Below are 72,089 nucleotides of genomic sequence, written 5' to 3' on the forward strand. Positions count from 1 at the left end.
GTGTTAATACCTTACAGCTATGCTACAAAAATACTTTTTTTGCCCTTCATTTAATTATGCTGCCCCAAATTATCTGAGTGTTGCAGATAATTATAACTGAATTTATCTCGATTAATTTTATTTCAAATAATCCTCCTTGATTTTGGGTCTTTATATGCATTATCTCAATTCTTGGACCTACAAACCAGCAAAGAGAGATGGTGATATCACAAGATTATTTATAACAATTTCATATGAGAGGAGTGCAAGACTTCTGTTTCTGAACAGGAGCCTATAGAACATGCAAAGCTAATGGAAATGACATAGCTAAGCAGTATTGAACACAGCAAAAAATGTTTTCTTAGAAATCACTTAAAATATAGACTACAGAACTGGTGACTGCAGTGCAAATTTAACATAAAGGATTTAAGACCTGGTCCCATATCACTGGCAGAATTCACTTGATTTAAATGCGTGTCAGTTCAGGTCAATAAAAGGCAATTACTTTTTTGTATGATGATAAGTATGAAACCCTGCAAAATGTCTGGAATGTGTTTATTGCTGATCTTTGTCTGTATTAGATGGGAAAATAGCAATTCTTACATTGTTATACAGCATCTTGCTAGATCATGTTAAGTGCAATGTTCTCAAGTGGTTAAAGTAGAAAGTTAGGGCTATTAAATCATGATTTCTGTGTAATTATGGAAAACACACACATTTGTGCTTTATGATAGCTATTGGCTTCCTAGATTTTTCACAAGATTATATAGAAATAGTACTGCTAACTTGTTCATAGCGCTAATTTTTCAGCTGTAAAAGCAATTGTAGATCACTTCAGGGCAACCTGCAAACAAGGCTTAAAAAGTAAGAGCTAAAGCATCTGTAAAGGTACTAGCTGGCCAAATAAAAAGCGTTCATCCACACTGACTGTCCAGTGTGGCTGCAGTTGTGAGTGTTTCTTCTTTGGTTGCTACTTTAATCAATCCAATTTGTTCTCCCACCGAAAGTTTTGCATGTGTAGTTCTGACTTACAGATGTGACCCTAAAGGTATTGATTAAGATAGTATTTTCAATTTCACCTGTTACTAGAAGGAAGTTAATACTTCATAGTAATTTCTCTTCAAATTTGACCTTTTTTTTTGTCTCCTTCTCAAAAAAGTCTGCTGTCAGATTGCAAGTTTTGTAAAAAACACAGGAAATGGTTCAGCAGATTATTTTGCCTATTTCTGACATTTGGAAAGCAATTTCAATAGATGCATCAAATGTACCCATCCATAACAACTGGCTACTTCAGCTCCAGGGAGGGCCAGGTTTATCAAGGGCAGTTCAGGGGAATAAATTTACACGTGCATCTATTTCTGCAGAGCCTATGAGGAAGTGTTTTTGGAACATCCTGAACACTGATAGGGTTCTGGTCAAAAATGCATATCTTTAAAAACTCCTTGTTTTAAACTTTTTTTCTCCCCACATATCAAAGCCTGAAATGCTCATTTCCTCACTTCCAACAAGAAACATGTTAGGGTAGCTGAAGTGGCTTCTTACCAATAGCCACAATATGCAGCCTCCCACTCAAAAAATGCCATGAATAAAAGAACTGTAAAAAAATCTCTTAAAACAATTTTTTATTATCCAAGTAACTCAATTTCTTAAGTCATCAATTTCATGTGAGGAAAGACTGACAATATGTGTGCTCTTCATGTGGGGAGCAAAAGAATGGGAGAAAGCTGTCCTTTGATTTTGGTTCATATTCAGGGAACAGCCTGGGTTAATAATTTAAAGGTAGGAAGTTAATTTATGCATCACTGAAATCCTCCTTTTGTGCAGTTTTAGAACATGCATACATGTGACAGGATATCTCATTGTTCTCAGGATGTGTTATCGTGTATATGTGGAGTAGCTTTAGTGTGATATGAAATGCAAATTTGACTCACTTTGTTCTTGCCACTTTTATGAATATTAAAAATATGGATAAAATAATTGTGAACACTTGGAAAAGGTCTTTAGCTCCTAATTTCAGAGCTATGAAGTTTTCATATTGGTGCAGTAGAAAAAAAAATTGAAAATTTTACCAACTTATATTGTCATGAATGCAGGAAGTTCAATTGAAAATTTGCATTTTGAGTGCACTCTGAGTGGAATTTTATGATGACATGAAACCCTAATGCCAATGACACAATAGCTTCCCAGGTCAAAACAACAAAGTTCATTCATGTTAAGTCAAACCAAAAGTGGTCATTCCGGTGATTTTACACCAGCACTAACCTCCTGTAGCACCACGTTTGTGGTAAAGAGGGGGTTAAAGAAGAGCTTGTCCTCAACAGACCAGGCAGTTAGCAACACATGGGTGCCACTCTACATCCCTCATAACAGCAGTCCCTTTTGATCCTCCTTGCTGAGTGCATTGGCTTGATGAGCAGTTTATGTAGCAGTTTCCACTCTCACTAGCAGAGTCCTGGTAGTAAGGGTGGCTCTAAGGCTGCCACAATGTGAGTTGGTTAACATTGTTAAGGCTACATTGCCAGCTATTCCTGCTCATGGATATATGCTGAGTAGTGCTCCAGAAACTGAAGCTATGTTAAATCAACAGAACAGATTTCTATAAATTATTGTGGGAGACCAAAAGGCCAAGTCATTACTTTATGCATATGATTCTTTAATGTAAAAATAAAAAACCAGATGCTTTGCTTCTCCAGTATTCATTGATGTTATACCTGTGCATTAAGTGCAGACTTCAGTACTTCATATTGCAAGACAAAGAATTATGGTGCAAGTACTAGCACAGACTGTTTCTCTGGGCTTTAATTTAATAGCACTGTAGCTGTGAAGTTGTGGACACAGACTCCTCGGTCTTACTTGTTTAGATTATTCAAATAAAACATGAGTAATAGTCACAGCTTGGGTTGAGATTCTTTTTTACTTTAACTCTTCTAAAAGCTGGGCCTGCTTCAGCAATTAAACATCTTTTCCTCCTTGTGGCTTTTAGGCTGCAGTTATAAAGCTCTTCATCAGCATGTAGTGACTTTGCTCATTTCTCTGACAAAAGGCTGATAATCTGCACTAATGGCTTTGGCTGACTCAAATGTTTCCTTCCCAACTGACTTTGACTGGCATGCTGAGGAATATTAGCAATATGGAAACGAAGGTAGATCATGGAAGGAGATGGACAAGCATTCTGGCTGAAATCCTGCATATCTTTACTTTCATTAGAGTTCATTTATTTCTGAGGTTAGACTGTTTTTGTGTTACATTCCCTTCTCTGCTAACCGAAATTTTCAGGTCCCAGACTGTCATTCCTGCACTTAGAAGTTCCTCTTTAGACAGACAGCTCTTTGGATTATGTCTTCTCATATATAAAGTTTCTCTTGAGTATCAACTGTCTCTTATCCGTAAAGACAAAGGTACAAATGGTATGGAAATAAACCATATTTTTCTGTGGAAATCATTCACACCCAGTACCTGGAATTATAACCACTTGGCAATTTACCCACTTCACAAGCAAGGAGAGGGCCATTTCCAGCTTGGACTGGGTTCTTTATTTGTTTTGGTTTGGGGGTAATGCTCTATGGAGTAGTTCAGTTCTCAGCTACTCTTCTACACTGTCTTTTAGTCCATATATCAGTATAAGAACATATATCCTGGCACATATAGATGGTGATAAATTCTGTACAGAAGAAATTGCAAATTTTATAAACCTTTAGTTGAAAAATAACAGGATAGGATTGAATAAATAATGATCTAAGGTGCGTGTACCCATAAATTCAGAAAGATAAACATTGTCTGTAACTAGGCCTAGCAGGTGGACTGCCCTTGAGCAAAAGGATTGAAAGTTGAGGCATAGGTTGCACTATTAATTTAGAAGACCTTAAAATAAAATTTGACACCTCCCACCCACCCCCCCTCAAATTTAAAAGGTAAAAAAAAAGAGTAAAATTTCATAATTTCAAAATTTAAAAGGAAAGGTTTTGACTTGCATGGGCAAATAGAAATGCTTTGCAGGGAAAAGTGACAAACATGCAAGTTAGCAAAGGTTTTGAGTTAAAAAAAGTCTTTCCTGTGCAAAAGTAAAACTTCTGCTTAAGTTTGTCACTTGCATTCAACAAATATGTCCCTTCTGTTTCTCAGCAGGATCTCCATAAGCACAGGTGGGAAGACTGGTTTTGATTTGTATAGATGACACGATATAAATCCTTTGTCACAATCAGGAGAAATAACTATTAGTCAACCTGAATGGAGCTTTTGGATTTTTGCATGACAGAGACCTCCAAAGCATACGCATTTGGTTATTCCAAAACAACAGTCAGAAAAGTCACAATGTGAAATGTTTGCTCCTGTTTAAAAGCAAATTTCTTCAGGGAGGAAGCTTTATGTTCTTTCACATACATGAGATTCCAGCAGGTGTTTAAGCTTGACTCTCAATTATTGGCAGGTGATTTTGAAGAACAGTCACCTAATAAAGAAAGAAAACATTGAAGAATTCCCACCTGGAAATACCTACCTATCTTAATAAGATAGCTTTATATAAAGATCTGAAGCCTTGTGAGATTAATGAGGTCTGTTTACTTTCCATTTCATTCAGAGACCCCTCTACTACATGTGTTGAATCAAAAGGCTGAGAATTTCTATATGGGAAACTGAAAAAGAAATTGATAAAATGTAAAAAGTCAGCTATTGTGCTGCATTTGAAGTCTGTCACTCTCCCCATCTTTGCCAGGAGTTGATCAGAAAGACTGGAAGACAACTGTTCTCTTTCATTAACAACAAAAAAAAATTAAAATTAAGGAAAGAAAAGCTCTCTGTACTTCTGTGGCTCCAGAGGCAATTACATAGAGGTACACACAAATATAAAATATGTGTGATGTTACATATTGGTTTGCAGTGGTGCAGTGATATTGTATAGATGGAGACATAAACCTGTCAGTTTGGGTTTTATTGCCAGGAGTGCCAGATGCACTGTCCAGGAGCCCAGACATACCAGTCTGTGCCACCAGCCCAAGAGGCCATGTCAGGGCTTTCCTCTGCTCTCACAGAGTTCTCATTTGATAGACTCATGTTCCCACACTGCAAGTGCCATGGCCTCCCTCTGTGAGCTTTCAGTTTTTGATAAAGATGGTATTGTGTGTAACAACGTTCATGTTTCTTTAGAGTTCCCATATTGCCTGTAAGAAACTCCTTGGGTGCTGACCTAAAACAGATGCCGTGAGCACTCTATTTCCTACCCTTTAAACCTTTTAATAGTTTGTGTATTTTAATTTTACTAGTCACTTAGCTTTCTCATTGTATCCTGCTTCTCTCCTCACTGCCTACAGGGGAGACTTGGAACAATAACCTTTCCTTGTCCCTCTGTTCAAATGCAAAAAAAAAAAAAAGAGAAAAGCAAGAAAAAATTGACATGCCATGGTGTGGACGCCATTCTGCTTTGCCAGGATCTGTGAACTCTGTTTCAAATGTTGTTCTTGTACAAAACTTGTACAAAAGTTTTGCTTAGGCTGCCTGGCTCTGGTTTGGGAGTTGCAGTGGTCTATTGTTCTTTGGGTGTCACCACTGAAATGGCCATGAACAAGGCTTGACAGGGCAACCTGGGACCCAGAAATGTGAATGTATAAAGATCTCTGGACAATAATAAAGTGAAGATAGATTTATCTTCACTATAAGACAGTTAACAAAAAGAAATTAAATTATATTGCTGGGAGACTGGAAAGCTGGGAGGCCTGTAGCCTAGATTCCTGACACTATTAAATATTACCCTATGTTTGCATGGTTTTTATCACTTCTGTGCAGTGTTTTTGTTCAATCATGGAAAATACAATAAAATAAAAAACACATGTTGGGATCTTAAAGCGCATTCCTGTTTTTTTGAGACTCTGAGCTAAAAGTTGCATTGACAACTGGCTGATAAATTTTGACAAGCCATAGCTCAGTCTTTTTGAGTCAGAGAGACTCCACAGAAGTTATTCTCCCATTGGAAGAGGGTATTAAACCTACTACAGAAAAGGAGAACAAAACAAAGCCTGTAAACACACTCAAATCCAACACGCCATGAGAATTTTGCTTTGCCTCAATGATACTTTCTGAGACTGTGGGCAGCAGATTGTGTTTGGATTGTCAAGGAAACAGTCGGGCCATTATTGTTGTTGTTTAATTTTTGGTGGTTGAGGGTTTTTTTCCCCCTCCTAGTCAAAGTATTAAAAAAAAAAAGAAAAAAAGGGGGGAAAAAAAAAGAGAAGTTGATTTCTTCAACAAGCAGCTGCAATGACAGATGGCTGATGAATGCACTACCAGCAGTTCCAATGGAACTCGACTCCGTGGGAGTCAGGGCACTGCGCACCTTCCAAAGGGCGCCACGGTAGTCGCTTGGGAAGGGGAGTGAGAGTCGGAATTTCTAACCATGGTGAAAATGTACTGAAGGAAGAGAACATGATGACAAGGGGTGAGAAAGGGAAGGGAGTGATTGAGATCCATCCAGCTGAGTCTTTATCCCCAAGGATGAATTAAGATGAAATAGGGGCCCAGAGCCATAAAAACTTCAGGAGTACTTTAAAAATCTTTCTTCCTTAGACCCCAAATAGACTCCTCCTCTCTCTATTCTTTCTATACACTTTTTTCCTCTCATTCCTCTTCCTTCTTTCCCATAGCTATCTATTCCTACCTCATGACAGTGTGTGATTGTGAAGAAAACAGATAGGCTGTTGCTCTTCTCAAAGCTGCTTCCTGATGCCTGCCAGATGTCCCCCACGAGTCTTTGTTAGCACCCAGGGTCTGGCAATCCGTGATCAGCCCTGCTGGGTGATCTGTGATGCAGTGTCCTCCCTTGTAGTGCTCAGACTTGAAGAAATCATTTGCCCTGGCCAGTTACCACTTCTTTGTCCAAAGGTGCTCCATTTAAATGACTAGTCAGCAAAATTTATGACTTTCTATTGGGAGTCCTGTGCCAGGTGTGAAAATGTGTCCTCCTACGTGCCTTTTCAGCACGCTGTGGAGGCAGAAAAGACAAGGAAGGAACCCAAGCCACACACTCTGCAAGGAATTTTCAGACAAAAGTGAGGAGTCAGTTTTCTGCATTATGCAGAATGTCATAACCTGCATAACCCCCAGCCTCTTACAGTCCCCAAGATAGTTCAGTTCCCCCTTTCTTCACCTCCCTGTGTAAGGTGAGAAGAGAACTAGTGCCAGCTGGAAAAGCAGTAGGGGTTTGCAACAGGGCAGTGAGTAAACAAGGAACAAAACTCCTCTAGCAGTAAATGTACTGTGTAAACATAAACAATAGCAACAAGCAAGACACGTATTCCAAATCCGTCTCCAGTGAGAATCAATTATGTTATATCTGATGAATCAGAGGAGGGGGTTGGTGAGAGAGAATGGGGGCCTATTATTATTTTCAAGTCAAGTCAACCAGCCAAGTCTGCAAACAAAAGCATTTTCTGTCTTTTTCTCTCTGTCTTGTTGATGGCCTCCCCATGTCTCTCTTCCTTGGCATATTTCCTGCAGTTTCCCCACCCAGCAGTAGTTATATACATCTGAATAACACTGCAGTTCAAATACCAGAAGAGTTGTTTTCCTATGGTTTCTAAATGTCTTTTCTATTTTCTTGTATTCATAATCCTGGCATAAGCAGTGCTTGTCAAGGGGTGTTACATCAGCAAACTCAAGCATGAGACTATCAACGTGTGTGTGTGTGTGTGTGTGTGTGTTCATATGTACATGAACACATGTGACCAAGAGGGCAAGAAAATACTGCTACAGATCATTAATGAAATAATGATAGGTACTTCTTTTACACCTCTCGTGTAAAAAGAAAGCAGAGGTTTTATTCTTGAATCTGCACATCACTAACTAGTACTAACACACACACACACATTTTTCTTCTGTATCCCCAAAATCACAAAATGGGAAATGAAAAGGGGAGGAGGAGAAAGGGAGAATTGCTTGAAATGATTGTCTCTTAGGGTGTTCTCTAATAATAAGAAAGGAACCCTACTTTGAACTCTTGATTCTTTGCCAGAGAACAAAAACCTTAAAGCATTTTGCTCCCTTTAATTGTATTACTCTTCTAGTAATCAATAAAGATAAAAAAAAGATCATTCTATGTACAATATGAAATCACAGTGTCTGACTATGTGGAGATAGATTCCACTTATTTGTCTCTAGGGGTAGCTTCTCTTGTAGGAGAAAACTCAATTTTTATTTGGATTTTAAAAATGTTTCAAATTATTCAGTCAATGCTACATGCATATTAAAAGATTTATTACCAAATATTCTCATCTTGATGTACTGGATCTATGCACCCAATTCCCACTAATGTTAATGGAACCTCATCTGTAAATCGCTGCACATCAAAGCCAGACAGTACCCATAAGTATTGCAAATACATAGGTAGCTGGATAAATAGCACAAAGATTAACCACCTCTGGCATTGCTGTTTTTTATTTCTTTGTGTAAACATTGGTCTCATCTTTCTAAGGACTAAAGATGAGATGTAAGAAACTAAATGCATCCGGGCCAACATCCCCCACACTTCAGCATGGGTGTTGAAGGGAGATACCTGACTGCTGAGTGGTGGCACCCACTCTAATTGAAGGGGAGAGGGAGAAAGGTGCCTCCACAGGGTGACTCAGATTTTAGGTGGGCTGAGTCATCCCCACAGGTGTCTGTTTCTCTCCACTGACTGTTAACTGGGGGTGTATATAGAGATGGTAATTTGAGCACCTGCAGCAAGATAGGTCACATCAGGCCTTAAAATATTAAACCCCCATTCCAGTCCTCTGGCATGAGGAGCCTGAGCTCCTGCTCAGGAAATAAGTAGCTCTCTCCATGCTGGGGTACCGACCAGCCCCTTGTGTTAAAGGCGTGAAGAGAGATGGAGAAAGGCAAACCATTCTTTCTCTCTCATTCCCACCAATATTAAAAACCCCACATTCATATATTAAAGCCAGGATTTTCAAACATGGTTTCCTAGCGTTTAAACCTTAAATCCCCAGATGAAATTCATAAAAAGCAGCTTGGATTTCACTGCTCCAGAACATGAGTTTGGGTTAATTATCTAACCTTAGGCATCTATGTTTTGTAACTTTTGGATCATGTTTTAAAATGAAGAGAAAACAAGTGTATTGTTATTATTAATAGCTTTATTAATTTAAATGTCAAAATATATGCTAATATTTACTGTAATTAAAGAAAATTAAGTATACTAACAACAAAGTTATATACAACTGCACATATTATGTTGGAATTCAAAGTAAACAAATGTATGTTTTAATGTGAAAAAAAATGAGGTAGAAAAAATAATAATCATGGGGCCAATAACTATATTAATTGCCAGAAGAGAATACAGCTGCAATAAAATCAAAAGGAGTGTGTACAGTGAAAGATGAGTGGGATGATTACAGCACAGACAGGCTAATAAATGTTAATTAATAATACCTTTCTGAAATTTCCATTTCTTAGTCGTAGATTCACAAGTGCCTTACAAAGGAAGCATCATTAGCCCCATTAAGCAGAGGAAGGAGGAAGAGGCATAGAGTAATGAAGTACATTGGCCAGCATCACCCAAGGGTACAGCTGCACAAACAAGTTACAGCAAGTTAAATTAGAGGATATATTAACGGAGTCAGATGCTCTGCTCTAACTTCCTATTTGTCTGCTCTTGGCCTGCAGAAAATGAGACTTATCTTACCTCAGGACTAATCAAAAGACTAAGCCTCTTCTCTGGCTGCAGGAAGGAAAAAGTGAGTACCTGATACTGTGAAACCACACTGGCTAACTTGCTCTAACGCCACCTCCAACAAAAACCTGGCTAGTGTGTGAGATGACAGCGATAATTTTGTGAGGTTCTGCTAACATTGGGATGAGCATGGTATATAAATGGAAAGGGTTGACGGGAAAGGAAGGTTCCGGGGGTGAGATACATCATGTAGTTCAGCACAGAAAAGTCAAAATCTGTTGCAGATCTGCGATGTGACAGTAGGGTTCCAGGAAAAGCAGGTGGTGTGGGAACGCAGCTCCCCATTAGGGCAGGGCTCAAAGAGAAGGGGATCAGTCATAGCCAGAGCCTTTATTACTTAAAGCTTTAAAATCTAAAAGGGCCAACTTAAAAATCAACTTGCCACTTCAGAGGCTGGCAGTGTGGAGAATGCAGTGTGGTGTGTTCCTGCTGGCTCGCAGGGCTGAGCACACGTGCTGCCGTACTCAGAGCCTGGCTCTAAGCTCCACTAGGAGGGTATTACAGTAATTGAGCTTGCTGGTAACAAGGTCTGCGCTGCTATATTTGTGATAGGGTTGGATAAACTGAGCACGCAGCCGGTGCCTGTAGCAGAACTGGAGGAGGGGGGAAAAGAACCTCTTTGACACCAGGGCTGGAATCCTGGCTTCAGCTTAAGCAATGGCAAAACTCCGTTAAATTCAGCTTGAGCCTGTGTTTGCCAGGTACTTTTCGCAGAGCACAGTGTCCTAATACATTACCAGCGCACACCTAGCCCCTGACCTCTGAAACACAATTCTTCAAAGTGCAGGGCCGCATAACAGAAATAATTCCAACTAGTGCCACCACCCAACACATGCTTTACCAACTCAAAGGAATGTCTCTAGAACATCCCTCTCCTCCTCTATGGCTGAAATAGAAATTAGGAGAATGATGGCATAGGATTCTATGAAAATTTTATTAAGATATTCAGCCTTTGTTTTATTGATCATCTGTTTTGATCTGTCACAGCTTACTGCCTTTCTTACACTGTAAAATCTGGGAGATCTGGAACAGACTGCATTTTCCAGTAGCTCATTCTCATTTTGAAAACCCCTTCATGTGAAATTCCAAATCCTTTGTCCCAATCACAGCTAATAAGATGAAGTTCGAGTCAGAGAAATCTTCACTTTTTAGTGCTGTCCTGTGAGTCTCACATTTTTCCATGTTTCACATCAGGCAAAGGCCTAAACTTTCATCTGGCTGTGGAAACTGCACCGGTACTGTCTCTCCTGGCCCATTTGCTCTCCCTGATCTTCTTGACTTTGTTTCAGTTGTTTTCTGTTGGGGGCTTGATGCAGTAAGTGCATTTAGGGAAATCCAAAGGGTTTTGGTTGCTCAGAGGAAAGCAGTTCAAGGGTTATTCCAGGGCAACAACCAAGGAGATGCCTAGGTGGTTCCTCCCCACTAAGAGCACAATGACCTCCTGTTTTCTCTTACAGTGGGGTCTCTGTAAGTCAGTGTGAGTGCCAGGCACTTGCAGAGCACCACCAGAGTGTTGGAGACCTGTTATGCACTTTGCCCGTGCTCCTGAGAAACCCTGGCAGGATTCTCAGCTAACAGAGCATTGGGACAGGAAAACAGGGACCCACATATCTCTTGTGGCTTAAGCTAGGCACTCATGGGCTTTGGTCTTGCTAAGCTTAGGTGGTAGTGAGCTAGGGATTTGAAGATCAAAAGTTGAGTGTTAGACAGGATTTAGGTATGCAAGTCTTCTCTGGATTGAGCCCTTTGTCTAACCTTTTTGACTAACATCATTTATTGCTCAAAAATAGGCATCCTGAAATTTTGTGGTCTGTCATGTCAGCCGCAAATTAGTGATGAAAAATGCATGAAAATAAATTATCTGTAAATGAGTATATTATGTAAAGAATCTTGTGTATATATGTGTGTGTTTGTGCATCTTGAGCAAAGTAAATGCTTTTTACACAAATAGAAAAGCATTTTTTTAAAAGAATGTATGATACTGTATGTGAAGTCTACAGTCATAACAGGAAATCATGCATTTTCTGCAGAAAGATTTTATTTAAAAAAGCAGAGTGCATCTCATTGACCTACATTCAGCTTCCCCAGCATACACTGTACCTGCAGAACTTTGCTGCAGAGATACATTGTAGATATAGATCAAAGAGAAATGCTGGTGTCAGAATTGTCTAAATGTCCCTTTTTGGGCCTGAAATCCTAGATCATTGCCATGCATTTGCACTGACTTTGTAACTTTAATCAACCTGTAAACTGTTCCTTGGACTGCTGTCTTTAAAAGCCAGGTAGGCTGTTCCTGGGCATAATGAATGTAGAGCAGACAAATGAAGGTCTCTGTTGCCTCAAAATGAATATACCTACATTCAAAGAGCTATTTAGAATACATTGCAGTATATAAAAGTAGCAAAATAAAGCTAGCATCTGTGTTAAAAGAACTGCAATCCAAACAAAGCTAGATTCATCCTGTTCAACATATACCCTAATTGCTTTGTAGAACATTTGGTCCCCTCTTTAGAAGAGGCCGTGGGGTGCTGAACATCCCCTGTCAGGGTGCTGAGTTTTATTACATGCACATCTGCCTGTTCTGACTTAGCCTGAGACCTGCCAACTCATTTCTCACACACCCGCTGTAACAGACCTGGATTCTCTGTTGTGTCTGTGGGCGTAGCCGGAGCTGTAGGGTGGGAGAAGGGAGCTGCAGGGGTCAGCCCTGACCACTGCCCTGCTGAGCCTTTAGGCACCATTCTGCCTGGCAGGAGTCACACGGGCACGGTCCAGCTCTCTTATGCAGCGCCTAGCTGGGTGTTTAAAAAATGAAGTTGACAAAGGTAAAATGCAAAGAGAGGAAGGAGCCTTTAGAAAATAGGAAGTGTGTAAAACACAAGGTATCTACAGGCCCACTGTCTCTCTCCCTGTTGTGCAATCAGGTAGCTGTAGACTATAGCTTTTACTTTTGTTTATGCTGCAAACACTGCATAAACAGGTATTCTCTGTAAGACTGTCTTTTAATACTAGACAACTTCAATAATTTGGACAGTGGTGGTGTTTTCAATTATTATATACTAAAACTATCAAAGAAACAAGACAGCCACATAAAATTTCTATTAAGAAAAAGTGTTCACTGAAATGGAATATATTGCCATATAATCTCTTTTTTAATAGTTTTGGTTGGTTTGTTAGTTTGTTTTTTAAATTTTTTAAATTTTTAAAATTTATTTTCAAAATATTAGAATGGTAGATTTAAAAAGTAGTTACAAAATATCTTCTTACTCCAAAAGTTAATAATTCAGCTTTTACAAAAAATTGTTTAAATATGGACTATTTAGGGGAAGTGTATGTCACCTAAAAGTATAATTGTGAAATGACTCTGTATCACAAAATATTACAATTTCCAGCAAACTGTACTTGATATCAAGTCTGCACAACTGTGATCCTCTGGAGTGAAAAAATGAACTGCTCTGAAAGTATCTTGCAGCTTACTCTTAGAACAAATTCTGTTACTTCAGTGTGGTGTCCCTGTCCTTCACAGGCTTAGAAAATTTTCAAGGTCTTTCATTAACCCTCAACCCCTCCACAGTATCACAACATCTTTACTTTTTGTGCTACTTGTGTATTAAATGTTTAAGTGAAATGGCATTGATATATCTCTTTCTACAATGGGTACTACAAATTTCTCCTCCTTGCCCCATGGTGCCTATTCAAGGCATCCTGGATTTCTCCTCTCTTCCTGATGTCTAGTCACAAGACAGATTTTAATCTCATGAATGCAGCTTTCATGGAACCTAACCATCAGCCTCTTTCTTGAAGACAAGTAGGAAACTTCTGCTGGGCCATGATACCTTTCATGAGCTCTCCTTGCATTACATTGCCTAGAGACCATAACCTCACACCTTTAAGACCTTTGCACAGTCACTTGTTGTTAGTAATATTATATGAAGGCTAGATCATAGGATCTGTGTTACCTCAACCACTGGTAAACCAACTCACTTCTTGGACATCCACATTATTAATGCATTATATAGCAATGGCACAAACACATCTGGGTGACCCAAGGAACCTGAATTTTCTTTGATGAGCGTAAAGAAAATGCTTCATCAGTGGATAACTCCATGTACTTGATTTGTACTGAATAAGCCTAAAATCAGGCACTGAAAATTTGTTTTATGTTAAAAAGGGAGTGGGAAGGACATGGTTCTAGAAAATAGGTGAGTGGGAAGGGAATATAAGCACTAACAGGGTTTTTTTTGGGAAATAGTTAAGGAAGAAAAACTGTGTAAGAGAGCTAGGGAAAGATTTTTCAAAGAGAGAGTCAAGTCAGGAAGGGAATATTGTATCTTGAAAAAGACCTAAAGGCTCCCAGAGAGAACACATTTATTAGCTTGTATGACCATCCTTAAGCATTGGAAACATGACAATGAGAAATTAGGCTATATGAAATTAGAAACTTCTTTAAAAATTGTTCAGACCACATTAATATCAGGTAAAATGCTTCCACTAGAGTCTTATCTAGCTGGGAGTTTGAGTCTGTAGATTCCAGACCTCCACTATAAATCTAACAAATTGTTGTCTCTTGTCTGCAGGTTGTGTTGCATTAATTTGTATTTATTTCATCATCAGATATTTAAAAAATCTTGCTTTTGGCCACTGACTAATTAAAGGAAAATGGCCTTTCCAAAGACTATTGAAGGCGGTAGAATATACAAAGTGATTTAAGGGGAGCATGGGTGACATAGAGAAGAAGAATTTAGCTGCTAGAATAAAATTTTCTTGTTTTGGTGTATTTTGCAAGTGATATAGTTTGAGAATTGGAGCATTGTCAATATGTGCTATAAAACTGCATGTCCTTTAAGAGGATAATGCTCCACTAGACCTTTTGCCACAAATTACTCTATATAATTGGACCTAAGATCACAAAGAGTGCACATTTACAAGATAAATTGAAAATTAATGAACAAATAATATAGTAATTACCAAATCTTTATTATTTGAAGAATATACACACTATGGGGTCTATTTCTTCCTCAATGAGCATGTGTAACCCCCATTAATTTTAATGGGAGTTAAGCGTGCACATCAAAGGAAGAATTAACTCATGATTTTAAAACTGACTACTAAGATTAAGACCTGCACTTTTGGCTTTGAGTTGAAAATGTGGCATATCTTTTGATATTTATCTCTTTTTAATTGTGTATTTGTAGCTGAACCAATTTGCAAATCATTGTTATCCCTATCAGTACAAGGCAAAGATAAATTGCATTATATACCCTACTTCTTGGACTCCTTGATGTTCTCTTCTGATTAAATTGAACTGTACCAGCAGTATCATAATTAATAATCTATGCTGATCAAGTTGGCAGTGCTAAGGCTGTTTGGTATCTGATGGCAATGAAAAATTGTTGAAGCAAGGTGTGTAATTTGTTTTTTTTTTTTACTAATGTGAGAAATTTACAATTAATAATACTAAGTCATGGAGATTTTCAGATAATGTGAACCCTGCAGTTTAGGTCTGGACGATGTAAAAATCATCCAGTTTAAAAAGATTTCTGAGGCAATTCATGAACTATGATGTTAAGCGTATGTAAAAAGGAATTTTACTCCTTAGAAAGAGATTATAAGATTCTCAGATGAAACTTTCAGTCCCAAATGAATTAGTGCCAGTTTTTCTTTCTACCTCTCATCTCAGGGAAATGATATTTTCTTGTACCCTTCTACAGCTGTCCATTAATTAATATTAGTGAAATGGCTTCTGCAATTGTGCATAGCCTCTTCTATATCAATCCAGGCATTATTCCCCGTTTTAGAGTGAGAATTAAAAATATTTCAAAGTGCAAACCAACATGGATTAAAAGTATATAGATAAAGTACTTCTAACTTATTAAAAACAGAAATTCAAAGTCTTTGTTTTTTCAAATGAAATATCTAGTTCTATTTTTGCAAAAAATAAAGAAAGGAAGAAGGGGAAAAATACATTTTGAAATTCTTTGCCTTTTATATGGGCAGTATTTCTTGTTATATTTAGAAAACTTACCCTAGTAGGAGACTGCAATATGCATGTTTCATGTTCTTTCTGTTACTCATACTATTACAAAGTAGAAAAATTTAAAATTTATTCGGCTGTGTGAACATACAATTGAAGGAGTGCACTCACGAAAATATTTATACACAAAGGTATGGCCACTGAATAGCCCATTTAAATGTCTATTTATTTTGTTCATCTGTTCATTTAATTTTAAATATTTCATTTAATTTTAAATATTTCATTTAATTTTAAATACTACAGCTTGTAGCTGCCATTTGCACTGCCTCAGTTTTGTCCCATTTCAAACTGGAGAGTGAGATTAGGGGAAGATAGCCCTAGGTCTCAGTGGTGGAAATAAGGCAAAATAATTTAAATCCTATCAACTTTATTTTCTCAACAGTAACGAATTATAGAAGGCTCCTCCACATTTCTGTGCACACTGTAAGATCCCACAATGGACAATATTTACAAAACTTCAAACTGAAATGGAGCACTGAGTATCATTAGTCAGTTACTACAATGCTAAGAGGGGTCTTGCTGTCCTCTCATTACAGAAGTTACATTTGAGATAAGGGAGCTTCACTGTTTTGCCGCATCTGTGAATCAGAGTATGAGAATTTAAAATCTGATCAAAACAGAGAGTGTTCCGAGCGACATCTGTAGCAACTCTTGAATAGTGAGCAATGTGAAAAGGTTCAGGAAGAAGACTAGTTTCTTAAGAGAAAAAATAATTATGAACTATCAAAATAAAGTTTAGATGAAACAACTTGAAGAAAAGGATCATGAAAGGGTATCCAGAGAAACTGAAGTATATTAATAATTTTGAAACAGGTGCTTGAAGATGTAGTAGTTGTGCTTGTATATTCAGTCAAGGTAAAGTTTCAGAAGGGAAACACTAAACCTGTGGAAGGTCACTCAGCTAATTAAGGGGATGGAGCTGAAAATGAAGAGATGCTAATTGAGCTTTTTTGTTAAACTTTCAGAAGAAGAAAAGGCTAAAAAAGGAGTCCAGCTAGAGCACACATGCAGCTCAGATGCAGCTAATGGGAAGACAGGGAAGACAGAGAACACAAAGTGAGTTTTTTCTCAGAGGCTTACAGGAAAAGGCTGAAAGACTTAAGAGTAAGGGAAAACTCTGTTGGATATAAACAAAAGATTTCAAAAGAAAAGTGGTTAAACGTTGGGATTGTATCTAAGAGAGGCTATCTATACAGGTTTCCACTTATTAGATAAATTTGTATTTCTACAAAAATCTTCCAGATGAAGGCAATTTTATAAAAAATATTCAAAAAGAAGCTTTTGAATTAACATCCAACTTTTTTCACTGGTGGAGCCATATGTTTTAAGCACATTAAGTGTACTGGTGAAAATGTTACCCATGAAATCTATAATCTTGAGAATACAGAAAGTTGTATATAAAAGCAAGAAAATGTAAATTAGAAAGACCTCCTCAAAATACTGTATTTTACTTAGTTGACTTCTACATGATTGCTTATGCAAAATTAACAATCATTAATAGTACCTTTAATGGAGATGTGAGGATTATTAAAGCTATTTTTTTCACCTAAATGTGATAAGAATTTAGTAAGAATAGCTTTAAAATCCTAGTGATTGGGAAAGGAAAACAGTGTGTTTTGTTGAAAAGCAGAAGAATTTCTTTGCTGTGTTTTTTATTGGCTCACAATTCAAGCAACAATTTGCTGAGAACAGTATTCAGTATACCAGTGCCTGGTATTTTTTATTTGGAGATATGGATGAATAATACCCAAAATACCCAAATAGAATCTTTGCTTCCAAAAAATCTTAGGGTCATTTTGTAGCATTTACACTTCTGCCTGCCTCTGAGTTAAAATATGAATTGCATTTTTTATGGTAAAAACAGCCCCAAAAATAATTTGAATTTCCAAATTGGGTCCCTGTGGTCATCAGATAATGACCTGAGTTTCTGACGAAAAGCCATCAAAGCTTGAAAACACCAATCCTAAGATTTTTCCCATCAAATGGCTTGATTTAGTGCCACTGTAATTATTTGGCTCTTTGCCATTGTCTTCATTAGGCTCACTATCATGACCCCATAGGTTTTTACCATCAGCAGGAGAAAAAGATACTTAGGAAACCCTCAACTTTTTTCAGATGTGCTGTGGTTTTTTCACAGCACCAGCTTTCTCTTTTTCCAAGCAGTTTGCATTTTGGGATCTGACACAGCAACTGTGCCATAGCAAGAGTACACTACACAAATATCACGGAAAGCGCAGCAAGAAAAGCTTTATATAAACTTCCCCTGCTTGTCTGAGCCCGACAGCTCTTTATTAATGACACTGTCAAAGTTTGTATTGTGCTCACATTGGAAGGGGAAGCTTGATCCTTGCAAAACCAATAAAAGTTGATTACATACATATGAAATCTATGGATCAGGGGCAGGATTCTTGGATCCTGTACAAAGAAAGTGTCATGTTTCATCTTCTGTAGGGGAATGTATGGGAATGCATATGTGAAGCCACAGAACTCCATGTAGTCCCTTTCAGTAAAGATCATACAAACAGAACCAAATTTTCTTTAAAGCACAACTACAGGTTTATAACTACAAGGGGAAAAAAGTATCCCTTTTTTCTTCCTTCTCATCTTCAGTGCCACCTGAAGGCTGTCAAGAGAAATTAATGATTTTGATCAAGGGACAAAACATGGTAGATAGTCCTAGTTAATAATAATACACCAATAAATTATATTAGTCAAAGCAATCTGAAATGGCATTTTGAGAGGAGAAGAGATGATGCCAGACCTGTGACTGAAGGGCCAAATACTCTAATGGGACCTGTTAACCATCAAAAAGTCAGATTTTCAAAGGCAAATATTAACCTAGATTTTGTAGAAAATACAGGAAATGTGATTCATGCTTGCAGAAGTGTAAGAAACAATATTATTTTCTTTTGAAATATGTGGTTCATTTGAAATATAAAGCTTTGTGAAAGAAGATTAATATACTAGAGTGTAGGGTTGCACAAAAATAAAAGCGTCGAAATCCCAATAAATCACGGTGTTCTCAAACCAAAGCATTTCTGTTTGTTAATTTCAAAGTGGCATTTCAGAAAAGATTTTTTATTTTCTCTGCCACAATCCATCACATAATTATAATATCAAAATATAAAGCAACTGATTTGACCAGGCTGACATAATTTGTTCTTCTCAGAATTTTTGAAGTCTGCAAGATTTTGCAGTTTGAATGATATCCAGATTTTCAGAATCTTTCACAAGAAAGATATTTCCATTATTTTTATATTTGAAATTCTCTACTTAAACTGTTACTGGTTGACTAAAAAGATTTGTAGCCTTTTGAACTTATTCAAATGTCCTGTTCCAGAATGCTTCCTAAGCAGACACCCTTGGCAAATACATTTCTATTACTACAGTAGCTCAGATAATCTCTGTGACATAACATTTTTCCACGTATTCCCATCACCTTCATCCAACTCCATTTTTAAAACTAAGCTAACTCCAAAGGTAGCTGATGAACCCCAGTGAAAGAAGAGAGGAACACCGTAGAACAGGTTTAAGATGTGAAGTCAAACAAAATAGCCTTTCATAATGATAGGGCAGGATTTGGCATTGCAATATGTAATCACCAAAGCCATAATGTGAATCAGACTCCAGAGGTTAAAGGAAAACATCTGACATTATTATATGTGTGATGAAATATTCTTCACATAATCATGTATTTCAGAAAGCTAGTCAGCTTGATTGTTACATTACCTAAATTGAAGATAAAAGATGAGATATATATTGTATTATTATAGGTCCGGTAAATTACTATAGGGCCACCTTACCTTAATTGAATCTAATGGTATGGGAATTTCCCCCCGTTAACTGGATGGCAAGAAGCACCTGGTCATTAAGGAGTCAGACCATTGGATTGATGGCAGGCTGCATGCAGGAGGAGGACAAAGCCTCCTTTGCCCAGAAGTTGTGGGCTGCTGGTGCTCTTCATCAGTTACTGGAAATGAAGTGACACATGTTCAGTAGTTCCAATCTATCACGAAAAGCTGCACCATTCCCTTCTAGGATCATCTAAGACACTCAAGATATTTAGATTTTTCTATGGTGAAATGTATGGAAATTACTCCATTGTCAAGACTGTGGAAAGCCATGGACAATACCCAGGCTTTTAATACTGTAGAGGGAGAGTTCCTTGGCATCTTTTACACTGTATAGTTGTAAACTGCATATCTCAATCTCCCTACCTTAAAATTAAGTATTCTCTCTTACTCAGTACTATACAAATAAAAATGCATTTTGTGTGGATCCAAGTTCTCAAATGAAGAACCAGGTGCTCAAATGGACATTTGACTATGTTGAAGGAGTTTTACACCAATCTGGAAGCTAATTGTGAAACAACAAGTCTGTACTGCTCCTGGGGGAAAGAAAATCATCACGTAGAGACATACAATCCTTGTTTGAAAAATAAACCATGAGAAACTTCAATCTGTAGTTTCTAGAAATTTGGTAATACTACTAAAATACACTGACTCTACTAGTCAGAGTTATTTATAGCAAATGGCCTTTCCTTGGAATACTTCTCCCTTTCTTGAAAAGGTACCATTTTGAAGTTCAGGCCATCAAAGCAAAAAGTTCAAACATCAGTACAAAATATATTTGATAATAAAATATTAAACACTCAGTAATAAAGGCACAGAAATGATTATATAACTCTTTAGGTTAAACACGACCCACTTAAATAAATAGCTGGAACTTAAAAAGACAGCCTGTAAAATCAGTGTATTTATTCCCAGTGCTCTGAATGACATATGTTTAAATTGATCTCACAATCAACTCATATCTGCTTCAGCACAGTCATCTGATACCTATTTAAATGAATCTCATCTAAGAGGTGCAAGATGACTCCTGGGTGACAATTCCATGGCACAGTGGGATGTATGCTAATACAGCTGAACTCAGGGACAAATTCTTGCTGATCCTGATTTAAATGGGAATAGAAATTTGTTGTCTCCCTAAAATAAGAAAGATCAAACTTTGAAAGAGGAAGGAATCTATTGAGATCTGCATGCTCCCCGATTTCAAATAAAATCCTTGGTTTTCAGGATCCCCTTTAAATAAGATGTGACATTAGACTAGGGGGAGTATGTAGACAGCAATCCCAAGTAATTTTTTCAAGGTAGAAAGAATGAGGGAAAGAGATAAACAATGAGGGAGCAGAGGGAATTTTGACTTAATTGGATATTTAAAATATAATTAAAATACATTAAAATATGATCAAATAATTCCATATGTGTAAATATAAAGTATCAAGCAAGCTGTATATATTGGCCCTGTTTCAAGGGCACATTCCTGTTCATTAATGTGCATAAGCTTCTGCTTAAGTGCTATTTCTTAGAAGGAATGGTCTTAAGTTCTTATTTAAGTGCTCTCTTGAAACAGGGCCAACATACAACTCAGTGCCATTTTCACTCAGACACTCTGCATTTCCTCACCAGTCACCTATTCTGTCTTGATTCCAGTACAACAAAGTCTTCCAGGTAGAAACCATGACTCTACATTTATTGATGGAGTACAGTTTTGCCAGCTCCAAGTCCTGAATGGGGTTTTCTGGATTTTCTGGTGTTTCTTAGCTGAGCTGCTAATAGTGGTAATACAAATAACAGTTAATAAATCAATCTGTTTCTTCCAGGAATTTTGCTAGGAGGCATTAACCCCTTCTCACCATCTCCCAGGCCACACCCCTGCACTCTTTACAATGAGTGCAGCATATTTTTTATTTCTTCAACTGGCATTTGCAATCTGTCCTGACATAATTTACACATTTACACATTTTACAGAGCAAAGCACAGTCATGCAATTTAATTCCAAAAAACATAAGCATAGGAGACTCGGCACACTCGATTAGCAAAGCATATGATCGAGTTTTGCCAGTATGATATCAAAGGCACACGTTTGATTTGAATTTGTGTCAAAATGTACCTGCTGCTCTTCATTTCAAAACAGACATGTGCTGATGTGTTAGCCCATATTCACACACAGGGGGCTTTTTATATGCTGCAAACTGCACGTGTAGACCAGTGTCCTTTACAAATGCACTTTCTATCCCTTCCTTTTCTCTTATCTTAAGGCAGCTGGTCTTCACATCCTTAGGGAGTGGGAAGGCCTGTCACCACCTGAGAGACAGAGCAGGGGGAAGCAAGAAATCACTATTCAACCTAATGAAATTAAGTTCTGTCCCAGATAAAGTCATCTGGGTTCTTCCACTGATCATTGCCCTATTGAGCCACCATTCCAGTTCCATTATTTCTTTTAGATAGGGATTTAATGCTCATGAATGGAAGGTGAATCCTTGAAAATGAAAGGTGATCAGTGCAGTAAAAGACAAATCAATACAGAATCAAAGTGCTCTACTTATCTACAGCGCAAACTAAAGTGAAAGGAAATGTCTTCAAGACCCTCTCAAGCAGTTGTACTAATAGAAGTGATTATTAAATTTCCATACTATTACACTTGGACTTTAAAAAAAACAAACAACATGATTAAGCACTTACTATAAAACGAATTGGCAGCTACCCACGCATTTTGTTGTTCACTATATTTTAACTTAATTTAAAGGAAGAATATTTGATTGAGTTTTGTGTATTTTTGATTAATAATGATTAATAGCGGTAAAGAATGGTTTTAGAAGGACCAGAACATCTCCTGCAGTTTATTTAAAGTTCAGTTTCTAGAAATATGGGGAATTAGGTACTTTGCTTGGTCTCTGGCTCACATAATTATAAATAAGTATATTTTGAATAATAGTTTGTTCAGCAGGTATGAAAAGGGCTTTTTTTTTACCTCTATCTGTGATTAATATTGGAGGCTGCAGATAACATGATAGCAAGAGAAGACCTCTTGTTCACAGGTAAAATATTTTTCAGTCTCATGGAAATAGCAAAAAATGAAAATGGCCAGGAACTTTCTGTACTAATCTGGGACTGACATTTGGGGGTGTTGGTGTCAAGAGATTTTGGGTTTGGGTCATTCTCAGCAGTAGATGAAACAATAAAGGATTCACTTTCTTTGATCCTCCAGCAAACCCTGATTGGCTGGAAGCAGGGAGAGACAGTTAACTTCACAAAGTCAATAAATGTGGCCATCTGGGAGAATGCAAATTTAGACAAATGTGATATATGTGGGATGACACTTTTTCCTTAGAACATGCCACACCATAAAAGCATTAAAAATACATTCGTATGACCCAGAGCATTTGATTAAAGCCTTTAATATGCAATAAATTCAGCCTCAAGCAAACTAAACGGGACAGCATGTACAAATTCCAGATTCAGATTCATTCAGGTTCAGTTTTCTGCCTCCTCAGCTCAGAAACTCTTCAGGCGTTTCTGTCTGTGTTTCTTTTCAATTCATCTGAGAGGAATCTCCTTAAAAAACTGTAATACCTTGTGCCAAAGCTCCTTCTTTATGTGGAAAACTGTTTTTCATCTTTGACCTCTTTACATTTCATCCTTTTGAGCCACTGGCTTGAGCAAAAGTTTAGTAGCACATGGGTAACGTCTCCTTGGGAGGACTCCCAGTATTTCTAAAATGAGTAAAGCTGACCTGATCAGGACTTGATCCCCAGAGCTACTGGTGAGAATATCTCATGTCCAGCAGCATGTCCTTCCCCAGCTGCAGGAACATCGCTGGGGCTCAGTTCTCAGGCAGGAAGAAATCCAAAAGTGGTCACTGTTCTTGCCCAAGTAGGACCACATGCCATGCTACTAACCCCTAGATTGCTGCCTGCAAAGCAATGTTATCTGTCAGTGGGCGTCTAGATCTTTAGATTATTCACAGACTGTTTTGGTATGATATGAAATGCAACATTTCCATAGACTGGACTGTGTCTTGAACATGTTCACTCAATTCAGAGACCTTACTAAAAGTCCACTTTAAAGCAGTGAGTGAACTAACCTGATCTGAAGCAGGGACTATCCTTTTTGTGGTGGCTGAATACCTGTAATTGTCTATTCCACGGTAGAACAATGGGTAAAACCAGGGATCACCTTTTCCCTACAAGGTCTGGACAGAAATGTTGTACACTATGATTTGCTCCTTATAGAAATCCTACTGCACCCAGGACATGATAGAAGTTAAAAAAAAACATGTGTGTGAGCAATATAGCTGCAACACACCACCTCCTGGAGATACAGCTGATGTGGTACATTTCCTTTAGCACTTCTTTTTATGCATAAATTGGAAGCTCACCCCAACCTCCCTTGAAGATTTTTTTTTTCTTTTTTTTCTTTTTTTTCCTTTTAAGAGGAGACAGACTGGTTCTAGTAGTTCTACTTAAAACACAGAGGACTTAACAGCTTCAATTTTTTTGGTGAAATGTTTTTGGCAAATTATTTTGACTATTTACATTGAACAAAATAATTGAAGGGATGAACTTGCAGTCTTTATTTTTTACAGCAGTAGTGAATCTAGCTGCAGGAGTAAAACTTGCCTAACTAAACATTTTATGTGATAGGAGATATAAGAAAACAGATAAAGAGTCCTGAAGTGTGGATCAAGATTTCTGCAGAAGAAAAGCTGTAGTTACTTAAAGCTACTTGTTTCTTCCAAAGTAAAGCACATCTCTGTGTGCCTGGTCCTCAGATGGTGTAGCCTGTCATGGCCAGCATGACCTGCCAGCACTAAAACATTTCCTGTCGCCCACTGAACAGTCCTGGCTTTGCAGTAGGTGACCAGGCTGTCACACCATGGGCATAGCTGTAACACCAAAGTGAGGTGGCAGCGAAGTGAGGTGGCAGGCTGAGTGGCATTTACATATGATGGGGAGGTCTGCTGGAAATCATGGTGTTAAGCAGAACACTGAGGACATGACTGCTACTGTCTGTGAGATACACACAGAAAAAAGTGAAGGTTTCTGAGAAGGAGAAAGGAAGGGGTGGGGGACTCTGCCTTTGAAAAAGCATGAGTCCAAAGCCCAGTTTTCTGTAGAGGCTTTTGTGATCACATCTACTTGTGGCTGGAGAATTAAATATTCCACAGGACCAACTGCGTGCTTGTTTGTTCGTACTTTCTGTTCACACCAGTCCTTTAATGTCTCTGTGCAATGAAGTACACAGTGCTAACCATGGCAGACTACTTCATCTGCACTTTGTCAGATTAGCATTAGATAGAAATCTCCAAGACAATATAAATGAGATCAATAAATAGTGCAGTCAATCTCTTCTAGTTTTAAGTGTCCAGAAAGAGATTTAAAGGAACTCCTGTAGGATGACACTGTGTTACCAGCAGAGAGAACACCAAACACATCTCATCAATGCCAACGTGAGCATTGCCCCTTACAGTCCTTGCATTTAAACAGCAAAGACAAGAGGACTTCCTGTTGATTTATGGATGCTTTTGTATTTAAAACATAGTTTGAATTTGCAGAGATAGAAAAAATAGATGCATCTCTACAGTTCTTCCTTTTCTTTGGTTTTCCAAATGGGTTGAGATTTATCTTGTTTTGCATATTTCTACATTTTGTAGGTATTCAAGCAGGGACTGAACAATCCTTGTTCAGCTCTGAGTGCTTTGTCAGTTGCTAAGGAGTAAAGTGTAAGGGTTTGAAAGGAAAAAGAATAATAACCCAAAATGGTCCAAATGAAGAAAGCAAACACAACATGATCCCAAATATTTAAAAGAACAATGATAAATATCTTAGAAACCAAAGCAGCATAGCACAGTCAAACAGGATAGAATTCTGTCTAATGGACAGAATTAATTGAAATCCATATCCTGACAAAAAGGTATGATACTGGGGGTAAAATATCCTGTGCCTGGTATGCATTTTGGAGTTTTCTTCATCACTTCATCTTTACACTGAAATCAGTTACAGCAGTCTCACTCTGAATGATGACTAAAGACCTGACATACGCTCCAAAGCAAAACAGGGCAAGATAATTCAGAACCTTCCAGATTTTGTTATTATTGCAGTTTCCCTAAAATGGCAACAACTGTTTCATTGGGTTAAAAGAATCATCCTTCTTTTGACAAAAGTCATAAAGTAAGCTTGATTTTTGAAAAGCAGAAAGAAGGTAGGGCATTTCTTATACCGTCTCTTTTTACCTTTCTGTGACCCCTAAGAAGTCACATTCCTCTCACAGTCTAATCAGCATGGGGAATTGCAAAATGAATGGGCTGGAAAATTCCTTTGAAAGGCAATAATAATATTTTTTCATATATGAATTCCAGCTTAGGAGCTCAACAAAGTGAAGTCACGGTTATTGTTCTTTTAATTTTTTTGCTCCTTCACAGAGCTTTTCAAAGGCACTCACTTTTGCATAAGTTGTAAGTTTATGTTAAAGTCCTGTGCTAGTCTGTGTTACACGTTTTAGTGTGTTCTGTACTGCCCTGGGAGCTAACCCCCCTCCCCCAAAGAACTCTTTCTCAGCCCCTTCATCTGTAACCTTTCTGGAAGTAAATGCTAATTGAAAAAGAAAGAACACCACTAATCTTGGAATTTAAATGCATTTAACAAAACCAATCTCAATCTAAATTGTTGTTTCACCATTCCCTTTTCCCCAACAGATGTCGAGAAACTGCAATTCCTATTAAGAACACTTGACTGTTTACTCAGCAAGAGAACTTCAGGCTCAGGCTGCATCAATCTAAATGCGTTTCAGGACGTCAGTCTTTTGAAAAGTGCAGACTGTTAGTTGGTTATTTTTAAATGTAATCTTCACATAAAAGAGTTGCTGCATTTTTTTCTTTTCACTTTGTCATCCATCTCTCCCTCCTCCCTCTTGTTCTTTTTTTTAAATGATAACATCAAATATAGATGTCCTGAATTTTTATGTCCCATTCCATTTACGTTTCCCTCTTTCCATAGTGTTTTATTTCATTTTTGCTCCCTTCTTTTCATTTTTGACCAATGAAATATCAGTGAAGACTGTGAACATTATTACAGGAAAAAAATGAAAATCCAGAAATATTGTGTGGTAAGAATGTTAGCCATCAAAAACATGAATGTGTTTTCTTAGTGAGCTTTATAGTAAAGCCCCTGTGGGATTAGACCACAGACCTACGTAAAGTTATCTGTGCAGATAAAAGTGCCTCTGTATGGTTTTGATTTGTACCCTGGGCGTGGCTCATTAACTATGATCAGGAAAGTAAACACGTGTAGGGTTTTCCCCCCCTTCTTTCTTGTACCTCTGTACATGATTCTTCAGTTGGTAAATGCAGCATTAGATGTATTTGCAAATGTATCCTCAAGTGCTAGTCACTGAAGTGTAGTTTAGACCTATAATTGCAGTCTTACTGCAAACACTCAGTTACACAGGTATGAAGCACAGGTCCTTCAAGCATTTCTTTCCACAGAATAAGTTTAATTTGTTTTACTTATCAGGTTTTGAAACTTGGTGGGTCAAGTTCTTCACTTGTTATGGGGAACTTGAAAGGCTGAGGACCACAGGCAGGTCTGTAGTGGCTGGTCTGTAGTGGCTGGTCTGTAGTGGCTGGGGCAGCCCCACCTTGAGCTGTGTGCTGGCTGGATGTGGGATGCTGCTTTTCTAAGGGTTTTTAAATATCCTCCATTTTATCAACTAAAGCAGATGTAGAGAATGCTCTGGATCATACAAGGTCAAACTAAGAGACGTGGCTTTAACTCCCGCTTTTCTTAACTATTGCAATGCAGAGAAAGTCAGTAAAAGCACATCAGCTAAAGCAAGTCAGAAAATGGCATGGAGGTGAAAAAAATCGTTTAACATTTGAATGCAAACAAGCAACAGATAGTTGGGTGGGGGGACAGTGTGGGTGAATGTCTGAACAGAAGTTTTGAGCTCTCAAGCAGGAACCTGCTGCTTGCTGGCTGCAGTCTTTATGGGCTGGCTGAAATTTTGGTAACACCTGGACTGAATAAAAGTAGCACATCTTTAATCCTCCAGTTAACAAAGAGGAGTTAAATACAACTAGCAAGTGCATGGCTGCCCATCTCTTTGGCTTCTTCATATAGACTACGTAGAGACTGAAAATTATTCCAAAAAGAAGAGCCAATGCCAAAATGCCAAGGGATGACCACCATTATTTCTGTCCAACATCCCAGAAGGGAAGTAAAAATTTAGCAAACATAGACCTGGGGATGGTAATGTGTGAGTGTGTGACATAATCTAAGTGGGTAATAGCTCTCATCCTGTTGGTTCAGATCTGCTACAGGCTGTTTTTTATCCATCTCACTTGTGGCATAAGGGCAAAAAATGCTGAGCCAAGTGTTAATGAGTGATACTGCAGTACTGTGAGGATTGAATATTGTTTGCTTTAAAATAGGGCAGGTGGTTCTTTAAGACTTCTAGGAAAAATTCAAATGATAAGAAGAAAAATTAGATTAAAAATGGATTTTAAGATTACAGCAAAAACTGCAATATTCCACAATAACCTGAAAATGGAAAGTTATAAGGAAAAGATAAACTAAGTGAAATGAAGTGCAATATGTAAAGAATGCAGTGTGTACCCAGTCCCATATTCAGAAATCCATTGGAATGAATTGCTAGTGGGAAGAGAAGGTAGGAAACCATTTTCCACCTGCAACATGTCACGATATCAGAAACAATTTCATTAGGCAGCATAAAAAAGGAGACAAATCAAACCTTGAGAAGTTTTCTATGTAGTTTTCAAGTTGTTTTCATGGAAAAACGTGTCCTTCAAAGAGTTCACTAGGTCTCTGAAAGGTCCAAAGCAAAATCCAGAAAGTTCAAGTTTATTCTCTCCTCATGCAGTTCTTAGTTGAAACAATAGATTATTTTATAATTCAAAAATCTATTATTTAAATACTCATCACCACTGAAAGTTCTTTAGAATGTAGGAAACTCTTCAGGCATCATAGAATTAGCATGATCATGCTAATTGACTACTTTGACTTGAGTACTAAGTGCCCACAAAAAAATCTCCCTGCCTTTTAGAGAGCCATGAAAAGGAAGTCAAATAATAATTTGGTATTAAAAGTTTGTGTTCCTTTAATATCATATCTTTATAGCAATGAGATATCTTCATAGTTAGAAAAACTCTAAATTACTTATACAGTTTCTGAGAACAACCCCCAACATTCTAAGTAAGTTTGTCCTACTAAGTTTGTTAAACCAAAGTTGATGACTCCAGTTTCTTTGGATGGCTTTCTAAATTACAATATCACAACTGATTATCCTAGCAGCCATGAGAAACACAAATGCCTGGGCAAAAAAGGCAATTTACTTTTTAGACCCTGTTGTTTAGACAGCGTAGTTTAAAATTCAAAACAAATGTATAAAGTCACCAGCACTTTCAATATAGTTAAAAATGTTTCTGTAAATCAGATATCTAATTTTGGTCCAAAAAGTAACCTTGGTAACAAAAGTCTTTTTTTGAAGAGACTGAATTAGAACTGAATAATTTTTGCTTCCAAAATGTTAGAACCTAAGGAAATAGGATTTGTTGTTGTGCTTTGCTTTTCTTTAAATATGAAAAATACAGGTGTTTGTTCTCTGTTTATATTTCCTTCAGCAAACACATTCATTGTGGTAGTAACCACAAGGGAAATTCCCCTCTCTGTGAGTGTGCGTGTCACCTTCTGACCCTCTCTCATAGCATCAAGGTCTAAGTGAGAGAATGGAAAATCTTGTATGTTCCTGTTTTGCATGAGGAAGCATCATCATCATCATCATCACCATCGTCATCATCCTCTTTCAAGATTATAAAACTCTACTCATGGTGTTTAGTTTTCTTCTCCAATATGGAATCATTTTAGATTTAGGCTTTTTTACATGGTTTGTGGTGGATTTCTTTCTTTATTCTGTAGTGGGAAGATGCTTAAACTCCTGCTCTCCACTCCAGTAAAGAGCTGAGTGAAAAAAAAACAGCATCTGCAGGGAGATAATAACAGGGGAGTAGGATGGCTGGGTCCATAAAAACATAAACATCTATCTCTGGCATGCCAGGCTGCACTCGCAGTACCACAAGAAAGCATAAGATCCTCTCTGACCTGTGTGGCAGCACATCACAATCTGGAGTCATGGATGTGCACCTTGCAGAGGATAACAAAGCTGGACTTCCAGCTCTATAGGCAGAGCATCCAGCCTGAGACTCAGACACAGCCACCTTGTCCTCTAAAAGTGTCCCATTGGCTTTACAAAAAAAAATCTTTCTTTTTGTTGAGACTGAGATGTTTCCTGTTGAGCCTGGAGCCCATTCAGAGCCTCCTTCTTCTCCCTGCTGGCACAATGGACTCCCTCAACAGCCAATCCAGCCACATCCTAAAGGTAATTCAGATGGAAAATTTCGCCAACCCAAAGAGAATAAAAGAATATTATTCTCATACAAGAATGTTTCACTGCCAAGGGTCAAACCTGAAATTTTTGTTGTCACCTATGACTTGCCCATGTGCGTTACATGGCTACTTACCTTTCTGGTCTCAAAACACTCACCAAAGGTCAGAGGAATGCTTTTATTGCTCTGCACAACCCAAGTCATCTCCCACTGATAGAACACTAATTAGGTGCTATTGATACCTCTTCTCTACTGAGGTTTTTCTATTGAGAGACAACTGATGTGTTTTTCAAGATTAGTTTGTAGGAAATTTGCAAACTGCAATCAGGCAGAAGAAAATTTTCCTTCAGCAATTAAATTTACACTCTCAATAGTAGAGGGCTAATGGGTAATGGGAAAGAAAATAATGCTGAAATCTTTAGGAAATTCACTTGAAAATATTTGAGGAAAAGCCTGTAGCTTTTGTAGTTATTTCATGTCCCCCAGACTTGCCATGGTGCAAGCTGTTTGAGAATCTTTTGGGAACAGCCATTTTTGTACAGCATTCTTCATACCCTATGCCATGAAAAGTCAGAAAAATTGGAAACATAACTTTACTTCTCAAAGGCAATAAGATCTTTAACTTCTGGGCCTTGATTCAACATTTATCTATACTTCACTTTTATTCTTCTTGCCTTTAAGTCTTCAATTAAGACTTTGATAGCCAAAGTAGCAAAAAGAAAAACAAATGCTTTTATTTTACCTGCTTCCTCTTTTTGAATGAGTAAGACCAGTTTAGACCCCAACTATTTGCTCTCAGTGGTGGCACTAGTGCTATCATTTGTGATACAATGCAAATTTAATTTAATAATTATGTTTCTAGCTAATAAATTATAATAATTATTCCGTATAAAAGTTTTTAAAACAAATTTTACAGTAATTTACAGACACTTTTCACAAGGCTCACCTCTATTACTCTTCTCATAGAAGGTGACAGTGAGAAAAGCAGAGATTTTCCTGGTGTTATAGGATGAACTACTTTGTCTAGAATCAGAAACTTTGACTTGTGCCATAATTAAAATCCACAGGAAACATTAAAGGCAATGAACAGCTCACTGTTCACTATTGTTCAATAGGTAAGTGATATTACTCTTGCTTCAGTCACTACTAGCCAGAACTTTTTGGAAAGTAATTTTAAATTCTTAAATGAAGTTTACTTCTGGTGAAAAAAATATGATGGAAAAAATATAAATAAATATTATTAACTTTCACAAAAGGTGAACCATTTGTGAAAAATACCATGTTTTCGAGAAGCATTTGATATCATTTCACTATCGGTTCAAATTTCTACTCTTCTCATTTTAAAAAATATGTAACCAGATCTGCAAGGTATTTATCCTTTTTATTGCTCATCTTCTCTGTAAGGTTTAGCAATACACACCCCACACAGAAATACTAGAGGGCTCATCTCTTATGCCAAATTAGAACACAATATTTCATGTTGGGGAGCACTTACTCAAAGGAATGCCCACATCTTTTACTGAGGAACTATTCATTCAGTTATGTGAATAAAATGTTCAAGGGTCTGGAATTCATAACCTGTTTCTTTAAGATACTGTATCATTGTGGATAAAAGATGACATTACAGTGAAAAATACTTCTAATTACCATTTATTATTATCCATTCTTATTTCCATTTTTATCTTACTATTTTTAAGTTGCTCATAAAAATTTCTCTTCCTATGACTTAGTCCAGATTGTATGATAATAAGTGAATAAATAATGCCAGCACTTTCCTCTCCTGTTTTTTTTTTTTTCTCATGAAACCAGATTTCTAAATGTGAATCGTCACTTTGCATTCCCCACCTGAAAACACAGCTATAATTTTGTAGACATTGCTGAGTATCTGAGGTGAATGTTTGGTAGAATTCTGCTGGCATGTGACAAACAAATAAGTAAACAAAATAAATACAAATGCAATACGTTCTACAGTATTTACCAGGATTCTGGGAACATTTTTTACTGACCTGAAAAACTATTTTATTTTTTTTCTCATGTTGTGTCACACAAAGCATATTCTCTACAATCTGTGAGGACTCACATTAGGTAGAATGAAAGTTAAGTGAATTTTAGGAGGATTATTTATTATATTGCAAATCACAGCCTGGCATAGTGCATTTCTCCACTGAAATATGCTTTTAGCACTTTAGAAATCCCTTTGTATGCATCTGAGTCGATTAATTTCTCTGCAACTATACATGCTACTCAATATACTTGTTCTGTGTTTGTAGCTCTCGGTGTGTAATGAGACATTTTTGCTGTTGCTGATAATTCTGTCGATTCCATTGTACACAGACATATGGTGTCAGTTGTTTGGAGGCTTTAGAACCCCTCAGATTGGCTGTGATGTAAAAATTCAATAATCCCCATAGAAAACTTCGGACTTCTCGAACCGGAGTTTAAAATCCTCATGCTCGCTTGCAGACTGGGGAGTTTTAAAAAGAAACGGGCCCTTGTAGATAATTTAGCATTAATGGCCCGGATCAACAAGAAGTGCAAAGCATTCAGCCCCCAGGAAGAGCGATACATGGTCTGAGCTGTGCTTCCACAGGGTATGTGCCAGATGGAAATATGAACAACCAATGTTTTGCCAGTAGTCAGCGTGTATTAAATTCATGTTATTAAAGGACAAATTTTCAATACTTTAGTAAGGAAGAATGATGGTCTGGGTTCTCTCTGTAGTCCTAATCCAAAGCCAGCAGCAGCCATTTAAAAGACCCCACTGGTTTTGATGGCTTTTCTCTTGAGTCAAGCTGGATGGAAGGCAGCTGCAGGGAATTGGAAGGCCCTGGTTTAGCAGATGCTTCCAGCTTTCCTTAAACCCATGCAAGTCACCACAGGTCCTTCACATCATCTGTGTCTGGAGTGAAATCATGACTCCATTACAGTCAGTAAGAGTTACACCACTAACTGGGGGTGGATTTAAAATTTTACCCCTTGTATGAGTAAGCCAGTTTATTTTATTTGCTCTGGATATTTAATATCCCAGACAAGGATGTTCTTCGTATATGGTCTCAGTGGGCCTGTAAGCAGAAGAATTTGACTATTAAGTGTCTAAAACCCTGTTACTTGCCCTGTTTAGGACATAAATACATACCTTCTTTGCTTAGAACCTTGGTGCAAAGTATTTATTTTTGTAGCTGTCTAATAAAAAATAGTGGTCCAAGGCCAAAATTAAGTTAATAAGGACCATTTTCCCTTGCCCTATCATGATCTTAAACCATCCTTCACCAAGGGTACAACAGGATTTGTTAAACATGGCTGAGTACAGATAGCGTTTGAACAAAGTAGGAACAACATTTCCTCCATTCCTCTAATACATTTCTTTTCATGGACTGTGGTAAAGCATGGGTTTTTTAGGGAAGAGAAGTACACTAGTCTTCCATATATTTTAATGAACTACAGGGTCTGTACTTATTTTGATGCGTTACTTTTATAACTCTTGTGTTTAGGGAAGCAGTGCTCTGAAATCCAGGTTGTAAGTAGGTCCCAGAAACACAGAGTTAATCAGTTGAACAATGTACAACGACTTGTAACTTCACTGCTCTTATATCTTGCAGGAATACCAGAATGGGTGCAGCCCAGAAATATAAGAATAGAAATATTTCCCATCTTCATCTCTTTTTGAGGAAATTACTTAAACCCCTTGGCTGAGCACTGGCCAGCCACTGTCCAGCAAACAGAGGTCAAATATGCACCATGCAAGGCTGGATCAGTCTGGCTTTACTGCCTATGAATGGCTGTACAAAGACAGGTAAGGAAACTGGGAAAGCAAAAAAGGTTTTGGTCTTTAGGTTCCCTTGAATTGCTTTAGGCTAAATGAATCTTTTAGGGTATGCCAGGAATGATGTAGCCCTGGTGATGAAAAGACACTTTTTCCTTGTAACACCTTTTGACTTGAAGTCCTTCCTAGCATTAATGCCAGGGGAATTTCCAGACGAGATATTTGAAAGCTTTTTGTTTTTTATGTGCTGCTGGACTAGCGTTAAGGGGAATTACGTGTGCTGGAGGATTGAGCTCCATTCATGTCTATATGATTTCTCCCTTTCTGACTTCATGCAAGATATATAAATGAGTGAACTCCATCCAGAGTTTCCCAATACCAAAAAATGAGAATGCTTCCTCCTTTGAAGCTGGCATGGAGGAAGAAGAACTGAGCCTTTTCTGAAGACACCTCTATCTCATATGAATGTCAAAAGATTAGGAGTATCCAGGTATAGCACTCAGAAAATCAAAAATCCAATTTGTTCAAACCAAAATTCCTACCAAAATTTGATTGTGCTATCAAATAATTGCTTTTATATGACAAAAAAAAAAATCCCAAAAAGTTAATTTTGCTGGAATTATCTAGGTATACAAATTTAATTCTGTGATCCTCTCAGACACAGAGGCCAAGTTTGCTTGCCAAGTGCAATTTCCCTGTTTCTTCTTCTTTGGAATCTCAGAAAACCCAGCAGTACCCTCACCTCTAGTTGCCACCATTGCAATCTCTTATGTTTGTTCCAATATTGCTGTTGTCTCAAAGGGAAGAAAATGGCATATCTGACAATGGGGAGCTGTGTCTCTAGAGCCCAAAACAACCTCGTTTGGAGATATATTGTTTCCCTCTCATATGTAGGCAAGAGACCATGGCTGATATCAGAGGAGTTGCACATGATGAGTTTTATTCTGTGCATAGGAAATAGTGGCACTCAGAGTGCTTGTTACTTTTTGCATGCTAATGCCCTGTTTCTCTAACATAAAGGGCTCTATAAGTTGCAGATAAGTGTTTTGTGAATCAAGCCCTAAATCCTCTCTTTATTTTAACTGGAGACTTTAGCCAGTGGATAAGCACCATCAGACATTATTCAAACATTTTACGGCTTGCAAAGAAAGTATTTTTTTTTTAAGGACACTTTAAATAAGAGAAAACAAACAGTTTCATTGGGAGAGGCCTGGTTATGGATATCTTCTTTCCACCCCAGTGGCTTGATGTGACTGTTAACTGGCATTTGGTTGCTTTATAACTGGTGCAATTATTTTGTCAAAGGTTGTCGGGTTTTTTTCCTCCTTAAAAAAAAAAAAAAAGTTAGTTTACAGTTTATTAACTTAGATTACTGCTAATAGCTCCCATGGGTCTTTCTATTGAAACAAAGACCAGGATAACTGATTTCTTAAGGCCAATCTGGAAGACTTTAAAATGCATTAATAGCTATCACTGAAACAGCAGGAGGAAGAATAGTCTGTCATTTGGGTTTTTTCCTTTTTTTCTTTATTTTCTCTTCCTAAACTTTCCCCCCAACTTTATCTATTTATCTGTTACTGTGTCTTGCTCTTTCTCTCCCTTTTTATCTTTTTCTTCTTTTTACAGCTATTAACAGGCTAAGTTTTCAGTGAGAGTAAATAATCAGCAAGGACTCTTTTTTGACTGTTCAGGGAGCTCATTAGCACATAAATAGGAAACAAAGACTGGTTCAGGGAAAAAGTAAAATGATACTTTAAAGTGTGGAGGCCTGGAGTAAAAACACCCCAATTTCAAAGAAGTGTATATCCAGTGCAGAATATCATTCATGGTATTTAAAAAAAATAAATTATGTTTCTTGATACATAAACATTTGTAAAATCAACACACCCAGGTTAAATAGTAAGGCATGTAAGTATGTAGTTCACAGGTCTTTGAAGAAGGCAATCATTTATTGCATGGGTTTATCAGAAGAAAAGGGATTTCCTTTCTTCACAGCTTTGGCATGACTTCTCCAGTCATATCTTTCCATCCTAATCCTCAGTTTTATGGCCAAAAGAGGAATGCATGAATGAAGGCTGAGCAGAAGTGCTTACTCAGTGTGACTGAAAGAGTGTCTGGAATATCTGCTGAAGACTATGACAAAAACCTTTTGCTTACTTTTATTCCCTTATCACAGTTGCTATAGTGAATAATGGAGGAAATTTGATTTTCTGTGGAAGGACTTTAGGCAGTTAAAACAGCTTGGATATTTGTTATCCAGGTACTAACACTGCAGTACTCAGTGCCAAACATCATGAGGAAGTGATAATATGAGGCCACATTTTCAGGAATAAGAGTGTAGATATAAACAGGGAAATTATAATATTCTGGATGTTCTCATTTCTTCTCTAACTTGAAGTTGTGGTGTTAGGCAGTCTGGAGCATCAGCCAACCAGCTGAGATGCTGAGTAAATCTTCATCTCCTCCTGCCTTTCTTTCCTGAGTAGTGGAATCATGCACTTGTTACAGGTCTTGGTTTTCATGGGTTTGGTGCACTGCCTGATCAGAGAAGGAACCTTTACTATGCTAGGTTCTATATGAATAAAAATAACCAAGAATTTTCCTTTTCTGAATGGAAAAGACTCCTATTTCTATTATCTGAAATAAAGAGGAACTGGGGTGGGGATAGGAGGAAGGGATGCTCCTCTGATATCCAATGGGAAGATGCAATAAATCAGAAATAGTGGCTTTGAGACCTGCAAAAATCAAGTAAATTCAGTTTAGGTGTTTCGGTATTGTTCTTCCCACTACTTTGCAGGGGGGGGTTTGATCAGATACAGAATTGCACACATGTGGGAAGTGAACTGAGACAGTTACTAAATCACTCTGCCTCTGCCCCTCCAGACTGGGAATTGGTGTTTGTCATAGCAACATACTTAGAATCGTCCATGATATTATTAACCAGAATGCAGAACAAGAAGGAAAGATCTAGCCTACCTGCGGCAGAGCTGTATTTTATGAAACAGGTAATAAAGTAAGAGCACAGAACTACTTCTTAAGAGTAATTTCTGAAAATGTAACCTGGGAAATAGATTAAATTATGCAGAGTTCAGTTATTGGCATCATCATCAGGTGCCATAAATCAGCATAATTCCTTTAAAGTTGGTTTTATCATATTTACAGTATTTTACTGTGGCCTGTATTTTGCTTAGCTGAAAAGCTTTGTAGTCACATATTTTTATTAAAAATCTACACTTTCAGGAGTTTATTTCAGACATCTTCAGTGCTTTAGTAGAAATGTTTTGTTTTCAGTCCTGAATGGGGGTCATACCATTGTCCTCTCTCCTCAGCATTTTCTGGTTTTATCCTTTTATCTATTCACAAATGTATACTGAAGGACCCAATGTTATCAGACAAACAAGTTACAGCATAGTCCTATTTTCCTGGAATGAGTTTTGCATATAGTTCTGTAGCATGCTAAAAAGAAGTATATGAGAAAATCAAAAAGCTTACCAAAAAAAAAAAATCCCAATGGATTTATTGGGAAAATACACGTAATTTTCTACTACCAGTTCTTTTTGACACTGCTGTTGATGTTCAAGGACTCCTGTAGTAAAAGTGACTACAGTCTATGACAGATAGTATGGTAATGAAATGGCATACTTTTCTGTTACACTGAAATTTCAATAAGGGTGAAATTTTGCCTCAAAAAGAGGGCAGTGATCTTCTCACAAACACTGTCCTTTGTCCTGAGGCACACAAAATCCCTAAATCCCTAAAATATTTTATCTAAAGATAATTTTGCACCAGCCCAGGCATGAAAAAGAAAAGTATATCAGATGCAGCTGGAAAGGTCCTGTTGCTCAGGGAGAAGGTAAATTAAAGGTTTCTATCTTATCTGTATTTCAATTACAATTTTATTTTTGGTCCCTGACAGTGCAGACAGTTGAAGTCTTGGGAAGTAGAAACACTCACAGGTGTAAGAAAAAAGAATCTTTAATGGTGGAGATGTATATATTTGAACTATGTGGCTTTTCATGTGGGGTATACATGACATTTATATAAAAATGTGGACTCTTTTGGGGGGCCTAATCTGTTTGAACTCACTTGAAGATTTCCTTTATATTCTACCTTTTTTTTCCTTAGCAATAGTGACCCAGTTTAGGAGTCTGCAGCTCTTTATGAGTCATTGTAGGGGTCAGCCTTAATTAAACCAGTTGTGCAAGGACAAAACCAGTTAATCACAAAGGCACTAGTCTGACTTTGTTTGGTGTCTGTGGTGCATATTTGTATGTAGTTTTCTGAGAACTGGAATGCAAAGTCTTGAGATAAATACCTTTTAGTTCTTGGACACCTGGGTCTGTGCGAAAAGACCAGAGAAGACTCCCACCTCCTCTGTCAGGCTGTTCAATGGTGGTGTAAGTCTAATTCTTGCTGAAGTTAATCCACTGCCTTTGGCACTGTTTTTTCTGGTTTTTATTTTTCTTGCTAAATGCCTTACCAAAGACATCTAAGACTAAATTCTCTGATATAACACCAATCTCAAATAGTATCGTGTGCAAAAATGGTCAGTTGTCAAGGCCACTGCTGCTGAGTGTGCAAAGAGCTCAAGTCAGTCTTCAGTTACACGGGATTTTTTTTGTAAATAGAGAACCTTACAGGTATTGTCCAGACTGATTTATTGATATATTCTGGTGTCTTACACAGCCATAAACCTGGTTGCATGGGCCAGGATATGCAAGTGAATCTTTTTCTTCAGAAGTGTCCTATCCCAACAGGAGGATGAAAAAACATCCATCCTTTGCCCGTATTTCAATTGTGAACACCATGATGGGCAGGATTTTTTTCTTTTATTGTTATCAGGAGGCTCTGGGAGGCTGAGAGAGACTGGCAGTGGGAGAAGCACAGTGTCACATGAGCTAACACCATCCAGGCACTGGAGTTTGAGTTCCTCTTGAAGAAATATTCATAAGCCCAAAATCCCACTGCCTTGGAAAAACAGGGAAGTCTTCATGTCAGTACAGGAAGAAGACAGGTGAGTTGGACCTCGCCTTTATGGTTTCAGAAAGGCTAGGAAAACTGTTAAAATCCTGTAGTAAATTTGGGGTAAATATGACACTGAACTGGCCTGCAATTGCTACAACTCGTTTCTGCTTGGAGCTTTACTGCAGACAACTCTGGTCTTCTGTTTTATCCTAGATAGATGCTCTGAAAATGATCCTGCTGACTGAGATTTCAGTACCTTCTGATTTTAGCTGCAACAATGCTATTTTAAAGTAGAGGGTTAACATCACTGAAAACTAGTGAGATAAAGAGGCTAGAGAAGGTGAGAGGAGGTGAGAGAAAAAGGCTGGAGAAAAATTATAATCGCGAGAAAATGTCAAACACCAAAATGTTTTCAAGTCTCATCATTTTCACTTGCTTAAAAAAGTTCGATGTGAAAAGATCCAAAACTTTTCAAATGGGGTGATTTAGTGAGTAAATCTCTTATTGTCTGTATAGACATGCATGCACACTCATTTATAATCATAGAATACCTGTGTATTTATGCCTATGTGTATCAATAAGAGTCCATGCACACGCAAAGTTTATTTTCTGCCTTCTCATTTGGGAAAGGAAGACTGAGGAGAATTTTCTTACTTCTACTTTTTCTCTTGAAAATATTTTCTTGTGTCTGTCTCAGATCCACACACAAGTATTCGCTAAGGCAATTTCCAGTCAACACAAGATGTGAACAGTTCTATGACTCATTGCATTCTATATTTCATTATCTTTAGCAATATGTGTGTCTCCTCTTTGGTATCACAGAAACACATCAGGGTTTTCATGTGACACAGTTAAAATTCACAGTGTGTTCTCAGAAAGTGTACCAGGCAAATATTTTAGGGTCTGGTGGTATCCTATGGAGAAAGACCTGCAAAAATCACCAGGATAGAATGATGAATGGATTCTGGATTATATTGCAGTAGAAAAGTATCAGAAAGCTATCTAATACATCTTCTACTGTTTAGTGAACAGGACTCACATTAGGTAATGGCAGCAGAAAACATTAAAGACAATTGTATATGATGTAGTATTCGGTCAGATTCGTTCACAGTGTATAGTCATTTCCAAATGGCACTTTGCTGTTCTTTGTTCTGCAGCAGTGTCTAATATTTCTAAACATTTTTAGGCTCTGTGACACCTTAATGGTATACAATAACAGTATGCCTCCCTCTTAGAAAAATGGATACTCTCATTTTTCTAAACATTGTGCCTTTACCTTTAACCATTTCCATTTAAATGCAAATTTCAATCATGTCCACCTCTCTGTATTCCAGCAGAAACCTGGGGAAAAGGCTATACCTTAAATCCTCATTTCTCCATAAAGGGAGCTGTTTCCTTCAGGTGTGTCACTCCGTGTTATCTATCTTCCTTCTCATTTTACACATCATCATTGTGGCAAGTTTAACTTGCAGAATTCACAAATAAAAAACAATTTTCTTTTTTTCTGAAAACTCTGCTGGTTTTATGTGCTAAATGAAAATGGGCATTTTTAGTTATATTTATTTCCTGTTAAATTTGTTTGACATAACTGTCATGGAAATTTCCTATTCATAGGCCTTTGAATTATTCCCGGGATTTGCAACTGTTTATAGACTCAAAAGTTTGTAATTTCCTAAACAACTGCAGACAAATTAAGTTAATTTTTATCATAGGCTTGGATTAATCTTGCAATTATTGTTCCAGTTTATAGTAAATAATTGAATTTCAGGGTTAAGGATAAAACGTGATGCTATGAAACATATGTGATACTGGTGTCAGTTTCCTGAATGTCTGTTCTTCGTATGCAGCTTAGCAACACATTTGAGCAATTCATTAAGGTGTCTCTGCTCAGTGAGTCTTCAGAGAGAAAGTTACATTTGGATCTGGTGTGTAAAAAACACTCAGAAAACAGCCAACCGAAACAAAACATCTCCCTCCCCTCTCGCCCCTCACAAAAAAACCAAATCCCACAGCCTTTATCTGTTGTTAGTCCCTCTTGATTTACTTTTGACAAGAGAGGGCACTGTGATAACATTCTAAAGAGTGGACATATTTGTACATTCTTGCCTCTGAGACAAAAAGGAAGCCAGGGATTAACCCCTGAACCAATTACTTTACAATATAGCAACTACTTCAACACAAAGTGGGGGGGTTGGGGGAGGTGGGTTGGGGGAAAGAGAAAATTTAACTAATTAGTGTATGTCACAATGTTCTTTGTGAGAATTACTTAGTTAGGAAAAAAATTGTTGACAGGGCTCAAAAAAGAATGCATGATTTGGAAGTGTATTTATTAATTCTCACTTCGAGTTATTTTTCCTGGCTGAGAAATTTAGCTGAAGATACTTCGTGGCTTTAGCCCTTTAAAAGAATTAAACATATTGGAAATACTGTGCAGGTATATTTTTTCAGCAATATTTGTAAACCTATATTAAATACAGTCATGTGGACCTCTAAGTCTTCATCATATTTCTGGTATTGGGGGGTTCTGAGACCACTTTAAGTAGGTCAGAAATATCTTGTGCCTGTCATTTTAAAATTAAACATTAAATTTTCTAGCCATGATATACAAATTGCCTTGCAAATAACATGCTTTCCTTATTAGCTGGGATGAAAGTGATTTTGAGCACCATTTTAAATGTAGAATATAAGTTAAGGGCAGTTCAGTTCTGAGGTGCCCAGGGTTCAAGGAAGGAGGGAATTTTATTATTTTAAGCACCTGCATTTTGAAAACTGTATTATATTTAAGTGTCACATATTGGGTACCTGGAACTGCTAGTTATTTTCAGAAATCTTGCCTATGTGTGGCTTATTGTTGTGATTTTAGGAATGGCAAAATTGGCTAAATCCCCAAATTTAGTGGCCCTCCTCCCTCCACATCCAAGCATCTCCCAAACCGGACACCACTCACTTCCCCCACTCCCCCCCTTCTCCTTCCCACTCTGGGGATGGCCTTGATAATGGAAGACAAAAGATAAAAATTACAAGCTGAATTAAGATCAATTTACGGGAAACAACAATGAGATAAGAAAACAAGAACTAACAGCAACTACATTAATAACAAAAGTGTAAAAAAGAGAGAATGATTCATATACAAAAATGTTAGTCTAGAAGCCTGACCTGACCAGAGCCACATTTTCCTCACTGGAAAAGGAACACCTTTCTTCACAGAAGCCAGAAGAAAGAATCCCTTCCTCCCAGTCCCTGGCAATGACCTAAGAGGGTATGGGATAACATTTGGGTCTTAGCTATGCCCACTCAGCACAGCACATGGCAGCCCAGAAATCCTGTGCTCAAGAGATCTGATGGGTTCAGCCTGGCTACTGTAAAAAAAAACAACTTTTTTTCTGGCAGGAACTAGGATACTTATGAATGTAAAACTGTATTGGTGGTAGGGGCAGGGCATATTTATCGTGTCTTACTGCCATATGATAAGTGCCATATTCTTGGTGAGGCATTGTTGATAAGAATAAATGCCGTCTGAAGGAAGGAAAAAAATTAAAGCATGTTATTAGCATTTTAAATTTTAATAAATATCTTGTAGACTCTTAATTCCCTTTTTGAAAGTGCAACAACTACTGAAAGCATTCAGACAAATAAGTTCTTTCATAAATATTACCATTTATGTGAAATATATATGCTTAACCCACAATATATGTCAGTACATCACTGTACATTCAGATATCAGAGAACAGATTCCTATGATGAGAAGAGACAGATTAATTTGGTTATATAAGCCTTTGGGGCTTTGACTTTAGCTGTTCTGGGTTTATATCAATGGCTTGCAAGAGATGTGTGGGAATGATTGTACTCTGTTAAGGAAATTTTACTTGTTGCTTATAATACTTAGTTGAGGAAAAATCCCTGTGGTAGGCTGGGGAGTTATGTAATTACCTTGTTTTTCTTCTTACCTTGTATGTAAACTTCATACCAAGTGTCTTGAAAATATAGAAGAGGTCCTTTCCTTTTAATAACAAAAACTCAGATGTTCTTTCCCTTAAATATTTTTTCTCCAAACTGTGAATAGTCTTCCTCTTATAGAATAGCCATGGGAAAATGAAAAATAAAGGAAAAAAAATATTCTGTAAGTTTCAACTTTCTGACTTCAGTTGAATAATAAGGGCTATTTTTTCCCTGCTTTATAATTATGCCTGTTTCTTTCTAATTCATACAGGCTGGAGCAGATGACTACATGACACTAGGTGGTTAGAAGAGATTGCTATTTCCCACGGAAATGAGAAAACATCATTTGAGTCTACTTCTCCCTTCTATTTTTTTCTTTTACTTTTGAGCTCGAAGGATATATTAGCTAATGGGTAGTTCCCTGCTCTCTGTCTTGATCCAGAAACAGACAAAGTAAATTAACAGGCAGTGCTTGAAGATTAGCTATCATTAAGTCAAGCTTTGACATATGTGGCTAATTGAAGGAATACCAGGTACAACAGGAAATGAAGAATAATGGGTGATACTTAGAATAGACTTGTTTAGCCTTAAATCCAATAAAAGCTTGATAGTGCTGAGATAAACTTAACAGAGTTAAGATCTTACAGACTCTTCATGTACCGATTACTGTTAAAAACTCTGTATCCCAGATGGTAATTCTTTGACAAATGTTATTTTTTTAAGTGACAACTGATAGACCTTGTCGTTAACAAAATTATAATCCTTTTCTTTTGTCTGATGCAAAAACTTGTTTATTGGATATTTTTTGTTTATTTTTGCTTTTTGGCTTCCCTTGACTTAGTTGAAAGGTAGACAACAGCAGATTTGAACCTGGATGCTTCAATAGTTCATGTTTCCACATGGGCCACTGTTAAAACAGGATGGAGTCATGGAGAGTTGAATTATTGCAAAGCTGAAGCAGAAAAGGGAAGGCTTTATAGATCCAGACTCTGCTTATGTCTCCTCTGTGCTTTCATCTCTCCAACAGTCATTGCACAGGTGTGCACGACAGACAAACCTATATTGCCAAAGTGGAAACACACCCACACACACCCACACCCACACACACACACACACACACACATTGGCTTCTGGGACCTTGTCAGGATTATACACAGAAAAAGGGGTTTATGGATCACTGTAAAATCCAAAGGTGTGCCTTCAGCCTGGAAGTTGGTCTGATATTTGCTATTTGCACAACTTTCAGGAGCATGTATTTAAGTGAATAAAACATGATTTTTAAAGATTCTTATCAAGAGCAAGCTGAAACTTCAGAAAACATTTCGGCACCTAATTTGAAATACACTGCAGAAAATGCATCAGGGTATATTAATGGCTTTTATTAAATAAGCCTATTTTCTTCAGGCAAATAAATAGGGATTAATTCTCTTTTTCTGCCTACCCCTATGGTATGATAATGATGCATGGAGTGTGTGTGTGTGTGTGTGTGTGTGTGTGTGTGTGTATGTAGGTGTGAGTGTGGGGGTGAGGGTATTTAAGCAAGCAGCCTCTCTATTACATATTTATAATGAGAGCATGCATATAATTCTAGCACAAAAAAAAAAAAAAAAAAAAAAAAAAAGAAAAAAAAAAAAAAAAAAAAAAAAAGAAAATTAAACCCCTCACCAAATTAAGAAAAAACAAAGCAAAAAACCTTTGCAAGCCCTAGGCTTATATTCATCTGTGGCATGTGGTTGACTGGCAGGCTGAATTTTGTCATGAATAATGTTTAAAAGGCACTGGCTTTCTTCCATAAGCAGCACATAACTTTCTGATCCACATCTAGGGAGGCAAGTATGTAAACTAGACACTTAGATCCTGATCATCTTTGTATACTTATTTTCCTGCTTCCTATTTTCAATTGTCTTCATCTAAAAATGGGTCAGAGTTAGGAGTTACCTATGAAGATGCTATAATGTTGATGAGTTTTGGTTTACTGCTTGCTCTAGTGGGTAGAAGGCAAACCATGGGTGAAAGGTGAGCAGCCAGGTCAGCAGCTACCCAAACTGACATAGACAGTGAGGCCCCATGAGTTTTTTCCAATGGAGATACTGCATCACACAGTTCCATTGTATAATATGTCACACACAAGATGCTATCACAGCTTCTCATGATGTCTCGTACATCATAGAACAGAATTTGACTTTTCAAAATTAACCTGTTTTAAGATCATAAATTGTGCCAACCATTCGTCTGCATGGGGGAATCACATCTGAAAATTAAATCCTGGAGTGTGATCCATCTGTTTTCACTGTCAGGCTCAGCCCCAGGACCTCCTAAGCAGTTGTTGTTGTTGCTGTTTTTTAATAGGGTAGGACAGTAATGCGCAGTCCTCCAGATGTGTCCTGATCTTGTCTTGAGATTCACACACTTGACCTCAGGTTGATATTGAAAACCCATCTGAGGCCCAACAGAATTACAGTGCCCTTCACAAAGAGGAGAAAAAACTTCCGAAGCTGAAGTGCAGGAAAACATTCAGTAACCAGTGGATGGCTCTGATATAAACTTTAGTAACCTAGTGAGAATTGAGAGAAAAAGGAGAGAATGTTTCTGACTTCTAGTGTAGCACAGGACTTGCTCCTGCCTCCTGAAGTCTAGTTAATGAATTCTGAATCATGTGACAAGGAGGCCTGTGTGGCAGCATATCAGAAATATAAAGATAGATCATTTTCTTTCTCCAAAAGTTTGGTAACTATTAACTCAACAAAAAAGTAGACCTTTTTTTATTTTTGCCATCATCTATGGGTAGGAGTGAGCGTCAGATAATTCACTGTCAGAACATTTCTAATTTTAACTAGTGTGGGTATTTCTCAGATAAGCGAGAAAAGGTAGTGAAACTGTGCATTGATACAACCCAGACAATGAGCCTCTGGACCCACTGTAAGTGCTGATAATACAGACCCAATGCCATTCAATGTCTAAGTCGTTTCAAACAACCATATTTAATGAGATTTGAGTCTACACTGCCCTGAGCAGAACATTAATATAACACGAGGCACTGAACCACTCTAACGTCCCATCCACTTTATACAAAGCAATGCGAGGGTGACTCCAAATGACAAGTTGGCACTATGATTCCTCTTCTCTTCCTTAGAAATAGCAGGTGCTGTGCTGAGAAACAACCAGCTTTACCTTTCAGAAACCTGAAGTTTGTTTCCTTACTGTCTGTAGTGGAAGTCTAGGGATAGCTTTGTAAACCCCACAAATAAACCTCATTTTTATTGGAAATTTGCACAGAACAAATAGAAGGGGTGTGGGAACTCTGCACATCACTTCGGATGTGAGGAGTCTCCCGAAACCACGTCGAGAGCCGAAACCCCGTCAGGGGGCTCGGAGATCTTGGCATGATGCCCGGAACACTTGGTGGCTGGATTTCGATCCTGCAAATGAATTGCCAGTTTGGTATGAGGGCTGGAAGGTCACACAGGTTTAAAGGGTGTTTTTATAAGGTGTACACAGGGTGAAAATATAAGTTTTAAAAATTTTGGTATAAGGGTAATGGGGACAAGATGGAGGGAACAGGGCGTGTCTCGTCGTTCTTCTTTCTTCTTCTTGTTCTCCATCTTCTGCTGTGATGTTGGCACTTGGGGATTGGTTTAGAGTAGAGGTGCACTGTCCAACATGGGTGATAGGTATTGGAAAGTAAAGGTAAATATGATATACATAATTTGTGGTATAAGAGACGGCGCAGCCTTGGGAGAGGGCGGAGAGCGTCGTGGCTGCCTTGCTGGTCAGACCTCTGTCTGGCAGGGAGAAAATTTTGTAGATAAGATTTAATAAACAATCTGAAGACCGAACACCAGAGAGTCCAGTCTCATTCTTCAGAGCCTGGGGTCGCTCCCTGGACCACCCAACTCACCTCGGGGGCAGAGAACAAGCAGCCGACCCCAAGAAAGGGGAAATATTTTGCACTGGAATATTTCTGATAACTGCAACTTTAAGAAGAAAGTTGACATGAAGGACTGCCTTCATCATTAAAAAACTTCATGGTACAAGCTGCCCTGCCTTAACCACAGCTGTCATGAGAAAAGGAAATAGATTTTTAGGGTCCAGATAGGATTTCTCCTTGGAAATGTCAGGAGTGATTGATGTAAGACACAAGCAAAAAGCTACTCACTAAACGTGTGTTGTCTACACTTTGAATCCTGCTTCCCCCCACCCGATATGGTGTTGTCATGATTTTAACAAGTCACAGGAAGAGTTAAGCTGTGCTTTCTGAATAAATTAGTACAGTCACAAAATGACACTTCTCTGACCTTTGCAAAAGGTGGAGAGTATAACGGTAAGACATACAGGGCTGTTAAACAATGTCGTTTTTTTTTTTTTTAACCATTCTGACAAAAGGTGCAAGCTCTTTAAAACAGTTTCCTAATGCACTTCAGCAAGAGAGCTAACTGACTGTCATAAGATGACATGCGTAACACAGAGATCCTGCTACACATTTTGATGCAAAGGAACACCCTGTTAGCTGAAAATCATTGCTAACTGGATTCAGATGTTAGAGATTAAGTACATGGAGCACAGTACATTTGGTAAAGCTTAAAGAAGCTTTAAAAAAAAAGAACATAAATCTTAACTGTGGCCTTTTATCAGCTCTTAATTTGTCATGGTATTTTAATTACTGACAGTGTAAAAATTTTAATCCATATGTTAGGGGAGATGATGCTTGCTCTTGCTTCTTACTCCTTCTCTTGAAAAATAGTTTTAAAAAGTTATCAGGCCTGCATGCACATGGAAGTTTTAAAAGCTTGCAATGGGCTGATTCAGAATTCTCTTAGCTGCATGTTGTGCACATATTCAGAAAGTTTTATTCATGTTGACTTTGGAAGTTAGACATTCAAACCTTAAAGGTGACATAAATTTCTTCGGGTGACTCCAGTTTGATGGGACCCGATTTTCAGAGGGCTTCTGCTCAGCATTGCTGTAAGTTGCATTTTAATTGTTTCAAGAGGTGTATTCAAATAGATAAGTATATGACTTGGGGTGCTTGAAACTGAAGTGCAAACCTGATCTCTTATATGGTGAGAGACTTGTTTTTTTCTGAGGTTGTTGCCCTTTTAATCACCTTATTTTCAGGACTTACATGTGTGACTGCTGAGACATATACAAAATATGATCAAGTTGGTACATGAAGCTGAGGGAAGCAATAAGGTATTCTCAGTACTGCATGACTGCAGTTAAGTCATTTTGAAATCAATAATCCCCTCGCAATTCACTGTGCCACTTGACTGGACATACAGATGCAGATGCCCTTGTAAATGAATTTACATCGCACTGTGCTTGTAGCCATATAATCTTTTTTCCCTTCTCAAGTCTGTCCCATTTTTCCTTGCTTCCGTTATGCATATGAAACTCAAATTAAGATTGCATGTAAAGTTGACTAGCTATTCCAGGTTATTTATTGGAAATGAAACTATATAAGCATACAATATACGGTTTGTTTAAAATTGATTTACCTAACTCTTTCCATAGTTCCAGGCAAATACAATTGTTATACAGCAGAGAATTGTATTGGTGGGAAAAGAAATAGAATAAAAAGAAAGTATCAATAGGTAATTTGCAGCTAGTTTATGGGGGACTTCAATCCGGTAATAAAGAGGGTAATTCATCAAATAGAAAAATTGGAGAAGACACTAAATTCAAAATTCTTATTAGCTACAATAAATAAAAGTTTTAGCTTGTGTACTTCAAATGCTATCTCAACATTGCTTGGACACAAGCTGAAGTCCAGGAGATAGGTCATTTCTGGGGAATGCCTTGCTCTTTGGGGAAGGCAAGGTTCTCGTTAGCACCTTTCATTGGTCCAGCCATGCCTTCTCCTCCTCCTGGACTGTCTGCCTATCTCTACCTACCTGCCCAGGTGGTGACATCAGGGTACTCTGAATTAGCCAGAAGGAAATTAGTGGTGTCAGAGATTCAGCTGTGTCAGGGTCACAGGCTGCAAGGGAAGATGGCATACAGGGAGCCTGAGGTTCATCTGTGCTACAGAAACTTGGCCCTGTGAACTGTGCAGTGGAAGTGTGAATCATGAGCTACAAAGAATGGCACGGCTTAGCAAGCTTCCTAAACTGATTTCTAAGGCTGTGATATCACCAACCATCATCACTGGTGTGTGTTGCAACACATGAAGGAATCCAGGCTCTGACAAACCAGACAGGATATCTGATGGTGACATCCCTGCCCTTGGTGGGACTAGATGATCTTTAAGGTCCCTTCCAAACCAAGCCACTTTATCCATCTATGATTCTTTCCCTGATTTGGCCATGGGTTTGGCTATCATAAGTTGCAGATCTGTAAGTTCTTCTTCACAAGGAATGACATCTAAAGCAGGAGGAATGTAGCATGGTAGATCCTTGCATTGGAGTCTGAGAACTTGCCTTTTGCTGACAGCTTTTAGGAACTGGAATACAAAATAAATTATCTCTTACAACCATCAGTGTGGGGTGCTTTATAGCAGAAAGTAGAACAGGGCAGCTGAGGAATAATCAATCCAAATGAAATGCCTTCCTTAGTCTCAATAGAGATTGGTTTTAATTCTGAATTATGCCTTTTTTTTTTCATATATTTATTTTATGTATATATGTATGCATATGTATGTATGCATGTATGTGTTTAAAAAACATATACACACATGTGTGCAATGATATTTCTCAGTGTATTTTTTCACTTCAAAAATTCCCAGCTTTTTTTGAATTCTGCACAGCTGCTGAGCCACAGTGACCTTGTGGTAATCACCTCCCCAGGCTAAGAGTATGCTGTGTTCACAACCTATCATTTTTGCTGAATGTTCTCTTTTTCATTGTTAGGAATTATATCCTTAACTAAAGACTGGGACAATATCCTCATGATACTCATGGAAACCAAGCTGTAGAGAAGACATAGCTGGCACATATGGAAAGAGGAGTAGGTAGGAAAACTGTCTATGGTTCATCACATCTAATTTATTAAATGGGCTTCTATTGGGCCCATATATGCTAAAAGTGAAGAAGCTTTGAGTTTCTACATTTACTTTAGGCAGCACAACACAACTGCATTTCTTCAAGGGCGTGGAAAAAGCTGACTATAGAAGGCCTATGCAATACTCTGTACACTTGCCTGTTGTGAATGTGGACATTCCTTCCAAAGATGCATTTATTTTATTGTTAGACACTATTTTCCATTTTCTGTAGAAACAATAGCTTCTTATTACTCTAAGTTGGCATGACATAGTGTGAAAAATCAAATGCTGCTTCATGCAGACTGAGACAGTCACACACATTTCACTCTGTCTACAATCTCTCATAATAGCTTCAGTTTGGAGAACGATCTACCTGCATCTTGTTTTCCATAGCATTAAAAAAATGCCTCTTTCATTATTTATTTGACAAAAGACAAAGGAAATGATATCTATGGCCTATATTGGTAACTCACAGGGTTTTGTCAATCTCCAGAGATTTACCTGTTCACCTAATAATCATCATTAAATCCCTCAATGTTGAGTTGGGACATCTTCATATTGTGTTGAAAAAGAAATCCCTAGTCATTACCACAAATCCTATTATCCCATCCCAAATCTTGAAAAACTCTTTTTTTTTCTGTCATGCACTGATAAAAATCAAGGCCAGTTGGATGGGGCTTTGAGCAAGCTGGTCTAGTGGGAGGTGTCCGTGCCCATGTAAGGGGGGTAGGACCTAGATGATCTTTAAGGCTCCTTCCAGCCCAAATCATTAAATGAGTCTATGATATTATAATAATTCTATGATCTGTGAGTTGTTCTAATTAGTTGTTATGGCTAATCTAACATTTGTGCTATGTCTGGATGCACAGGCATTGCTGAGTCTGGCAGAGTGCAAAAAATACCACATTCTGCAGAACTTTTGAAAGAAACAACACAGAAGAACCAGAAATCCTGCACTCCAATAATAAAAAACTGAAGCACATCTAGGGAGAAAAATTCAATTTCCTTTTTGTATTTCAGCATTCTGAAATTTACTCCTTCATATTGTCCAGTTGCCCAAAAATTTGCCAAAATTATTTTTCCTACATGAATGTACGCATGCCTCTTTCTTTCTCTGGTTTTTGCCCCCTCCATCTGCTTTTGTCCTTTTCTCCCCCTAATCAGAATTAACAAGAGAGACCTCAAAAATTTCTAGCAAAAAAAAAGTAAAATTTCTTTGTTTCAATGAAATTACTTTGCTCTTATGAAGCAATGTTTTTTGGATGAAAGTATTTTCTGTTATCATGTTGCTATAAATTCCATTTAAAAATACAACCATAAGAAACTCAAAGTGAAGCAGAATACTATCATCATCATCATTGTCCTTTTAGAGAAAACCTATCCTAGCTGTCACAAACCTTAAACTTTCAGCTTGTGTTTTGGTGCTGAAATTGTACAAAGAAATGAAATTTTTATAACTTCAAATCTTTGTTACTGCTAATCTACTAAAGATGTACATCACACTGCTTTATTTCACTCTTCAGAGGGTTAACATCAATGTATCTATCTCTGTTGATGCATATGTGCCTGTATATATGACTGAAATGAGCAGATTTGCTTGACTTTATGAGCTACATGCCAGACCACATCTGAAGAACTGCTGAGTTTGCAAAGTGCAGTACCACACTCCTCCTTCCATTCTCTCTCACCGTCTCTCTCAGTGGTGATAGTTGTGGCCCTTCAATATTTTTAACCATTTAATGATTAAAAGCTCAGAGAACAAAGAGGATTTTCTTTATGTGTGAGTAGTGTGTGCTCTGTGGCTGGAGTTTATTTCCTGGACTTCAAAGCAGAACTTTCTCAACTAAGTTACATGGTATGGTCAACGTTTCAGAAATGTCCACAGTGAGACTCAGGTCTGCAAAATTCTCAGCATTGGGAAATAGATATATTTAAAAAAATCTGATTACGCACAAAGCCAGAACAGAAGCTTTTGGATGCTTAGAATGCTTGAAAAATCTTATCCTTTTAATATTGCTTAAATGAGTTCCTGCAAAATATGGCCTTAAATGAATGTGTTGAGATATTTGAATTATGACCCTGCATACTCTTTTCCTACACCTCAGACACATTTCTGCTGTCATTAGTGTTGCTGTCAGTTAGTTAGCTTTAGGCTTTAGTTATCATGATTAAAATTAGGATGTTCCTATTTTGGAAGTATTTTTCCTGATATCTCACATAAGTAGTAAGAGTATTTTTTTTTTTCTCCCAGATTTGCACAGTTCTTGTCAGTTGGTCTTTGCACTGCTGGTCCAGGATAGCATCCTGATTTTCTGAGCGTGTCATCTGGCAATGCTGGTTGATATCTTTGCGTGAATCTAAGGAAAGAATGTGCTTTTTCAAAGGAAGACTTTGTCAGAAGCAGGCTGTGTGCTAAAGATTTGTTGCTCCATAACAAAAGGCGGTCACTGATTTGCAGACACAGCTCACACTGATGTCAACAAAAGCCACACATAGAGTTCAAGTGTGCAAAGGGGCCCTTTGCCTCTAATTCATCTCAGGGCTTGCCTAATTTCAATACACGGCTTTGAGCTGAATGAGAGCGGGATATATTTTTAAAGATGTTGGCTGCAGATCCACGTTGATGAAAGGTGAGAAAATCCTTGCAGTTCCACGGACAAGTCGAAAACCTGCCTGAACAAACTGCCAGTTCAACTGTTCTTAAAGCAGCCACAGACCAGGGAATTGCTGCACACAACTGAGTGTCAAATACTTGCCTGGTGTGTTTTGGCATAATTTAATTTGCTTCAGTGGAGGCATTTTCATCACCTAAAGATATGTTTTTAAATTACACATGTATTTTTTGAAGCTCCATCCTCAAAGTTCACAAGTTTGGGAGTTTTTTGTTCTGTTTTGTTTGGTTTTGGTTTTTTCTTTTCAGTCTGGGGTGACAGTTTAATTTCTGAGCTGTTTCTATGTTGTTTTATTTTTTCTTGAAGAATATAGACATGATGAATACTATAGGGCTGGCCAAAGAATGCTATGTTAAAGCATAACTTCAAAAGAAAAGTAGCACAATTCTACACCAGCCAGTACAAACAAAGGGTTGTTTTTTGTTTTATTTTTTTTAATAGGCACTTCACATACTAAAAAAAGCATTACCTTTTCTGCCTCTAAATTTCTTCTCTATAGCCTTTCTTACACTGATACTCAGTGTGTTGCAGACTGATAAACAGCAGTCACTGACTTGTATTGCAGTTAAACCAAAGAAGGAAAACTAGAAAGGTCCTGAAGCTGCCACATGGCAGGGAGAGGTGGGGAAAGGTAAGTCATAGTGTAAACAACTCCTGAAGTCTCTAGACACCAAAGTAGAACTTACCTTGAACAAAAAATAATGTAAGTCTATGCCTTTACAGTAATCAGAGAATCACAACGTTTTTAGGGTTGGAAGGGACCTCTGGAGATCATCCAATTCAACCCCCCTGCCAAGAGAGGGTCACCCGGGGCAGGTTACACAGGAATGTGTCCAGGTGAGTTTTGGATGCCTCCAGGGAGGGGGACTCTATGACCTCCCTGGACAGCCTGTTCCAGTGCTCAGCCACCACAGTCCCCTAGATAGGCAGGAATAAGCAGGCTGTGCAGTAGATGACATGTTATTTCCTCAGTCAATGAAGCATTGTAGGTGGAAAGCTAGAAATTTGTCACTGTGTTTGGACAAAATGTAAAGAAAGCAAGAATCTTGGTCTCATACAGCTTCTTGAGGAATTTTTGAAGTTTCTGGCAACACTCCATTTTCACCACAGTCACAAGCAAGTCATTTTAGCAGAGCTGACCAGAGCTGGAGACACTTATCCATTATCTCACATTCCGAGAAGATTCATGACAGTTCTGAACTCTATCCAGTGTGGACACCACACATCTGGCAGGGCTACACCACCTAATTTCACTGTTAGAGACATCACAGCCTCTTCACCACAGGGCTCTCTGCACATTAGTTGAGCACTCAGCCAAGCCTCCTTCCCTGGAAGACTATTGCCTCTGGGAGCTACTTCTAGAAATTCCTTCAGCTTGGCTTTCCACAATATGCAGTATAGCCCTAAAAACATTTTAGGTGTGTGACTTGTATGGTCTGGAGAGTTGGAGTATCCTCCACTGCCAAGCCAGCACTGCTCACAAACACTGTGTTCTCGCTCAAGATCCTTGCAGACCAGAGTGGTCACCATAATTGAAAACAGTATCTGTTCAGCATTCAGGCTGAGCTGAGAGTCTGTTTTCCATGTTCATCACTGCTAAATTAGCTATGCTGTTACTGAGTGGGGAATTAAGACTTAGGTTTTCAAAGCCTCCAGCATCAAGTTACCAGTCACTGTCCCAAACTGTCATTTTGGTTATGCAATTAAAGTCTCCCTGAGAGCGTTTAAACAGAAACCAGAATGTGCATTTCCACAATGTGTTTCACATCCATTCTTTTTCATAAAAGGCTGAAGAAAAAATTAATTTTAATAAAATGATGGGTCAGTGTTTCAGATTGTACTATGACAGAGAGCATGAGAGAATTTGTGCAGCCAATGTGTCCACCTAGACTAAAACCAAGATGTACATTGGAGTCTGAAATGATCACCCCTTGGTTTTGTAAATCCCAGTCTGTACACTTGCAGGATCAATTCTGTTGTGAGAAATTCCCTTTCAGCTTTAATTTGGCTGTTGCAAATGGGAGGATCATTCACCTCTTTGACATATACTGTAATGTTTTTGTACATTTTTCAATAGCTGCCACAGAAATGGATGCAGTCTAGCAGGAGGCCGAATTATTCAGCCACATATGGATGCCCCTTTTGCTCATACATTATATATACAAAATTTAATTTTATGTGATTGTCATTAATTTACTAACAAATTATTTTTCTTATTTCAGACTGAGAGCAGAGATACCATTTCATGAGTATTGAAACCAGGCATCCTGAATATTTCCATGACATATTTTGGTGTATTTCTAAGTTGCTTTATCAGTCGTTAAAGCTCAGCTTGCAGTACTTAACAATCTTGGCCTTGATCCTATAAGCATGCATATGCCTTGCTTTATGCATATAAGCAGTCTCATTGAAATCAATATTCATCCACATTACATTAAGTACACACATAAGTGTTTGCAGGATAGAGTCTGCCTTTTTGGTTTTTTTTTTTTTTTTTTCCTGTATTCATACTATTTTCTGTCTGGTCTTTTGAGTAAATGATTTGTAGGCTGAATAGGGCTCTTCAGATCGCATTCCTCGCTGAATGATACAATTCCTCATGTAGTGCCAGGACCCACTCAAGGTTTTTCTGTTCTGGAGGCAGCATTAACTTCCACTTCCCCCAAGAGCAAAATTGAATTTTGTGATAATGACACAAAATATTCAATCACTGTGTTCAGAGAGGTGTTGAGGGCTGGGAGAAGTCAGTGAAGGCAAAGTGGATGAGGGTCTAGAAAGGTCAGGGGATGTTATGGAGAAGGGGGTGTGTGTGTTTGCAGGACTATTCCATAAGATCTCAGCAGAGCTCTGTGTTGTGGAGGGAGACAGAGAGGACATGCAGATCTTGGGGGAGGAGAGCAGGGACAAAGGAAGGGAGCACCGCTGCTCCTGGGGGGCTGTATATCATGTCCCATCATGATTTGGCCGTGCATCAATTTTTTGCACAATAAGTCAAAAAAGGTTTCAGAGAGGCTTCCTCCTGCAGATGCAAAATCTAATGCTTTCATGGCTCTCCATTCTTCTTTTCTGAGGAAAATAAAGCATTATTGAGAGAATGAATCTTGGAAAGTTTCATTACAAATGGTCTGTTTTAAATATTAGACCCGTCCAGAACAAATTTCACTTTATTAATATTTTGTGTCAGGATCATTAAGGATGACTTAGAATATTGGATGGAATAGAGGACTAGAGGCCTTTCACTAGATCTTGGTTGTCAGGCTCTTTAATCTGTCATTTTTAAAGGGCTTTTTGAGATTTTTCAAGAATGACTTGTGTGTTAATTCATTGCAATTGTTAAAATTCTTAATTTTACAAAAGCAATCAAATTTTTTTCCCTGCATTTTGTACTGGCTCTTTGTGTTCCATCTACCACAATGTGGAAAGTACCCATCGTATCCACTGCTGTTTGCAGTAAATGTATCTCCGAAGTTTGTGTGTACCAGCACTGGAATTTTTGTCTTCTAATGGTAAAAAAACAGTTTTGTCTCTCATTTAACTTTAGGTAGCTCCACTGAAGAGTAAAATATGGAAAGATTTTTTGGTTCTGTTGTTGAAGTTATATTTATAAAACAGGAAAAACATGTTTTACTTTTACCTGAAAATGTTCCTGCAAATCTTGAGTTATGACATTTTATGGTTGTTAATCTACTTAAGTCGTGGCTCATCATTCATTATTTTTCCACTTTTTCCATAGTGTGGGAATCTTTAGTTATAGATTAAGTTTTAATTTGGTTCTCTGGTTAAGTACATGATTGAAGATATTAATCAATTATGCCCTACTTCATCTGTACACATTTCAATAGCTTGGGATTGAAAAACTGAAGAACTGTGCCTGAAAAGTGTGTTCTTTTTCCACCTGTGTCAATTTTTTAAAAAGAAAAAAAAATTACTTCTCCCTAAAACTTTGTTTCTTTTAAACCCTAAGCCTGGGTGGCTACAAGGCTACTTTCTTAGACATGAAGGCATTAATCATATCTGACAGATTTTTCCCTTCTATAATAAGCAACATTTCTCATAATAAGACATAAAAATAGGACATGAATTAACATGACACACCACAGAAGATCAGTGAGTACAAACTCAGATTTAAATTTCCAAGCCTTTTCGGGCTATGTTAATTTTTTGCACCATTAAGTAGTTTCCAGTTTCAATCCCCATTTGCTCTTAGGCAAAACCACAACAGAAGCATACAATGCATTACAGCCTGCGCTGGTGGAAGGTTCCAGCAGCTCAGCCATGCTCTTGTCCTCCAGAGGGCAGTGGGTATTTCAGGCACTTCTTCAGCCCCTGAATTACTGCCACCAACATCTGGCCTTTCCAGAGACTCCCAACAATGGAGCAGTGGGGGCGAGGAATTTCTACTGCCTGAAAGTGGAATTTGGCTTCAATTAAAAAAAAAAATTAAAAAAATTAAAGAGAGGGTTTATGAGTTACACACTCTTTAATTTACAGGCTTGTATAATATGTATAACCACTAAATATCTGGAGTTAGCTCCAGCTCCAGGACTCTCTCTTTTCCACTGTCATGTAACTACCAATACTATTTTAGCTGAAGTGCAAATATATGGTATTAGAATTTTTTTTCAAATTTCATTAGGAGATGAGACTGAAGGGGGAGTGTAGTGGGAAAGTATTTGTTTCTCCAGTGTAGTGGCCTCCAAATGCATTATAAACTTTTTTTGCCTTGGAAAGTCTTTGGGAGTCAGATGAATTTGCATTTGCAAAACATAGATGTGAACTTCTAAAGGGAAGATGTGTTGGTCAGAGGATCCCATATGGTTGCAAGCAGCCTTCTCCCTGGTCTCAAGGAACCTGTTTTTGAGAGTAAATAACTGAATGAACACAGACTTCTTCGAAAACTGTTGTAATTTAATGCATATAAACAAAAGCTTTTATAATAGTCTCAGTCACTCTAGGATTTCTGAAAGAATTACTTCAAACAAATATCAATTTTTAATTGAGAGGCACCCAAGAGGGTGGTGATGGTGTGGTCTTTTTCTCTTTTTAAATTTTTTTTCATTTTTCTTTCCTTTTTTCCCCCTGAAATGGGAAATATTGCAAGGTTCACAGTGCTCTCATTTAAAATGCCTATCAGATTTTTCTAGCACTATAACTGCCACAGGATATCACAGAATCACCCAAGAGCTGAGGCTGGAAAGCACCACTAGAGATTATCCAACCCAACCACAATTCCAAGTAGGCTCAACCAGAAAAAGTTTCCCAGGGCTGTGTCTAGTCAAGTTTTGAGTATCTCCAAGAATGAAGACTCCTCATCCTTCACTGGAACTTGGAAATTCCAAGGAATGCCATTTATTTGCTTCCTGTTTTCAGGAATCTTTCCTCATCACCTTGACCTTTCAAATATACACAAGAGCAGCCTCACAATGATATCTTCCAGTACCTTCTGTGCTTGTGGCTGTGTTCTAGTAAATCCCACAGACCTGTGTATATCTAATGTGTTTAAATATTGCCTAACCTGATATTTTTTCATTGAGGGTAAGTCTTCTTTCCCTCTTCCCAAACTTTCTTACTGTTCTCAGCACTCTGGGATTCATGAAGGCATGTCTTATTCATAGAATCACAGAATGGCTTGGGTTGAAAGGGATCTTAAAGCTCATGTAGTTCCAACACTCCTGACACAGGTGGATGCCATCCACTACATCAGGTTGCCCAGGGCTCTGTCCAGCCATTCCATGACGACTTTCAGGGATGGAGAATCCACAACTTCTCTGAGCAACCTGTTCCAGTGCCTCAACACTCTTTGAGTAAAGAATTCCTTTCTAGAGTAAAGAATTCCTTTCTAACTCTTAAATCTCTGCTCTTTTAGATTATAATAATTTTCTTTTGTGACATCTTTAAAATCCTTGTAAAATCTCTCTCTCTCTTTTTTATACACTCCTGTACATACTGAATGGTCACAATAAGGTCTTCTTGGAGGTTTCTCTTCTCCAAGCTGAACAACCTCGACTCTCTCAAACTGTCTTCATGGGAGAGGCACCACAGCCCTCTGATCATCTTTGGGGTCCTCCTCTGGACTCGCTCTAACAGGTCTGTGTCCTTCTTATGTTGTGGCCCCCAGAGCTGGAAGCAGCACTCCAGATGGGATCTCACCAGAGCAGAGCAGGGGGGAGGAATCCCCTCCCTCACTCTGCTGGTCACACTTCTTTTAATGCAGCCCAGGATATGGTAGGCTGCAAGTGCTCATCGCCTGGTCATGTCCAGCTGCTTACCTACCTGCCCTTACATGTCATCCTCTGCAGAGCTGACCTCAATGAGTTTTTCTTCCAGGCTGTACTCATGTCTGAGATAGCCCTAGATACAGATGCGACACCTTGCACTTGAAATTGTTGCACCTCATCAGGTACTTGGCCTAATTCTCTGAAAAATTCCAGAACTTTTAAAGTAATTTCAAACCCAGAGGTTTAAAGGTACACCAATATCTAAGCAAAATGACAGGTTATATATGATTAATAATAAGTCTTTGAAACTGACCATGGTTATAATATAAGAATTGTACAATTCTAACCACTGCCGTAGTGAAATGGAAAGGAAGTGTTGATGTAGGCAACCAAATTAGTCTGTTTTGGAAGTGAAGTCTTCTATATTAACTGCATGAGAGCTGAACTGCTTTTACAGGATGTAGTAAAAATAATGACTTAATCAGTAAAACTCTTCCAAAATCATTAAACCGGAGTAATTTGGTAGAAATGCTCTAAGTGTAAGGTCTCTTCATACTTCCCTGTTGAAGTTATGTAAAAGTTCACGAGGATGCTGAAGAGTAAGGAAGGATTATGACTCTACTGCTGGAAGATGAATCACAGAGGCAGACCTTCTGCAAGGCTTCCGTGTTCTATGGAAACCAGCCTAGAGACTGCATCTCAAAATACAACATGGCTAAGGCGTTATGCAATAGTCACAAATGGAACATTTCTTGAGAGAGAGCATTAGGAGGCAGATAGGCTTGACAACAGACACAAGGTTACCTGCAAAAATTTAGACACTAGCAAATTTGAAGCCTGTTCATATCACCAGCTTGATCACTATGGGTGAAAATTAAATACAAATAGAGGACTACTAGGATGTCTCTATGCTGTCTGGAATACAGGAATATTATTTGATGCCTGGAAGAAATCTTAGTAATACAATTTTAGCCAACATATTGTAAAGAAAGAACTCTTAATATTTGTAGGAGAAAGTAATGATGAAAAGGACATTTGTTTGGATCTTCTATGTATGTCAGAAAGAGTGATTTAGATTACAGGAAGGACAAAAAAACTTAAAGAGAAAGTTAGTCTGGTTTGAGCTCACTTTCACAGAAGGAAAATAGAATAAGTGGTTGGCCCCTTACAGTGATGAGCTTTCTTAACTCCTCTTGAGTTGTGGAAAACAGAAATAGTCTCTTCATATCTGTCTAATTTAACCATAAGGAACAATGGGAAATCCCACAGCAAATTGCCATAAAAGGGAAAATAAAAAAAGCCCCAAAGAAGTATTCAATGTTTAAGACAGCCACTAATTCTATACTAGGAAGCCACCATGAACTGAACTGAACACAGTGCAGAAATACTGAAGCTACTGAGTGGACTTTTCCTGAGCACCTAATGCAAACACGATGCCAGGTATGATGCAAACTGATGAAATTGCTGTCCCTTAGGCTCACCAGGAACTGACAGAAGGGATCAAGGTAATTTTCATGGTCCCTTTACGTTGTAAACTTCTCAATGGATCCCATCTGAGGCTAGCATTGAAACATGTAGTTGATTTGGCTGCCTGGTTGTTGAATGCTATCTCTTGATTTGCTGTCCTCCGGAAGAGGTTTTTGTACTCTCTGTTGGAGAGTAATGTTCTGCAGAAATCTGACATAGGATCCAAATATTAAACCCTTGCTTGCTGCCTAATGACAGCATAATATTTATCTGCTATATAAATCTATTTATAGCCTTTATGGCTCATTGACATCCCAGTATGTACTGTTGGTTGCTTTTATTTTCCTAAGATGTTATTCTTGTGACTTAGGAATGCACAATCACATTGCCAATTCAAGTGGAAAATGTAACTTGAGTAACATTATGTTTCTTGCTTACTTTAATACAGGGAGATTTGGATCTCAGTAGCTTCACAAGCAGAGTAGTAAAATCCCCATTATTATACCTAAAATGTTTGAATTTTGAGTCAGATATAAACACGTCTACTATTTAATCATATCTGAAAACTCATGAGTAAAATGAATTTGTAAGTTTGTTATAGAATAGAGCTAATAAACCCCTCTTATTTGGTCATATTCCCTTGTGTTGTCATAAACAGTCTTATCCCAGATGCAAGGAACTCTCTTGTTGGAAAACATATATGAACTTTTGATCTGAAAAATGATGAAAGAAGTTTGACTGCTTATTCTGAAATATCTTGTTCTTTTTAACAATTGTAATTATTAGATACTTACTAGATGGTTGTAGCCTCACTAGAAATTTCATGAGTTTAGTCTTACTTTCCAGAAACTGTGAACTCACACCTACAAGGAGTAAATGGCTGAAAAAGTGGGGATTTGCTCTAACACAGTAAGTTCTGCAGTATGTAGTTATATATGGGAAATCTTCAACTCTATTTTCTTCTTTTCACAGTAAGATTTTGCTAATTCTTCCTTACAAGAAGCTAGCAGTGCTTGAAGAAATTATTATTTTAATAGTAACAACTTTTTTATTTCAGGCTATCAAAAACATTGTATTGGTAAGAGTCTCAAACTTGCACAATCATCACTTCCTTAACACTTGTGGCATTCAGGCATGGTTTTATATCTGTCTTTTAGATTGGTGGGGATAGGGACTTCTGTATAAGAATGAAATGTAAGTGGGAGTCTGGAGTCAAATGTGTGTGTCCTGACTTTCACAGTCATGCTGGAAACTCAGCCACAGGAGGGGCTTAATCACAACTCCAGCCACCAGGGACCATTGGTCTCCCTTGCCATCCTCATCAAGACACCAAGCAAAGGAGCCTGAGGACTCTGAGGAAGAGAAGCTGAATTGGCTTAGAGCTGAAATATAATGAGCAGGCATAGCCTCTCTAATTCTTTTAGCTGAAAACCTCACTGTCTTAGTGAATCAGATTGGTGTATTACATTCTATTAAAACTAATTGTCTACAAGACTCATAGAGTAACATAATATTATTTTAACATTTTTGGCTCTAAGACTCTCCTTATACCTTTAAATATAAAGATTATTTCTTGGAAAAGTGATTAGAATATTAAAACTCTATAAAAGTAGGCATTAGCTGATGATCCTGTCATTATGTTGAGTACCCATGGATTCACCTCAGCACACCTAGTGATTTCACAAAGGCTATTATCTCATGGCTATATCCCCTTCTTCTGAGCTTATTACTTTAAATAAAAAATGTTAATGGCTTCTGAGAAGCTCATGATGAGAAATGGAGAATTTCTTAACAAAGAAGCATGCTTTCCAAATTTCAAACCTTGCATTAAACTTTCCAGCAAATGCCTGAAATTCTCAGTTGGCCAATAATATTGCAAGGTGAATTCAGCCTTCTTTTATACATAGTTGCCATTTGGATATGCTTTGTTGTTATTCATAAAATTACACAGTGCTGCATGTTATGCATAGCAATTACATAAGAATGTGCATTATGCTTTCACATACAGGGAGAAGGGAATGAAATTATAAATTCTGAATCATAAATTAGGTCAGATGGGATGATCTAAAAGCTCCTTCTGACCTTAAAATCTGAGGTCACACATTGATCTCAGGATAATGGGTACATGGGTAGAGGAAATGATGGGCAATTTTAAAATCTGAAGAGAAGACAGAATGGCATGTAAATATTTGGCTGTATTGCATGTATGATCCTGTGCTGGGTGAATGAAGAAACCTGAATGCTTTTGAGTGAGTCACAAGGAAACAAGGTTGGATCAGCAGATGTTTAGATGGAATTCAGTCCTTTGCAATAGGGCCTCTAGTCCTGTGCAGACTGCTGGCACTCATAGCAAAGGTTTTGGGTGCCAGTGAACAACAGTCCCGGGTAGTAATCTGCCTCCTTTCCAAGATATTCCAAGACCCTCCTCTCTTTAATCCCCTAGATCAGTGGAAGCTGGGACTCCTTACTCTCAGACCATATCCTTTTGACTCGCGTATTTCTTCTCTGCTTTCAAATCCTTTCAGAGCTGCAGAAGTAGTATCTTCTGGGCTCCTTGCACATGGTAGTGCAAGCTACAGGGAACCCCTAAAAGTTTTTGGTAGTATGCCAAACATAATCGCAATCCGTCAACCATCACAACATCTGGGATCCAGAGGTGAGTCAGAGGGTATAAATGCTGGCAATATTTTTAGTTAGTCCAGGAAATAACCAGCCTTGAAGAAACCATGCACAGAGTTGTTGGCACTCAATTAAAACATTTAGAGTAATCAGACTGTAACTTTTGCTGGCAGGCAGTGAAAGGATAAGGTGCTGGAGATGAGAAGACTACACTGTTGACAGCATGGCTAATTCTGATATCATCTGTGTATTTTGTTCTTCTTAGTCACAAAACAAAAAGACAAACAAAAACCCCTAAATTAAAGGAAAACCTACCTGGACATATGGAGAAGAAATGTCAATGCAAACATTACTGCTACAGAGAAATATATCTCAAAAAATGAAGTTCCCAGGAGTACTGGAATGTTATTATTTACTAGAGCTAATAAAGAAGGGAGAGAAGGCAGAGGTATTATATTTTGCAGGTGATAAGCCTATTCAGGCAAGAAAATATATCAGCCAAGGAGTAGAAGAGAACTGGCACACAGTGTGCACTAAGAATGATGCTGGCAAAGGCCTAACTGAATGAAAGCCAGGGTGGATCAGTGTGCTGGATTTCTGTTGCTGCAAATAAAAAATCTGTTAAAAAAGGCATTAGAGAATTTCAGGGAACTTGTCAATGAGATTTCCTGCTAGAATATTGAAGGATGCTTATGTTATACTGAAAAAAGAAGGATTTAATAGCATTCATTATACATAAGGAAAATAGACCTTAACATTAAGAAATGTTTCACCTACCTGAGAAATGGCCCTTGATTTTGTACTTCTGAGAAATTCTGAGAAGTTCTCTTTGAACAGGGAGGTGAGCTGAGTATAACACAATTTCTTCAGTTTTTATTCTGATAAAGAGGCAATGGAACACTCAGAAATATTTTCTGGTGCAGTCTTCTCAAAGTCTGTCTATATCAAAGACTTTTTAAAACAGTAGCAATGAAGTCTATACCACAGACTGGATATGGATAATATGCAAACCTGCTGTCCTAAAACTAAGCATTGCCACAAGACTTTATCACACTTTTATATAAACCTATAAGTTTCTGCTTTGAAGCAGAGGCTGTTATAGGGTCAGAAAAGGGCAGGAAGGACTGGTTACCAGATAGAAAATTGTGTTGTGGCTGAGGTAGTATTTCAAAGACGTTCAGACTTCCCTGCAGAGGGTTAATTTTGCAACTTCTTAAGTTGCTTAGTCCATCCATTAAAGCACATTTTTGTGTTCAGATGATACATTAATAGTTGAAACCCTTGTAACCAGACTTAGAAATAAGACCTGGAAAATCTGTAAACAGTTCTTAACATTCTCTCCTTGGGTGAGGTGAGGAAAGCCCTTGCACTTCATTCTGAAATGCAGACGCATTGTGTAAATTCAAACTCTTCACTTAGGCTCCTGTTGGGACTTCACAGAGTACTTGCTTTCTTTCATGCTAGATTTATTTGAATGACCTTATTATGGAAAATGGGATTTTATATCTCATTGCCCATTATTTTTTTTTATTTGTTACAATGAAAACATTTCATTAAAGCCCTTATTGAATAGCTAAGTGTGAATCTTGAGAATGAATAAAAGTCATTTATTGAATCAGCCCTCACTGGAGCTAAGAAAGCATGTACAGCTGCAGAACTATGAAATGCTCAGTGCACTTTGAGTTTCATAGGAAAATGCTACAAAACCCAGCTCAAGTTTACTTTTAAAATAAATAAATGAAGGGCCCAAGTTGTTCAATTTCAGGGGCAGCCTTCCTCCTTTTGTAGACAATGATAGTGCCTCCCAGGTGGAGGGAAGTGAAGTCACTACTACATCCTGTCTGTGACTGCAAGTTGCCATCCTCATTCTGGCAGTCCTCTTTGCAAGGATGAAAGGAGTGGACATTTCAACTCCTGCACCTTGTTTGTCCTTCAGGGGAGTCAGGGAGTTATCAGGATCTGTTTCCCTCAAAAGAAAAGATAGAGCCACTGGGGCTTGTGATGTCTGTACCATGGAAACTCAAATCATAATCTCCCTCTGTCCTCCAATTAATTAGATTATTAAAATCTTTCTGAAGCTTTAACTTAAAGTATAATTCAGTTCTCTCCTCTTTTTAAATTATTTAAAGTCAAAATGCAGATGTAGGAAATTCAACTGTACTTAGAGAGCATGGATTTTAATTTGGGGTCATTATTGATGTACACTGTGGTTGTATTTCAACAGCTAAAGAAAGGGGAACAGATTTTGCTCCTTGCTACACCACTGTAAATCTAGAGATACTCCACTGATTTCAGTGGCATTTATTCCTGAATTACCTTGGCTTAGTTGACAGCCGAGTATGGCTGACTGTGACTCCACAGAGATATAGACTGTTTATATGTTGAGTATATTGTTGATTAAATATGCACACAAATGCAACAAGCCATCAGTCAAAGAAATCACATTTTCTCTGCTGTCAGGATATAAGCTAAAATCCTGAAAAGAGAATGTATTCCTCTGATATATTGAATGATACAATTTCAATAGAAAGCATGGCTCCACATTATTTTAATGTGATTAGTGGCTGTGAAAGACGCTGAATTGGAAATGGGTGTCCTCTGTTCACCGATTAAAAACCAAAAAAACTCTCAACTGGTATCTCTACCCTCTTCTACCAGTCTTCATGGTCTAAGGGTCTGCTATGAAAAACCAGAGATTTCCACTGCCATTGCTGTTTTTTTCTGAGGAGCATGCAAACAAGAAACCTGCTTTATTTACAACGGCTTTCCTGAGATGTGAATGTTGGCTCATTGCATTTCTTATGATCTAGCCTGCCATAGCAGCACTCAGGTGCTCTCAAGTTGTTTCAGTTCTTATCTTGGCATCGAAAAATGTAAGTTCAGCTAAGTATTATTAAACAAAGGTCCACTAATTAAACATCCAGGTACAAACCTATGCATAATAAGCCTACTTATTGGTGACAGGAGTAACTTTCTTGGATGTCCATATACTTTCAGTCAGTGTTTAAAACACTTTATATGAGACTTATCACAAGAATTATAGATAAATAGATATGGTTAGGTAGATCTTATCTGCTCTGTCCAATTTTTATTACAAGATTCACAGATTCTCCTGTGCATCTTCCACATCTTGTAGCATTTTGTTTTCAGATATGTTGCAAAGTCTAACAGAAAATATTCATGATAAGAAGCAATAAGTTGAATAGTCAATTATCTTTCCAGCTCTGAGCATTCTAGTAATCAATATTTTTCTGAGGACAGTTGAATACATTGCATTTAGCAGTACATGAATAGTGACAATGATATAGCACTTGGTTGTAATACTGACTTAATGTGTGTTTCTTGTTTATTTACAGATGTCTTGATTCTCCATAGTTTTGATCACTTATTCAAGGTACATGGAATTTATACTCAGCTAATTCTTTAAGTCTTTGTAAGTCTGGTCCTTTCTGAGGTTTGTTACAAAGGTCAGCATGCTCTTATATAAAATTTTGGTGAACAAAAAAGGCAAATATTTCACAAAAACCTCCTAAGGATCTGTCTCTTGTCTTTCTTTTTTTGCATTTTGATTGGTACCTTTATTTTATTGGCTAATTTTTTCGGTTCTTAGTGATGTGTAGTATTTACGAGTAACTGTATTGAATCGGTAGAACTGGTTGGGGAACAAGGTTTTCATGACATTAAAAAAAAAAAAAAGATAAAATCCAGCCATATGCTAGGTTTCATACTCTTACTGGCAATGAATGAAAACCAGTACAATTTTTAGCGTTAATTTTTCTACATAAAGTCAAAATAGTATTTACTACATTAATAATAATATGAAGTACTATTTTTTAATATTATTTATTTAGAACAATAGAAGAAGGAAAGGAAAGAACAGAAAAGCTGTCTGATATTCAATTTCCTATCAGTGTGTTCTCTGGACTGCTGGCACACAAAGGTTAACGAAACCTGGAACTGAAATAGTAAGTGATGTCAGCAGATAGCACATTATCATTTTCTCTCATGTATTCATCTAAAGTGCAGAGCAGATAACTTTAACTATCATCTTCAGTACAAAAAAAAAAAAAAAGAGAGTTCAAGGCATTGTCAAGGAGTCATTCAGCTTTGGCTCTTAATTAGAGTAAACACAGTAAAAAACATTTCCATTAAAAGAAAAAGTTTTAACCTCTCATAACAATCTGACCGCATTCAAATGAGGGTAGAATGCATGCCACCTCATGGGAAGAGCCTGCAGTATAAAATTTTGCCAGTATAGTGGCTGCCAATAAAAAATATTGTGATTTTCATTACACTGTGCTCATCTATCATTGGAAAAATGCAAGGATGAGATCTTCCATACAAGTTCAGACATATGCCCTTGAGAGCTACAGAATGACTTTCAATGCAATTCCAAATGTTAATATCCCCCCAGGAATGCAGATCCAACAGAGGAGTCTACTATTCTATATAGCCATCATATTCACCTCAGTGAGTGAACATCATGCATCAGTGTGGCTTGATACTGTGATTAGCTGCTTTGGGGCTGTGCTGAATAATCAGCAAGACTGACAGTTCTTCCTTAGGCTCCTGGGGTTTTTTATGGGAAGACGCTCCTTGATTTTTTAAGAGTATTTATGATTTTTTATATATATATATATATATATATATATATATATATATATATATATACATACATATGTACACATATGTATAAGCCACAAAACAATCTAACACAGAGCTAAATTAAAATTTTACTGATTTTTTGAAGCTATTTTTATTTTACATTATACCAATGATTAAGTGAGAGATCTTAACCAGGATTAAGAGAGTGTGGAGGGAACTCCATTGCCACAGGATAATAGACAGAAGTGTGGGCAGCAACAGGTTCTCCTAACACAGTTGTAGCATGTGACATCCAAATCATTTGGTTTCCTTCTGGTAAACTTCTTACCAGATAGGTATTGGCAATTTTGGAAGAACTATTGCTTGAAAAGAAAGTGTTGCTCTTTTCAAGAGAGCAATAGTACTCAATAGAACACTAGTTAAAATAATTTATGGGATATAGAATAGAAGAATTAAAATTTCAAGGTCTGGTTTAAATTTAAGAGGCATTAACATTCTCTACACTTCCTGAAAGGAGCCTATTCAAGAGAATGATACTTTGTACTTTTATTAAAAAATGCAATATTGAAATGCATAGTCAAGAAAAACAAATGCGGAACAACCTCACCTTAACTGAGACTGAAGTTTTACATTTAAAGGCATCTAAATAAAAGTGTTACTAGTATATGAAAAGTGAAGGGAGAGAGTTGTTGAGTCCCTACAGAGATATCTTAAAGTTTTATGATAAATGTTCAGGTAAAGACAAAGGTATTGAAAGAAACTGGGTGATCTGTATATTTACTTCATTTGCCCTGCTTTTGACAAGAAAATAATATATTTTTTAAACAATGGTGCCAAACACAAGAAAGGTGCATATAAGATGATGTCTCTACTGATGTTAGCTACTCAGGGACATATTTATCAGAATAGTTCACAGCAGGGAATCCACAGCACCTATTTACTCTATTATCTAATGGACTGATCCTTCAAACACTTATACTTGGATTAATGGCATAATGACAATCACACTGAGTCTGTGGGATTGCCTGCCACACCAGAACACTAGAATGAGTGTTCTTAGGACTCGGTCCAAAATCCCTTTGTGATGGTCAATGTCTTTCAAATTCAATGATACTAGTCTAAAACACATTCAAAAGCAGGCTGCAGCCTGGCATTTTTCCAGCAGCTAACATGATTGGGGCCTGATTCTTACTGACTTCAAACCCTCATGTATTTTCAGTGCCTGCACTCTGATTTTCAGAAGTGTCACCAGAAGGCAGATCTAATGAGTAGAACAGAAGTTTGGATTTCACAATTTCCTGCATTTTAATTTCATGAATCACATTAATTTTTTTCTGTAATATGATATATTCAATCATAGAAAAAGATCTGGATGGGATGTGAGACATCATTCAACATCTTTCTGGGACCTCAGTCACAGACCAAAATAATGTTACTTCGCATGCATATAAGTCATAAGAAGTCTGCTCTTAAACTTGAAATCAGGAAAGGTATGTAGAGAATTATTGAGGGAATGTGGGAATAGCCTGCTGTAGATCTTCAGTAAGTCTTAAGATACTGTATAACTTCAAGTTTTACGCTAAGGCCAAAAAGAAATGTCAAAACAAGATGAATTAAAGGAAATGGTCATGGACGAGAGACTGCAGAAAGAATTAACTTTTCACCTCCACAACTAGAACTGACCACAGACCAAGAGCAGACTGGTTTAGGTAACCACACAATGTAAAACTCAGGCCAAAGTTTAGACCTAATCTGCCCAAAGATAGGATGACAAATGAAGTGCATCCACTTGCTATAATTAGATAACGATAAGAAGGCTTTTCTTCAGATTGACATTTGCCTTGCTTTGAATCTGTGTTCATTTTGAGATTCTTACCTGCAGGAGGGGAGATCTGTGCTGCCTTGAAATGCAATTGAGACCTGGGCAAAATTTAGCTGTAACATACTGCCTTCAAATAATCTTTCCTAACAGGTTAAGAAATGCTGACAAGTAAGTAAATGACACTACTTTGTTTTAAAATGTATCTGTATTTATAAAATTGAGTTCTATGTATACCTGTTAATAAAATACATACACAAGACTCTTTTAAATTATTTCTCTATATTATTTGATTAATAGTTTCAATATTTTAAAAGCAGTTCTTTGAAATACTTTGGCTTGTTCCTTAATGGTCCTTTGAAGTCTTTTAGTTCCTAGATCATGCTGGGCCATTAGCATCACTCTCAAAGCAGAGTAAGTCACACCTATGTCATTCTTGGGAGATGTTTGTCTAACTCATTCTAGAACTCTTACTGCTGTTCAGTGAACTTCTCTGATCATCAAAAGGTACTTTCTCCACCCCAATTGTATCACAGCTTATGTTTCATCTATTCACACTCACACACATTAAACCCTTCTCAGTTTAGGACAATTTCCAAAGTTCACAGAGATCAATGGAATCACTTGCACTTACTTTAATAGAATCAGGCCCTCAGAGATGAAAAACTTATTTTATACATTTTCAGCCATCATTGTAAGGTCATTCCATTTAAAAAAGGAACTTTCCTAAGCAAACATCGCAATCTGTGGGTAGACAATGATGTTTACCTTAAGATGGAAACTTTTTTCCCCCCACAGGTACAATCTGTACATGGTAAAATGCAGAATATGGCTGAAGCTGTAACAACAGTTGTAGTGGAAATAAAGAAAATTAACTTGCCTAAAAAAAAAAAAAAAAAAGGAACAATAAAAATGATAGGTTTTTCATGTATATTAAAAGCTTCATGTAAGCATAAACCAGAACTGAATGTATCTTAACAAATTGCTCACTGGATGAGTTTTGTCTGTGTGAATTGTTTGGGATTAAACTGTGATTTTCTCAAATGCATTTGCTCTTATTGCTTTACTGACAATACATTATGAAGAAGTCTTGATCTGTAGCTCATTTTTGAGCTCTGTTTGTTGGAAATATAATTACATACTACGTTTCTTTTTCCTGATTGGGGGAGTGGTATAACAGTTAGACACAGGTTTCCTGTGTCAGTACTATGATTAGGATTTTAAATTCAGCTGGGGACAAGTTGCTCTGTGATTCAAATCACACTGAAAAGACACTGACTGCAGCAGCCCTGTCTTGTAATCACATTGCTCAGTGGTAACCCAGAATTTGCAGCCTTGTTCATAAACATATTCTGTCGGCTGAAAGTACTGAAAGAACAAGCAGAGCTCTGCAGACCATAGTTATCGACTTATGTTCTGGATTAATTATTATGTTTTATTTGTATACTTTTTTTTGAGTGATTATAGGCACAATTTAACTCTTTGTGTAGGGAAACAGATTTTTAGATGTGTGTTAATAATCACCATTATTTTATTTATTATCAATTAAACATTAAATTAATAATGCTATTATCTCAGGATCAAGATCCATGTTGTGAAGCTGAGAATTTAAAGATATTAATATTTTTTTATTATTTATGTTTCATGCTATTTTAATAAGGTTTCCCCTTCACCTTCCTTTACATAATTGCTGTATATTTGCAATATTAATTCAAAATTAATGGACGTTTATTTATGGGAATTAATTTTGTTTCTATAATAAAGCTGCTAATGAAACATATTGGAAGGTTCGTACTGTGGAACCAATTATTTCCTATCATATCTGTAAGTAACATTACCAGCTTGCAGTTATGTTCCTGAACATAATTGTCATTAGATTTTGTGCAAGTTTCCTCAAAACTGCATGTAAACATTAGCAGTCTTCAGTCTAAGTAGTTCACCTATAAACTTTAAATAAACCATTGGTGTGCCCTTTGGATTTCAGAGGAATAATTTTTTGACAATAAAGATTTCGCACTGAAAACTCTGGTTTGAAATTATTCACAGGACCCTCTTGAAAATACACAAATATAAGACCTTTCATGGATGGAAGTTATGGTGAAGAAAGTTTATTTTTAAAATTGTTTTAATAAATAAAGTTTAGGTGACTAAAATGAACTATCCCTACTTTATCAATCATGTCAACTCTCAAATACTTTTGTTGCACTAAGCAGTGAAAACTGCATTTTAAGAAGCCTGATGTGATCATAAGACAACAGACGAAAAGGTCAAATGCAAATTATTGTATATAGAAATATGCATTATGGTGGTGTATTCAGACCACTATCATCACAGGATTCATAACATTCATTCTTTATTTCTCGTACCAGAGGAAATTACTCCTTCTTGCACTCTAAGTAGGAAACACAATGTGCAATCACCTCCAGCTCAATCGAAGTATTTTGTTCTCTACAGTGACTCTACATGGAATTTTCTTGACACCACACAGATTTCAGTGGTAGACCTTCTCAGCTGATGTGAACTTGAGCTACATGTGGTCCATGGTATCCTCAAAGCTACAGAGAATTTGAGCAGTGCAATACCTGGTTCATGGTGCACTCAGAAGTCCAGTTTTCAAGTCTCTGCACTAGAGTGGATAATCTCCCTCTCTAGAGATGACATTTAACTTAAGTCTCAAACAATAGTGATTGCATCAGAAAATATCCTTTGACAGCTGTGCCATGTCTGGAGTGGATAGTGAGGGAGATACAATGAATTCCTTCTTGGTAATGGTCTTATCCTTGACCAGGAATTTTAATGTTCTCTATTTTAGCAAACATAAATACCATTGTTCATAAAATTATCATCTTGGTCATAAAATTATCATCCCCTTTTTAAAATTCAGCTGAAGTATTTGACTCAGTGACCCTCCATGACAGAAATCCCACAGGCTGATTACATGCTGTGTGAAGTATTATTCTCTCTCTTTTGTTTTACATTTACCTGTCATTAACTTCAAGTGACCCTGCTGTTGTTCTGGTGTTCTGAGACACTGTTAAAAAGATGGACTGGCTAGTTTTTGACTCTACCCTTCA

This window comes from Camarhynchus parvulus, chromosome 5 (assembly GCF_901933205.1).
Source record: "Camarhynchus parvulus chromosome 5, STF_HiC, whole genome shotgun sequence".
Lineage (NCBI taxonomy): Eukaryota > Metazoa > Chordata > Aves > Passeriformes > Thraupidae > Camarhynchus > Camarhynchus parvulus.